This window comes from Pithys albifrons, chromosome 6, assembly GCF_047495875.1.
Source record: "Pithys albifrons albifrons isolate INPA30051 chromosome 6, PitAlb_v1, whole genome shotgun sequence".
Classification (NCBI taxonomy): domain Eukaryota; kingdom Metazoa; phylum Chordata; class Aves; order Passeriformes; family Thamnophilidae; genus Pithys; species Pithys albifrons.
Genome location: NC_092463.1, coordinates 21,131,119 through 21,181,983, shown reverse-complemented (window position 1 = coordinate 21,181,983; position 50,865 = coordinate 21,131,119). Strand labels below are relative to the sequence as shown.

At 39.2% G+C, this 50,865-nt stretch overlaps 1 protein-coding gene across 1 annotated transcript; it reads right to left on the bottom strand.

Moving 5' to 3' along the window:
- Positions 1–5,118: 5,118 nt before the first annotated feature.
- SEL1L (SEL1L adaptor subunit of SYVN1 ubiquitin ligase) lies at positions 5,119–40,728 on the bottom strand. The gene is given in 22 exon segments (XM_071557731.1): positions 5,119–9,090; positions 10,353–10,481; positions 13,887–14,059; positions 15,661–15,735; positions 16,788–16,953; positions 17,508–17,656; positions 17,902–17,989; positions 18,757–18,819; positions 19,986–20,063; positions 22,349–22,417; positions 23,259–23,315; positions 24,052–24,206; positions 24,523–24,604; positions 25,230–25,289; positions 25,372–25,425; positions 26,874–27,036; positions 28,686–28,791; positions 29,406–29,573; positions 33,049–33,271; positions 33,628–33,665; positions 40,493–40,658; positions 40,660–40,728. Coding segments are annotated over 22 exon segments (2,535 nt in total). The 3' UTR covers positions 5,119–8,886.
- Positions 40,729–50,865: the final 10,137 nt, after the last annotated feature.

Genomic DNA, 50,865 nt, shown 5'->3' with positions numbered 1-50,865 from the left:
GTTTGAAGAACAAAGCCTATATCCTCCCATTTTCTAGAATGTAACTTAATGTTACATATTAACCATAAAAATACAGCATTCTATTGCTGGTATTCTGACTGATGTTGAAAAGGTATGAATGATGAGACTCTACAGGGTTAGAGCATGTGAAAACATAACTACAAACACATATATTGAGTAACTAAAGGCTAGAAAGATCCCAATTCTAATTTATTTTGAATATACACATTGCCTTTTTGTTCTTTCAACTTGACAGATAATTAGGGTTTTTATGAGCATATTTCATTATAAAGATATTAATAATTCATTACATCTTGGGAAATTATGCTATTTTATTCCAGTATAAAACAACAATTCTCATGCAAGCTTTACTACAGATTTAATTGAATTCATCAGTTAACAGAATTCAATTTATTTCACCATGTGAAATTAAGTGAGGGGGTGTGATTTAACCCTTAGTGGTGTGCCAACAGAGGCTCAATACAGAAGTGTACAGAAGCACTGGGAGAATTTTTTACCTATTTGGAACTGCCTCCACAATTAAGTCTGTACTTCACCTATTTCTTTATACTGCATCACAGAGTACAGTCTCACAGGACTGCTGTTCACATTCCTCAGCCCATGGGCTGATATTGACTTGACACACAGAGCAGTAAGAGAAAATAAATGCACCAAAAGATTGTTTGCTTAGCTCCCTTACCTTGCACCATGTGCACGCACATGAGTGGTCTTTGTTTCAGCCAACACAGCCAAGTCTGGAAGATGATATGCTTCAAGACAGATTTATGTAATATATGTCTCAATTATGGCAAGACTAGTTTAAAACCAGTAGTGCTGGAACAAAGGCACTCTTTCCAGCATGGCAGGCCATCACCATTGTTTCTTGTTCATAGACTGGGCATTTTCCCCAAGGAAAGAAATTGCTCAAATGCCCAGGCACCCTTGCTTTTCCACATAACAACAAACCAAATTAATCAGTAGCTGCAGAGCATGTTCTACCTGCAATGTGAGCAAGTGAAGATTTCTTAGAATAGCAGTGCCAGGAGTGTTATGGCTAGTGGATGAATTTGGAAGCATTAATCACTTAATATGAACAGCACAGGGAGAGCTAGAGACTTATATCAAACATATTTGTTTATGTAATTTGAAAGCTTCCTTTTCTGTAGCTGCAAGAAAGTTTGGCATTCACAAATACCAAAGAGAGTAGAAATGAATATTTTATTTGTTGTGTTTAAATAAGGAATATTATTTTTACATTGACACAGACTATCACTCGTTCTAGCACCTTTCACAGTATCAAGTGGAATTAATGAGACACTAGATTTGAAATCATAAAGAAGGGATTTTTAGCTTAATTTTCTATTTGTTTTCTGTATTTAGCATAGAGTTTTTCAGTTTTCAGCCAAAGGATTATTAGCAAACTGTTTACTCTGAGACCTGTGTTTTATAGTGCTGAACTAGTATCACCAGAAACATTTATAAGGATTTCATATCAATCTATCTTTTGGAGCTGAACTAAGAATGACAAATGTAGTGAAAGTAAACTTTTGAGGGCTTGTAAAACTCAAATATAATAATCAGGGCCCCAAAATAAAAAACTTTACATGTGCAAAAAATGCTTTTTGTGTCTTTATGGAGCTCTTCACTATAGCAGAGTAGGCAATACACAACATTCAATTATTAGTTGAGAGATTACATGAATGAAAAAATCCTTCTTTCTTGCTCTGTTTTGAGAAGTTCCTACCTACTTGCACCCTTTGCCTTCCACAAGGATGACTCCTAAGTAGGGAACTCAGTAAGGCTGTTTGTTTAGCAAAGGCACAGAAAAAGCCAACACAGCTGTGTGCAGTGAGATCACCACATTTATCTCACTGGGTCTGAATTCTCTTACTAGAGTCACCTCCCTTCTGTGCTATGTTTCCCAGATTTCAACAACCAAGTCAAACACAAAATTATTCGTAAAAAAATATGAAATACTTTAGTTATCCAATTACAGCTGAACATTTAACGTAACACCTGATTCCACAATAAAATCTATACACATTTTGGTGTAACTATTCTTCCTAATGGACTGTTCAGTCCTATAATCAATGTAATGAAAACCAGAAATGAAACTAAATACAACCTGAAAAGAATTAACTCGAACCCTCCTGATCTCACAGCATCAGTAATGAAGGTAACTAAAACACTTTGGAAAACTCAACATGTAGATTGCCAGGTCTTCAGCCTTTGAATTCAAAGTTGGATGATTCTCCACAAAATATCCCTTTTGTAATGCAAAGTTATAAGCCTTAAATTGGAACATGCTAATTATTTCTTCAGTAGTTTGAACATCTAGCTATGATAATGACTTTATTGCTTGACTTTTTTTAACACATATCCATTTTTAATACTAGTAATGCAAATCAGTGTTTACTTTAAAACTGATGTTGAACAGATGTGGGGAACTTTCATCATCATAACAACCACCAGCACCACCACCTAAAATGCCATTAATTAATGGAATTTCAGCATATAGCAAAGTCCAGAGCCTATCAAACATTAAAGTAAGATTGGACAGAAACAAACATGGTAAAATATTCTTAAATACAGTTTTCAAGCTATTTGGATAGCTCAAATATTTCACCAAATGGTCTCAATGAATTGAGTGATGTTAAAAAATTCTTCATCACCTGTTGCTAAACATTTTTCACTTGAGTGGGAATGATTTTGCGCTCTAAGAAAATATGGATTTAACTTCACAAAAGAGGCCACTGGTCCTAGAAGCTGTGTCCAACTAGTCCACATTTTATCTGTTCACATAATAGTCCAAAAGATGTTGAAAGACAGACTAGCAAACCAGGGTAAGAGATTTACACATAAAAAAAATTTAATACTCCAGGGATACTAATCCTTTACCAGGTCTTTCCAGAAACTATAGTGATTTTTAATTTTCAACTTTTGCTCTACAAATATGAAAGAAGTGAAAGTACTGAATAATTTAATTTTGTTAAGCAATTTTCTGAAGCTCCTGCAACCAAAGACTTTTTATCTTTCTATATAGGTGTGTGTATATACACACACACACACTTTTAGATATACACACATATTCTCCCATGATATGACAACGAGTGAAAGTGTGGAAATTATTCCCTTCCCAATCTTTGAGACCTCCAGTATTTAACAAGTCCAAGTCACCATTTAGTGTCTAATACCCCCTTGTGGCTGCAAACACACAGCCCAGGTACAACCTTTTTTTTTTTTTTCAACCAAAGCAATTAATTAGAAGGAATAAAAAAAATTAGCATGAATCTTGTACAGAAATGGAGCCACATTCATAAATAACAGATGGGAAGTGGAACAACTAATTTTAAAGCACAGTCTGTGTTTAGGAGGAAAGATGAAGAAAAAGGTTATAAAAAAAGGGAAATACAGAAAGTGACTGACAGCAGAATTGCAGAACTATAACTTCAGTGTTTTGGAACACAAAAATTAATATTCTTCAAAGTTATTTTCAAAAATCTGGAATTGCAATCTGTGTTATATGAAAAGCCCAAAAAGTTGGATGTCCAAAAATAAAAATGAGAGCAACCTATCTCTCTGTGGAGAACTGCCTGAAGTGCTGCTGCCCTCAGAAAAGCTTAACACTAAGTGGCAGTAGCACCAATACCTTTCAGGTTAAAGCCTTTGGACTGAGGCTCACTACACGATTCAAGTACTGTGTTGTGGTAGTAAGATCACATTTCTCTCTTGCTGTCTGAAATACAACTACAGTCCTGCTCCCTCTCCACTTACTTTTCTTTAAAAAAATGGAATTTAAGACTAGATGGCACAGTTTTTATTACATTGATAGATAGTACACTGCCCTCCTCAGTTTAGATTTGGAAGAAGCTGATTACAGTCATCTGAGTATTTTTGACTTTTTTTTCCTCAATAATTCTTTATAAAAATAGGAATAAAAGCCAGGAGTCCAAAATGCCATTACAATCAAGATAACTGGGAGAAGAGAAAGAACATTTTGGCATTATACCAAATAACACATTTCAATGAAACAGGTGTTGTAGGTTTACCAACTATACTATTAGAATTTTAACTGAAATGTTTTTAGTCATAGACTGAGAATACAGCAACATAAAAACCAAACCAAACCCACCAAGTCAGGAAACCAAACCTACTAGTTTTCAATGAACATTATTCTGTGGCTCTTTAAAATACACAAACAAAAACCTCCAACACCTCTCCGATCATATACTTGGTACTCATTTCCCACCACAGAAAATAACTCCACATTGGCTACAGGCTACAATGGAAAAAAGGTATCTGTAATTCTGATCCTACCTCACCAGAGCTCATCAGCAATTACATTTCAAACCATGGGCTTTTTTGGAAGGTGAGGGATGACCTCACTAAGCTTGAGCTTCATCAGTCCAACTCAAGCTGGATTTAGCACCAGCAGTTCCAGTTTTTACCTGCAACAAGTGCCATCGGCAGCAGCAGACAACATGGGAAGACTCCAAATCCTTTTCAGACAACTATCTAAGCTTGGGCTGATGCCCAAGACAATTTACCCACTGATGCCTTTCCAGCCCACTATCATTGCTACTCCACTGCCCTTTCCCTCTCCCCAGTTAAGAAGCACACTGGAAAGCAAGTCAACATAATGAATTTAGGAGAGAGGACTCAGTCTCAACAGGTGGAGTCTGGAGGGATGAATAGGTAAAAAATGCCTGAAAAGCAAGCAAGTAGTCCCTTCCCCAGTTATCCATTTCTAGTCACTGAATTATTCCTGTATTAGTAATGAGAATGCAGCATCAATCCTTAAGTTACGGGTCACTATTCTGAAATCACACAGCAGTTTCACGTCTACCAGACAGGGTACAAATACTATATACAGTCACACACATACATACACACACACAGAGGGGAAATTTCTAGTACAACTGAAGATAAAATGCATTATTTCCGATTCCTCCTTTTTTGCCACCCCTAAATTAACAGATTTATTTTTTGAAGAGGCATAGAAATGAAAGATGTATGAGAATACTTACAGGAAGGGATACATTTAACAGTGGCACATACCAGTGCACATGGCTAACAGTTCACATCCTTTGTTATCATAACCACTGTGAACACTGAGGGTAACCACACAGGTGGTATCTTTATTTCACAAGATTAAAGATACAGTACAAAATGAATCTGTACATCTTTCTATTAACAGAATTTGTTTACACAATTATATTACATTTGACCAGCCTTTATACTGATTTTAAATACAAAATAAATTTACAAAACTCCTACAAGACCCTTTAAAGAACTGCAACTGATAAAAACAAAGGGTTCCCCCCAATAGTCCCTATTTTGCCATATGCATTTGCAGTAGTTCAAATCAAACTAAATCTTTTCAGTTTAATATTCTCTGAAACAAAAATAGAATTTCAGTTCATTGTTGCCTATCTAAAAAGAAAGCAACTTGCAAAGGTGACTGTGATCCCCCTTTATAGGCCAAAACTAGCATATAATAGGTGGAAATTAGATAATGCATAGTCTTCAACAAGTCCTTTCAAAAGCCACGCTTTAATGTTCTTCTCCAAAAAGAATAACATTTTATAGATTCTGTGTTGGTTTGCCTTTTTTTTTTTTTAATAAGAGCAGCTGACTTATGGAAGATGACTAAAAAGTGAGTAAAACTGTCTCATAAGAGTCTCATGGGGATGTTTGTCTCAAAGGCCTTACCTTCTATTACATTGATCTGTGATGGACAATATAAAGCAGAGAAAATTATTTCAACAGATAGTTCTGGGGCAAGTTTCACCAGAGCGATGTACTAGAATCCTGTTTTCTCAACAATTCAGCGCTTCCTTCCTCCAGCAAGAACTGCTCGTGTCTTTGATTAATAATTTGAAATGCAGAATAATGTGTCCAATTTTTCTATACATTTCCTACATACAGAAATCCCAACAACAACAGTTACTGCTCTGTAGTTCAATCTCTGTGCACAGAAAGAACACCACGTGTCTAGGAAGGTCAAATAGGCAGGCTCTGGCCTATGTTACTACACACAAAGAATACAACTTTTCCATTCAAACCATGCTGAACACACCCAGAAAGGCTTCTCTTAAATAAAGTTTCCATTCTAAAATATTCCTTCATATAAACTGTAAGACAACCTGTGTGCTACCAAAAAGGAAAAGTACTTCAATGTAGTAAACTGAGCAATCCATCTCCTTGAGGAAAAAGATGCTTGATTAACTGAGTGCACAGTAAGATATATTTTGCTAGTAAGAGTTAAATCTACTTCCCTTGAAATGCAAGTTTCAGAAGAGTAGCAAGGGATTGTCACAAAAACTTAAGTCATGGTGTAGATAACTGATGTAGAAAACTTAGTAATTTCTTTAATCCCTGAGTTAACTCACCATTACTTATGGTAAGTACCTTTTTTCTTCTACCACTGCATTCAAATGAATGTCATCTGAACAAGTTAGTGGTAGTAATCTGGTGGAAGGGAAAAAAGCAGGAGAAAGACTTCCTTATTGCTCCTTCAAAAAGCAGTTCTTTAAAGTGAAGTAACTTGCTGACCTCCAATCATTTTCTTCTGCTGACTTCTTGGATGTAAGAATGCATCAGAGATTCAGTGAAAGTTACCTATAAGACTGTCACATAGCAGCAGTGATGAGAGATTCTCATGCAAATAGGGTAGGAGCTTTTCAAATTTAGTTCTAATAGATCAAACAACCCAAACATTTTAATAATGCAGTAAGAAAATGTTAAACATCCTAAGAGACCAATACCAATGAACCAATGGTATTTATCCTTAATTCATTAATCCTTAATTCATTCATGCCAAGCTAAAAAGAGCTACTAAGTGACAGCAGCAAAAATACTTCAGAGGATGTGTTCAGAAGTCACAGATATTTTAGAAATGCAGCTGCGGAGTGCTGTACATTTTACACACTACATAGAAGTTCAATACTATCCCATTAGCTAATGGTGATTAAGACTTCACAAGATATTCCCTTACCACATGCTGCAACCCTCCACACTAAAATGAAAGATTTGTCTTCACATAACCAGCATAAGCATTTTGAAGTACTGAGAAGTTCTACCTATAATACTAGTACTTTTAATACTAGCCACACATTTCCATTTTCAAAAGAATGGATTTCTTATCTTGTAGCTGAAATAACAGATCTACTGTGCAATGGTCTCCTTACAAATGTACCAAGTATGAAACCATACCAAAATCTCAATTCTAAATAAAGTGTATTGATATGTGCTGCCAATCCACTGGAAAAATATTTGCATGAAAGGAAGCCCATAACCCTTTAAACACAACAGCCTTTGTCAGAAAGCAGTAAGGCCTCCTCATTTGTATTTCCTTCAGCTTTAAGACTACTATTCAGAGGGTTTAATGCTAGCACAGAAACAAGTATTTGACTGCCATTGGTAAACAAGAACAGACAGTTCTGCATTTCACACTTCTAAACTATGTTCCCACTGCTTCCCACCCCCAACCCCAGAAATTACAGTTCAATGAAAATCATTACTAAGTGAAGATTCCCTTGCAGTCTTAACTTATCAGTTCACAGGTCATATTCTTTACACAAATTAAAAGGCCTTTCCACTGACTTGGTAGCATCCAGAAGCCATAAACCACTAGTCTTCTTTCTCTTTGGATTTTCTTGTTGTAAGGGTTCCTCAAGATGGCACAGCCAGAGACATTATTGTGACTTGCTCATGTATAAGAGAGGCTGGTAACAGCCAGAGCACTGCTGTAGCTTTGGAGTAGCATCACTGACATAAGCCCTTTCGTAGAGTATGCATTTTTGTGGCCTTTTTTTGTAGATGCATTAAGCAGATGCATGCATGGGATACACAACATTTCTTTCTTGCAGCGCAAATCACTAACAGGATTGTGGAAAATTAAACACAGAACTTCCAGCTCCAAAAACAAACAAAAAAGTCAGCTAACTCACTGAGACTTCTTGCTCTGTCCTTTCTTCAGTGTCCACAATAATACTGGTATTTTCTACATTTTAGACTCAGCCTCTGTAAGGGCAAATTTAAATAATTTAGGAACACTACCAATTTGGTTTTATGTCATGAAGTATTGCAACGTACAGAAGATCCTGAAAAGTTTTAGAAGTATGTCAGATCTGGGCACTGTGTGGACAGTTTTCCTCTGTTAAGTTTTACAGACCAAATCCATCCCAAACCACCTCATGGGTCAAATTCTGTCTGCTGAGAACTGTCTAGTCTAAGGGGAAAGGAGAAAAATACTTAAAATCAAAAAAGCACAAATGGAGAGTGGCATATTTTGTGGCTTAGATTATTGATAAACTCTGTAAAACTATGTCAAACCATCCATGACAGCATAAAAGATCAAACTGTAAGAAATACTAACAAATAATGAAATAAGGACTACAGAAATACTTGGGATGCAGATCAGAATGTAAGTTCATAACAGCTCCAGTCTTTTTAGAGTTTGAATATAGTTCGGCTTCTTGGACTTAAATTGGCCATAAAATTATTTACTGTTATTACTTTTGTAAAGGGAAACTGCTATCAAGCAGGCAAAAACCTTCCACTGCTAGCCTTATGTCTCTTAGGAGATGAAAAGGACTCTGAATAAAGAGGAACTAGATACAGCAGGCAACATTTTTGTAGTAGCACTCTTGTGTTTCCACGAAAAAAGCCATAGTGTTATTCCATTGGCACTGAAATAACATTCAAATCAGTTTCAAAATAATTTTCTTATCCCTGAAAAAAGGCATCACTCTAAGCAGCTTTCAAACTTTTTTAACTATTTTGTGCCTCTTTTGGGGGAGGGACTGTTGATCCAAAGTCCTAAATCACAATGAAAATTGTTCCTTTTGGAAAAATCCAGTTCTTTCACTGAGGCTCTTGTTGCTATTGCGGTGGTTGATGCTCTGGTGGTGGTTCCTGTTGAGGCACAGCTGGCCGCAGTCCTGCTGGTCTGGGAATTGCTTGATGTTGCCTTTGTCTGTAAGCTATAATTGTTCCCAGAAGCAAGGCGATGATAGTCATAAGGTAGAGGTCCCACTCAGGCCCCAGTAGCTGGTCCATATCAATATGTGAGAATACCTCCCTTATCTAAGAAAGAAGAAGTCCACATCATCATGTCAAGGAATATGAATGGGAAGTAATTAAATTTGACTTGTAACATTTTTCATGTACAAGCAACAGTTTTAAAACTTCAGTAGCTCTTTTCCACTGTGAAAAAATAGTACCTCATCAGTGACATTCTAATTTCCGGGAACTCAAATACCAATAAGACTAAGAGCCATGCTATATAAGATGAGCTATTGTATTTTCTGTTCTATAGATGAACATTTTCAATATCAAGCTTGAATGACAGAGCACTAAGCCCCAGCACACTGGTGCAGTCCAATGCTGAGATTTGTGGATATAAGGTACAGGGAAATTCAAGTGACTCATTGCTAGTTTTGATTGAAGTGCCTCTTTATCAGACTCCATTTGCATAAGCATTAGCCAGCACGTACTTTGTAGAATCACTAGATACTACAGTGAAGCACAGAGTCACTGCCAATTTAAATCTGCATCAGCTGACTTAAAACTTGGAAAAGCTGTGTTCTGCATACTGCTTTTGTGAGAGATACATGAGTATTTGCTCAATAGATGTAGAGTATTTTGACTGTCCAGCCTTGAAAGTCCTCCATCTCAAGACTACTACATTTAATCCAACTTGGCTGAATTGTCTGCATTTTCTCTAAGTGGTAATAACTTTCATAACATTTGAATCATTAAGTAATCCAGAAAAGCAGTGTGATGTCATAATACTGAGAAGTATTTCAGACACTATATAGAAAGTATTCACCTTAATTCCAGGCAGATTTTCTTTTCCCAGGGCCATCACTTACTAGAAACTCTGCACAATAGCTAAACTATAATACAAATAACACTTGTTTTTCGTCACAGAGATCAAACACAATTCTAGTGGAGATATTACAGCTGAATATAAAATAGCAACAGAATTAGGGGTACAAACAGTATTTCTCTTTTCCTAAACAGTGATTATGTCAGTTAAATCTGCTTAACTTTGACAGCAGATGGTCATGGATAAGAACAGTCAAACAGATTTGGTTAATTCTCTCCAAGGGGAAAGCAGCACAGAAGAAAACTGGCTGAAGTGAACATTTCAGTTTCACAGTTACACAAACAAGAAATATATTAGCTTTAGTAACTTTCTTAACGTGCAAAAAATAAAACACATCTATCTTAAGTTTACAGAAGGTTCAAGTAAGACTTCTACTTAGGTAAGATTACAACTCGAGCTCTCATTTTTAAAAATGGAAACCACATTTGCTGTTTTCTTTTACTTCTGCATTACTTACATTGATTTCTCGTATATACTGCAAGGAATAAATCACTCCAAGCTTGCAAAGTGCTAGGAAGACTGGAACCTGAGCATCTGGGCTTGCTTCAGCTGCCATGTCGTAGAATCGTTTTGCAAGATGAATATCCTAAAATTAAGAAAATTCAAAGCTCAATCTTCAAGAACTTGAAAAATTAAACTTTTTTTTTTTTTTTTTTACTGAGGGACGTTCACCTTTGAATAGACAGGTAAAAGGAAGCTTAATTTGAGGATGACGCTATTGTAACTGATACTAGAATTGAAGCTCACAAAGAGATTAGTAATACCATATTCGACCTATTAACTGAAAAATAAGGCAAATATTTAAGTAACTCTAGTACACTCTACCATCATCAACACTACACCAAACTCAAAAGACCGAGAAAGTCCTAGAGGAGTATGCAGCAGCATTTCCTCTGTTATACCACAGTATGCCTGCTGCATAGTGCAGCTCCTAACTGTTTCTGCACATACACACAGATTAGATTTTACTCCTTATTCAATATGAACATAAACTTGCATTAGGAGGGCAGCAAAAGCACGAGCACTCAGCAAAACAGAGTGTAACTTTAGAATGAGCTTGATAAATTAGTGTTCTCTTCTGTGGCAGTTGAAACAAGGCAGAGGCCATAAGAGCAAAGGATACGTGTACTTCAATAGTATAACTTTCAATGTTTGGTATTTTTTTGGCTCTGCTTCATATACATACTGCGCAACATTAGGATACTTGGATACAAACTGTCCATGTTCACTTAGTGATGTGAAGGACAGGCCTGGATAAGACTTACCTCTGAAAGTGTTCCAAGTTGGACACATAAAACAAATCTCTAGGACTTTGTGCTACATGTTCATTTTATAATTTTATCCTGACTGTGATTACCATAAAGATTTTCTGCTCATTGATACAGCAAAGCTTAGCTCCATAACACTTGTGCAAACAACAGCACAAAAACTGACACATTATGTGAATGTAATGTAGTAGATCACATTTAGTATTTTAATTCAGTAGAACAACTCTGAATACTCATTGAGGCTGGAAAGCCTATCTTATGTGTCAGTATTTAAAAGAGCTTCTTTATCTCCTTTGTACCATGCTAATAGTTATGCAAAAGCAAATCCTAAATCATAGCTCATTTGCATTTCTAATTAGCAAGCACTTCATTCTACTTATGCATACTTCACTCTTAGTTGTCAGAAAAGTGAGAACTGTAGGAGCCTGAGCTGTAACACATATATAGCACTAAAATACCATGCCAGATCTTAAGAGAACAGTGCAAGAAAATTAATTTAGTCTTTTTTGAGCAGTATATGAAATCATTCATTCTGATATGTAGCCTTAGGAACTGAACAACATTAAATCTATGAAGAGTGTCTAAGTGTACATGTGTGAGATTTCTGAAGGAGCTTAATATTTGGCATGGGAACATGGTATGAGCTTCAAGACTTGCTATGTACAGCAAGTGCTGCACAAAATCCTGTATGTATGAAAGACTATTTACTCAATAAGAGAATAAAACAAAAAACAGTTGGTGAAAAAGTAAACAAAACCGTATTAAGAAATACCATATTTATACAGGATTATCCAGAATGAACAGTGATCTGAATTGAAGTTGTGTAGGCCACCGTCCTGGAATATCCTCCCTAACTTCGGAATGTTTGCAATCTTAAAGACATGGACATCAGTGAGGGGAGATTTAAAGTACACATCCCTTTCTTCAAAACACTAATACCCCAATTTTGCTGGATATAATAGTGCTAAAATGTTTATATGGCCCTTCTGAAGGCCTCTAGTGGAAGAGCAGACCTCAGTGGCAGACATTCTGGTACATCAGGAAACACGATTTTAACTGTCAGTCATTATAGCCATTCTCAAAAATCAGTTGCTTCCATTCCAGAAAAGGCAAGTCAAATATTCTTCTGCTTCATGCAAAACTCAGTCTTAGCCTTTTACGAAATATTCTAGCTCAGTCCTAGCCTTCTCTAGTCAGTACTAAATCTCTCCCTTTACAGTTGTTAACACTTTAGAACACAGGAAGCAAAGACAATGCACATCTAGAATTAATAAGACTGGTTTTCTACATGCAGTTCCTCTGCTTAGATATTCTCAGTGCTCCTTTCCTATGTTTATATTAACTATCTCTTTTTTCTTTGCACTTCAACTGTTCATTCCATAGTTGGATCTGTAGGAGAGAAAAGTATTACTCCTCTGCATAAAGCAAGGTTACATATGCTCATTACGAGCCCCTGTGCACTCATTTCAGCTCTGAGTAGTCATCTTCGCTTCAGGTTGGAGAACACTCTCTGCAAATGATAGAATTAGGACTCATTTTTCTCATTATGCTGAAAATAACATAGTAACATTTTCAAAGCTTTTATGACTTATTCTAAATTGTGTTATATTCAAGGCAGAAGCAAAATAAAAAAGTCCATGTCTGAAAGGACTTTTTTAAAGAAAACCTCCAACTTAATAAAGTTGCTTTTAGCTGCAGGCTTATTTTCAGATGTTAACTACTGCTGAGGGCTCAGTTCAAAAGAGTAAACAGTCCTAAAGTAAAATTTGAAAAAAGAAATTAGAAAAAATGCAGTGTGTTGTATTGTCCCTTCTACATCAAGGTCATTAAGCATTTTTCAAATGACTGCTTGCTGCTGCCAAAGTATCAATACTGACCTAACCCTTGTTCTTCATTGTTCTGACCTTTTGCCAAGAATTTAGGGGAGAAGAAGCAAAAATTGGTCTTTTAATAGATCAACATAATAATTAAAAGCTGTATACCTAGACAAGAGCCAAACGTTGATGTTTACTGAAAATAAGGAAAATTAAGCCATTTCTTACAGTTTCAGGTCAAGTTATTATTATGCTCATGCATTAATGCCATGAATTAATCATACATTAAGGTAGTGTAGGCTGCTCAAAATTAGTATGCAAGTGCTGATTCCATTATTTTAGCACATACAGAAACATGTTGCTCTGGATTCCCTTAGATTTAATTAACTCATGGACTGCAATACACCATAGATTTCCTAGGAGAACCAGATACACTACTCTTTACGCAACTAGTTTGCCCAACTTGAGAAACCATAGCTACTAATCACATTGTTGGTGGCGTGTATGGTTTGTTACCATGTTTTCAGTATGTCACAATACATGAAACAATTTAACCAGTGTTTCACAGAATGAGAATTATCCTATGCTAAAATACTCTGAGGCTGGAGTCTGTTTGCATTCATTTCGCTACCCTTCAAAGTCTGGAAAGCATTACTCAAGCATGTGGCACTCTTTTTACGAATATTTACAGTTTTGGGCCAATGTTTTTTACCCTGGCTACACATAATTTCTTCACATAGTTAAGTGTGAAGGGGATATACTTACCCAATTCCCATTGGTGAAAGTACTGGAAGACATGCAAAATCCCACTAAATTACGGCACCAAAAGCCCAGTAGTGGTTATGGACTTAATATAGTATCAGTAAATGTACTCTGCTGAAGCAGAGTATCAGTCTACAGCTTACTCACCTGCTTGATGCCCAATCCCTTCTCATGCATGTAACCCAGATTAAACATTGCTTGAGCACTGTGCTGCTGTTCTGATGCCAGTCGATAGTGAATAAATGCAGTTTCATAATCAACATCAGTACCAAACCCATAAAAATGGTAATCTCCAAGTTTAATTCTTGCAACAGTATATCCTATAAATCAAGAAAGAACAAAAATGGTAAAACAGCTAGGTAAAGAAACATTTTTGGTTTCCTATGAAGATGCAATAAGGGCTTTAGTATTACTTTCCACAGTTTGCACAAACCGTTTATCTTTTCCCCCTTCTCAAATAAACAGCCCTTTTTTTAACATTGGGTTTAGGTAACCAAAACACAACCAATTTATATTTGCAGCTAAGACCTTTTCCTAGTAATCCTACCAACATTTTTATTGCTATTAAGTGGTAGCAGTTGAAAAGCCATAATGCTGTTCATAGCCATAGCCACTTATTACAGAAAAACTTTTAATTTGCTATGTGGTCATTAAAGGCTTCAATTTTGCTTTTAAAACAGACACCAAAAACTTTAAAAATAATGCCTCATCATCATTTGGTAATTGAATACTTAACCACTCCATCCTCTCTTAACTTTCTGCTAAAAGCCAAGAAACTCTGAAAATTAGACTCTTATTTGCATGATAAACTTTCTCTAAAGTAAAAAACTAGTAGACAGATATAAGTGTAGATGCACCTACATGAAAGTTAGAGATCTCAAGATATTTAACCATTAAGTTCATTTTGTGATTTTAGAATAGTATCACAAGCACCAGAGTTTAAACTTGTGTTGCTTGGACATCAAGACTGTATTCTTTCATCACTGAACTTTGCTTAATTTGAATAGGAAATTGCATTTCTTACAAATGATGACAAGTAACAATGTACTCTTTAGGATTTTGGATCTATTTTTCCAAGCACATATACTTTTTCTAAAACATTTCTAAAGCTGTTTAACACTGCTCTATAATTCCTTATGCAAAGGTGGAAGAAACACACACTACAATAGTGTTTTAATCCTCTTAATCTTCAGAATCATAAAAAGGCTCAGGCCTGCAATCCTATTGCAGTGACACTACAGGTAACAGTGGAACAAGAATACCAACTAAGCTATGTGGAATGCAACTTTTGTTGAACAGGAGGAGGTAAGCTTTCCCTCCTTCCATGTTTCACAAAAAAACATGAAACCAGGCTTTAATGGCTCTAAAAATGTTAAGGAAACTCTCCTGTCTGACCATGTGGGAGGCACTCTGGCCATCACTCCCGCACCACAGACTGTTACTGCTGGATCTGAAGCCCCTTCACAGTGGGCGGCTCCAAGGAGCCAGTGGGTGCTCTGCTTGACTCCCTGCTCACACCACTCGCCCACAGTCAGAGAAGCTCTCCTTATTGGCTCAACTCCAGGTTTCCCAGAGCAGAGTCTCAGATGCCTGAATCCTTTAAGTAATTTAATTAGGGCACAGTACCGTGAAAAACAGCCTGAGCTGCTGCCTCCAAGGAGGAACTCTAAATAAAGGAATCCCTGAGCTTTTATATCCTCACAGTCTGGGGTCATCAGCAGCTGCTGTGTCTCTGAGTGTCAGGTCCCCTGGCTGGTGCCACAGGTGCCAGTGCCCTTTGTTGTGCAAAGGGCTGGCAGTTCATGGCCCCTTGCCTCAGGCTCCTACCACCCAGAGCTCAATCTGCAACTGCGCACTGAGCTACCTGCACTGAATGTATTCCTCAACATAAACTGATCAGAACTGTGAGGTACAGACATACCTTGAGATGCTGCTCTATTCCAGTGAAGCAAAGCTCGAGGATAGGTTTCGTTTTCTCCTACTATGCTAGCTTCTTCTAGAGAAGAAAGTAGTTCAGTTAAATAGGACCATGGTATATGAACACACAACCACAAGCTGCCTTCCCTCTTGCTTATAAATTCAGTCTGCTGAAATAAAGTCCTTTCATTCATATGGCCTTCCCATTTATCCACCCACATAAGAGCTAAGAACAAACTATTTTATCCTGAACTATAATTTTATCCTGAACTATGGCTTACAAAGAGTCTGTCCCATTCTTGCTGTAGGAGATGGTGATGCATACTTGAGGCATGACACAAGATGCAAGTCTCAAAAGCACATAATTTAGACTTTGACAAGGGTGCACTTAAATACAAGGCTAAAGTATAACCTGTTTTAGCTTGGCCATCTAAAAACCAAGACTAGTCAAGTAAAACAAAGGCTTAAACTCCTTACCCAGTCAGAGACCAGGTTTTACATAGCAGTGCTTCAGCTGCTTTAGAGGTTGTCCTTGTCCCATTTTGAGGATTCCTGAACTATCAGAGTTCAGAGAAAGGATTTGTAACTTTAATTTCTAGTATAATTACAGTTTCAGCTGTACTATCCCACAGCTGACACATAGATTTTCTGTATAAACTGAAGCAAGTAATTTTAAATCAACCTCCAGCTGAGATGCAGATATAACTGAGTAATGACAATCAGAGTTTTGACCCAGAGAAAAATGCTATTTCTTTGTAGGAATGCACTCCCAGCCAAGACTGTCATTATTGCAGCTTATCTAAAGGTGATTCCTTCAAGCACCTCTGAAAAACATTAACTTGAAATTAAGGTGTTAGATTAGCATTAGATTCTCTCCCTATGCCATTTTAAAATCCCTAAGTCAGAAATTAAGCGTATTCTAACTTTTAGTACAGAAAGTCATCCTTCCATAAAAAAATAAAAACTGACTGCTTTCCAGTGGGAAGAGCAGGAAAGAAAACAAGAGTTTCACTGAAGTTCTAACTGAACAAGAGGTATGTAATTGTATCTTCAAACATTCTAGCATTCTACCAAATTGGCTACTGCAAGCCAATTCCAAAGAAGCTTTTCAGTACAAATTCAGATCCTTACTCTGATCAAGTATGAAAGCAGCATTGCTTTGAGCAACTTCGTAGCCTTGTTCTGCCAGAAGAAGATACTGAACCACCGCAGAATTTGAATCGCCATCTTTATAGCTGTTGTAGGCAGTCATCAGTCTTTCAGACCAACGCCCCCTTTCACAAACATTCTTAAACAACTACAGAGGAAAAACAAGGGGGAGAATATTGGTTGTCAGGAACTTCAAAAATTTATGTTTTGCAGGAAGTCAACCTTTAACATTCTGATGCCTGTTCAAAATATTTATATTTTACAGGAAAAACGTGATAGATGAACTCAACTGTTTCAGACAGGCTTACTTCAAGATACAAGTTACTATAGTAAATACATGCCAAGATTCAGATACTTACTCAGAATTATTCTTTAAGACCTTAGCTTTTTTGTTACACTTAAGTCCAGGTCTAAATGAAGACTCTGTACTTATAAAATACTGATGGTTGCTTTGCATTACATTCTTTAGGTTTTCTTCAAAGTTAATAAAGTAAATACAAATCTGACATATTACCATAAATAAAGATTTTTCCCATGAAATACAATGGAGTTTGCTAATATATCACTTTCACTTTTGATAGCCTTAACTCTGCAGTCACCAGTGGAATTTAGCTAAGACAAGTGTCCTATGCAGGCTGATGTGGTTATAGCCAATCTTTAGGAAGTCAGTATTATCTGACCTTCATAAATGGATGACCTTACCTCAACAGCAGTATGACAGGATCGCATCACCCCAGTGCCAGTAGCATGCATCTGAGCCAGATTATAAAAAGCCAGAATGTGTCCACCCTGAGACGCCAAGTTGAAATATTTCAAAGCTTGTTTGTAGTCTCTCTTGACTCCAATGCCATCTAAAAGAAAGAGTAAGTCATAGCTATTAATGTCTCTTGAAAAGCAGAGTTGTACGAAATACAGTACTTTTTAAAATTACTCAAGAAAAGCATTGAGAAAGTGTTAGGAAAAGCAGAATGAAATACAACTTCACTGCAGTAAGCCCGTTCTACATGCAGTATGTGCACACTTCTAGTGCCCCCTAGTGAACAGTGACTAAAAGGGCAGGTGCTTAGACCTGGCAAATCGCTTTGATGCCACTTACTGTAATACATGGAACCTAGTTGAAGTTGTCCATCAACCCATCCCTGTTCTGCAGCCTTCTGGAAATACTTCAGTGCCAGCTCATAGTTCTGCAGGGAGATTTGGTCCAGTCATTAAAGTCTTGCAATACACCACAGTTTAAGAAAGAAAATATGCGTGTGTACATGTATAAGGACGGATCTCTATTACACAAAAGTTACAGCGAGATGTTCTAGTGAAAATATTCACCTGGTTGAAATTTGGAAACAAAAAATGAAATAGACTACAATGACACCAGCATGTCTTAAGTCTGTAGCTATCTCAAAAGCTGGTATCTACATAGAGCATTGCTATGAATAGTTATGCTTAACTGAATGGAAGCTCTGTTCTGTTTCTAGAATAATTATTTAATTGATTTTCTAAGCTTTGGGCTAACACAACTTTTGACTGTCTGCTTGCATAGCAAAATATAAAACATTTGACAAGAAACCTTCTTGTGGGAAAAAGCAAATGCACTAATTAAACATTTCAAAGTGTTCCTTCCCTCCCATAAGAGACACAAAGTGGGGACAGGTAGGATTTATTTCACAAGAAAATTAGAGACAAGTTCATCAATTCTCCTGCTACAATTCACACTGATACACGTTTCTAATAACTTAAGCAACATGTTTACGTTTACGAGAGGGAACTTAGCGCACTTCAATGCTGCTAACTCCATAGTGCCTTTGTTTTTTATATTACAGATTTCCTCAAGGAGTCTTCAGTGTAACAGAAATCTTCACAATTAAACCTGGAGCATTTCCCTCCAGAAAAAAAGTTTGTTGACAAGAAGTCACACAATCACCTATGTTTAGAAAGACAAGTGTCAAAAGCTTACCACTGGAACGCCTCTTCCATAGAGGTAAGCCATTCCTAATCCACTCTGCCCAACAGGATTACCCTGAAAACACAGAAAAACACTTTGGAAAAGAAAGGTAAAACCTACAGCTAGCATCTTTTAAATCTGGTCTGTCTTTAACATCACCGAAACACATAGTACTCAAGATAGGTTAGTTTTGTATCTTTGCTTCTAGTAACTGTTATTTAGGGAGGAAGTAGCACCTATGGTAACTTTTATTCACTAACTACACAGGTGATTAACAGGGGAAAAACAATTCAGTACTCTTTATGAAAGTCTACTGTGAACTTTTACAGCGTCACACAAGATGTGGAACCCACACCCATAGAAAGATGGGCTATTAATAGCATATTCATCTTCAGTTTTTCAAAGTTTGAAATGTTTTGGATGCTACAGAACCTCCCAAAACAACTGTAGGAACTGTAAGAGTCTGCCTAAATGTGGATCAGTGGCTGTTGTGTGGGCGGCATCGTCACTGCCCCTGCAAAGTGTGCATTATGACATTCCTTCAGCACCAAGACAGGCGATGGGGCACATCAGAAACTTGCAATGAATGCTGGAAATAAGTACATCGAGACATCCTTACTTTAGGACAGAGATGTCAAACTGCACTCTAATTGTGGAATGTAAGAACCTGAAGGCAGTTATCTTAGAACAAACAGTTGCTTCAAAACTTACAATACTGTGTTTCAAATGCTAAACATCCTTCCTGCAGGACTACTTATGCCTTAACTGTACAAATGTGACCGAAAGGGATAGCATTAAGACAGACAAGAGGGATTAATAGCAAAAAACCAAACAGTTCAACAAGATGAGAGGTATAAAACCATTATCTATTTACAAAACAGAAGCAAAAACCCCACAATGTCAGCGCACTGTAAATTTCTGTGACAAGACAACTTCAGATTAACAAAAACTAGAACTTCACAGAATTTCAGACTACTTAGGCAGACAGTATTTCATACTGATGTAATAGTTAGACTCTATTAATGAGATTAGACTCCTTGTGTTGAACATAGCTACATGAAGCACTGTGGCCAGAACTGGAGGTGGTTTTTGACATCTCAGACAAGCAAGGTTTAGTTATGGACTAATGTGGGAGTGGGAATGCGCACATGGAAGGGCACATAAAGAAGCATTTGCAGCATTTCAAAGCTAATCAACTTCTTAGTGCACATGCTGTATTTCTAGCTTACAGATAATCATACCATATCAGCAGCTTTCTTGAAATACTGAAGAGCTGTTTCATTGCTCTGAGGTACAACATCACTTCCTTCTGAGTACATCTGAAAGAGAAGGGCATTACTGAAGAACAGCTGAAGAAATCAGTTTAGTATGAAGATCATTAAGCATCTTCACCTTGCATATGAGAGTCTATTGTACTTACACTATTCCAGCTACTGCATTACTGGATAATCACTACAGAACTTGCCCAGAAGCACAAAACATGTGTCTCTGCTGTAAAATTCAGACTCTGAGGGTTTAACTTTCTATTGGAGTCCAAACCACCAATAAAATTAAAAAGCTTTCAGGGCAATACACCTCATTTTTAATTTCTACCAATGTGCAGTGAAGAACACAATCAGGTAAAAACCTTGAGACCAGCGGAAGTCAAACTACACTTGCAGTCAGAATACTTCATGGAAACAAAGTAAAAATTAGTTACTAAACAGTAGTTAACTTCATTAGACACAAAACACTCAAGCAGCAGAGAAAGCAAGAACTGCAATTTTTTCTGTCAAGTGCCTAAAACAGTGCATTATGCTGGGTTTTTTCAGGCTCTAAGGACACAAATTTTGCATCCTCTACTGCAGTGACAGCCTGAAAAAGATGAGCTAGAGCTGGCACTTATTGCAGCCTAACCTTAGAGGTTACTCAAATGGAGTAATGAGAATTTAGCTCCTCATCACAGGCTGAAGGTAGTCTGCAACCCAGACCTCAGACAAGTGCCCTAAATACCTTTCTAAGCAATAACACATTATCATCACCACGAGCAGCTTGGTAACAATGTTTTAGATTACAAATCACAGAATGGCTTGGGTTAGAGATCACCTAGTTCCAACTCCCATGCTGTGGGCAGGGATGTTAGTCACTAGTTCAGGTTGCTCAGGGCCCCAGCCGATCTGGCTTTGAACACTTTCAGGAATGGGTCGCACAAGTTCTTTGGGCAACCTGTTCCAATGCCTCATCATGCTCGGAATAAAGAACTTCTGCCTAACATCTAATGTAAATCTCTGATTTAGTTTAAAACCATTCCTCTTTCTCATATCACATTCTGTCTTCCAAAATACCACTCTCCCTCTTTTTTATAAGCTCCCTTCACGCATTGGAAGGTTGCACTGAGGTTTCCCTGGAGCCTTCTCTTCTCTAGGCTGAACAATCCCACCTCTTTCAGCCCGTCTTCACAGGAGAGGTGTGCCATCCTTCTGACAATATTGATGGCCCTCCTCTGGACTCACTTCAACAAGTCCATGTCTCTCCTGTGCCTCACTTGACCTGCTGGTCACACCTCTTTTGATGTAGCCCATGATGCCTTCTGGGCTGCAAGTGGATGCTGTTGGAATATGTCCAGCTTTTCACCCATGAGAACACTCCCAAGTCCTTCTTCTGCAGGGCTGCTCTCAATGACATCCTAGTCTGTGCTCATGTCTGGGATTGCCCTGACCCAGGTGCAGCACATTGCACTTGGACTTGGTAAACTTATTGGTGTTCTCATGGGCCCACTTTTCAAGTTTGTCCAGGTCGCTCTGGATGGCATCCCATCCTTCTGTTGTGTCAACTGCACAGCTCAGCTTAGAGTCATCTGCAAACAGCTCTCTGGCTGCATCATCCAGCCAATTGCTTATCCACTAAATATTCTACCCTTCAAATCCATGTCTCATCCAATAAGGATGTTGTGTGGGACCACATCAAAGGCCTTACAAAAAGTGTAGGTAGATGACATCAGCCATTCTTCCTTTGTTGACCTTTGCTGTCACTCCATCACAGAAAGCCACTAGACCGGTCAGGCACAATTTGCCCTTAGCCAAAAAGGCCTTAAATCTAAACTGAAACAATGGCCCACCTTACAGACAGATTCAGTCTTTAGTTCAGAGTAAATGCAGACCTATTGGCAATTCTGACTCAGATACCTCAGTTCTCTACACAGTGTAATCATGTCCTTCCCCTTTCCTTTCTCAGCTTAGTATTTCCTACTGGGCAAAATGTTGAGAAATCTAGCTTTAGCCCACATACTGCATGGAAAAGAATAGTTGTCTATTCAGAGGCACACCTTCTGCCCCAGAAAAAGGACATTAAGGTATTTAATTATTTTGTTTTTAAAAAACCCTCTAGTTCAAACACTATTTAGAAAAAAACCCAAAGATTTTTGAAATGAAGGAAAACTTAGACTAGACATAACAGACTACAACACTCAAATCTTGCAGGAAAATTCAAAACCATAGCAAAATAGAAATACTTAGATTCCAGCATTCAAGTTTTAGACTGCTTGATATCAGAAAAAGGGAAATACTTGCTATTTTTCATTGAAAGGCAGTCAGTCTTCTTACTTTTGAGAGTGTTAGTACCTTACCTTTCCAAGAAAAGCCATAGCATGTGAATTGCCAGCATTAGCTGCTTGATTGAAGTACTCAAATGCTCGCTGTAGAGAAGAAAACAAGTCTTTTAGCTACCATGACTATGATTTCAATATCTTTTCTCACAAATGGTGCAGAGGCAGCTAGGTTATTTGCCAAGTAGAACTGCTACTATGCATATGCTACACATGTAAATCTTACTTTCTTACTCGATCTCCAAACTCTGTTTATAACAGGAGAAATTTGCCAGTTCCTATTCCATGTTTTATACAGAATGTAGTTATTCTGACCACTCACTTTCTTTTCTGAATGTTTCTGAAGCAGTCATTTTGAGGTATTTTAAATGTCATGACCATTAAATAATTAGTGTATTGGATGAAATAATCCTCAGGACAGCACATCCTCAGCTCTCAATTCCTCCAATACGTAAATTCAAGAGGTTAGCTATTTTAACTTCTATCGGCAATAGCTAGGTTGGTTTATGTCAGCTGAAGCTCCATCTCTATGCAAGCTTAATATCTTCAGTATTGAAAGAGGTACTGTTTAGTTTACAGAAGTATTATATTCTTGCAAGCCACATAAGCCAGACTATCATCACTAACACACAGTCAGTGCACCATGAAGATTCTACCACATGTACAAAAGCTCATCCTGCTTCCAGTACTACTTGATGAAAACACAGTTTTTGGTTTTGACATTTTCATTTCTAAGATGATTAGTCTTAAACTAATTATGTAAGATAATCAGTACTAGTTACGTAAAAGTTAAGTTTTATTGAACAAGGCTATTGAAATAATTACATACGTTACAGTGGTACTTATACACTTTTGCTTCACTGTTGTCTCAGATGAATGTTCTCCCTCTCTGTCAAGTGTCATATGCATCACAGATACACAGAAAAGGTACCTGATGGTTTTGCTCTACTCCTCTTCCTCCGTGCAAGTGCAACTGTCCAAGGCCAACCTAAAAATACATTTTACACTGCAAGTAAGTCACTTTTCCCTAGGGACTTTTTCTAGCAATACAGATACCAGTGAGTTAATTATGTGCACAAAGACAGATTATATCAAAGGTGCCACAAAGCTTGAAGGAACAGATTTGCTTCAATAACTACAGTACCTACTTTTTCACATTAGCCTAAGTGGAAATTTATCCTAGATAGAAGTGACATGACTGTCCTTGATACAAAGTAACAACTGTTCATTTGAATCTTGTCTACCTAATTCTGAAATCATAGTTGGACTGTGACAATTGGCCTATATTATCATCTGCCCCTCCTGCATTGTGCGTAGAAATGGTCCAGCCTGCAGCATGCAGAACTCATGTGAGAGCAAAAGCAGTGAGAAATTGAGATATGCTGTCAGGGCCAGCGTTTTGAGAAATCCTTCCTCCACAACATCTAAAGCTATCCTTGACATAGTCTGGCTGGTTGCTAGTGAAAGCCAAGACCTCTTTCCTAAGATGCTAAAGTTGTAATGTTTTGGACTTATTTTGCAAAAAACTTTGCACATTCTGTCTAAGTTCTACCTCAAATACACTAAAATATAAGTCTCTTCACATAAAAACCAATTGGAAAAGAGTAACCAGGTTGACTTAGGAGGACGAGAACATTACAGTTCCAGTGCCTTTCCCTGTTTTATAAAGTTGTTCCTGTAATTCTTGAAAATGTCTGCATGCCATCAGGTGAATTTGGCCTTACCTGTGCTTGTACATCTCCTTTCTCTGCTAAAAACTGGTAATACTGGATCAAATCTTCTTCTAGCATCCCACTTGCCATTCCTGGATTTTCTACTTCATCCGCTAAGCGAATTCGCTGAACCACTGTGCCACCAGTCAAAGAAATGTCACTAGCAACTGGAAAACAAATAAAGTTTTCAGACAGTATAATTCAATATAGAAATTATACAACCTAGTAAAACTAGATCTACACAGAGCTTCAAGAAGTTACACAGAGAGAATGAATTATTTTGACACCCTCAAAGAATTAAAAAGAAATTTCAGCAGAGATAAAAACAAAATATCATGATTCAGAGCCAAATGCCTAACTTGTTTAATAGCAGGAATTCTCTCTGTTTATGCTGTTAGTGGTGATGGTACTTCTAGTATCTTCTAGTTGAGTAACAGAAATACATGGAAAGTAAAAAATGGTATCCTAGTTAAATGTTTTTACCGTGATTAGCTACAAGTCGGTAGTGAGTGAGAGCAGATTCACAACTCTGAAGGACTCCGATCCCAGCCCAGTATCGGTAACCCTAGAAAGGAAAATATAGAAATATGGGATTATCAGATTATCAGTTATTTGAGAACATACTGGTTGCCAGGCTACAAAATTTTTTCACATTATTTGAGCAAGATTTGATAAGAGAGTAGGCAGGACAAAGACCACAAGTCCCTTGTATCTGCATTAAAAACAACTGACTTGACACTATTAAAGGTTAGGTGTAGCCAATATACTTGAGATATTACTCATGAAAAAGCAAGTAAGCAGAAATGATACTTAAGGGTGAATACCTAAAGCCTTTTACCTAGACATGTTGCACTTAATTTATCTTAAATCTCGTACTATTGATTAAAACAGCATCTTCTGTAAAGATCTCTTTCATAGTTCTCATTAGACTACAAATGTTAAAAGCCTGACACTTCAGCTTTAAGTCAAGAGATGAAAACGTGGTCCATCTAAATTCATAGCAGTATACAGCTTAAAATGAGCGAATTATCCTTATGTTAAAAAGAAATAATGGAAAGGCAGTGTTGCCTGCCCAACACATGCAAAATGATGTAATATTTGGACGGTGTATTCACGCAAAAGGAAATCTTAAAAATTTAAGAGTACAAAAACGCTCTTGCACAGGTAAAGTTGTTAACCATCTTACTTACCAATATCATATGAGCAATCAGATTTCCTCCTAAAGCTCCAAAAGTGTAATACACCAGGGCCTTAAAACAAAATAATTCATTATTTAACATCTGCCTCTAAGACAAAACACAAGAACAAACACACTGAAAATTTTTAAGTTACCTTAGCTTGACTAGAATTGACTCCTAGACCAGAAGCATATAGAAATCCAAGGGCCTAGAAATAAAATAAAATTTGTCAGCCGACTTTTTGAACAATCAAGGATCAATTTCCTGCAATCCATATGCATAAAGAAGTCAAACAACAAATATAAGCTGCAAAGAATATACCAAGCTTTACCTTCAATTTGGTAACTCTCATATCTATGCTCTTCCCTGTCCCTTTTAAAGTACGAAATTTATAAATTATTCAGTTGCCTAAGATGCTAACATAAATTAGTGTTTCACCAGAATTCAACTGAGTGGATCAAATGCAAAGAACAAACTACTACTTCTTTGAATGTCAAGTGTGGATCCAAAGGTCCTAAACAGTGAAAGCACCCCAGTTTAAAGACCCTCAAGTGAAGCTCAGCAATACCTGTCAAGTTATTAATGTACCCTTTTGTCTCATACACCAGTGCAAACACATGGGAACTACGGCCCTCTCCAGGAGACTTGTATAGTTTGAGACAGTCTAACAGATCCTATGAATTTACTATTTTGCGTCTGTTCTGCCACGGGTTAGTTGCAATTGTGACTATAAATGTAAGCGGTGAGAATGCACAGAGCTATTCAGCTGAGGTTTTTTCAGAAGTTATTTTTGTTCTAAAGATTTACATAGTTAGTGCGCTATCTGTAACACCTGTTAGAGCTCTTGTGGTTCAGAACAGAAACCAGTAGCACAGGAAGATAGTGTGTATATATATAAAGGTGTCTGTATTTCACAATGTTCTAACACTATTCTAGGCAATCTGAAAGCACACACAAAAGTCAGCCCATGCAAACAGTATTCAGTTCTAGACCAATAAAAGTCAAGGTCTTCCTTGAGATATAATGTCTCTAGAGAAAACACCATTAAGCAGGGAGCAGCTTTGGTAGCCACAGAGTTAAGAGAAAATGGGTAATTCCTTAAGCTGACACTTCCAAAAGAGAGAACTAACCAGTAAGTATATGCAGACACTGAGCCATTAAAATTAATAACACTCATATTTTATGACACTTCATAACAGTAAGTATGAACAATTCTATAAAGTTCAAAGGCATATGGACAAAACAAGTCCCATTCCATTAAACAGCTTTTAAGATTCCTAGTTCATAATTGCTAGATTATAAACTTGTGTATATACCCATCTACCTCAGATCAAATTGGCAGTGAAAAGCCACAACATCCCACACAAACCACAAGAAAAACATAATACAGTTTCAGAGAAGGTTTGTTGGCTAGAAGCACCTGTTTTTTGACTTATACATCCAGTCAGTCATACAACAGATAAATTAAATGAAAAGATCACCACCATACTATTTTACTGGTAACTAAATGTTGTTCTTTTAAATTCAAAGAGACAACCTTTTTATGTTTACCTCGAGGGTGAAGGTGCCATCTATGAAAGCACCTTAGAGTAAGTACAATCTATAAACAATTTATAAACCTATAAAAACATCTGCAGAATTTAAGAACATACATACCATTTGGCCTTTAGGAGAACCTTCTTCTGTCAGTTTTTCAAATAGTTCTTTTGATAACTGGATGTTCTGCTTCAGGTAATCCCCAAACAACAAAGCATAAGACACTTTCTCCATAGCCTTGGTGTGATTCATGTCAGCTGCTTTCAGTAGATATTGATATGCTCTTAAGAGAAAACAATTTCTTAGTCACCTTGGGGCAAAGAACCAGATTCCACTCATAAACCTGAAGATTCTGAGAAGTGTTTTGTTTCTCATTTTTAGCCTTTATTTTCTACAAATGCATCTACCTACAGTCATTTGTTACAGCTATGAATCATCCATATATGCTACAACTCATGATTTAGCTAATGGACAAGCTGGATTTTAATGTCAACTCTACTCCATAAGCAAAGTAGTATGCATTTCCTTTCCTGTAAGACATGCAAGAAATTTAAGGTCAAATGATCATGTTTTTGCTGCAACAATTTTAAGTCCTGTACTGGGTATCTGGTAGAACCACTCCTGTGACAGCCTGAAAAAGACTATGGAGTCTCTTCCATTTATTTGAGCCCAAAACCGTTCCAGTGAAAACACTGAGCCTTGGGCCCAAGACAACTGCATACATGACCAACTGTGTGATGAAACAGTCTTGCTAACCATGAGAAGGATCTCTGGAAACTCCCCTTTCTACTTCAGTCTCAGAACTTATGGTAGTCCTTCAAAATAATTTCACTGCAATAAAACCCCTCACAACCTTAAACATGGTAACACAGTATTGCCAAGAATGCTTCAGCTTGGTTTCTCAGGGATCTGATAGGGCTCCAAGTTTTTTCTTTACCTTTCCTCCTTTCTGTTCTCAGACTTGCTTTCTTTCTTTAGGACAGACTGAGGCACACCTAGTTCCTCACAGTTTTATCTTCTAAGAAAGTGCAAAAGAACTAACATCTAATACTGTTTTACAATTCTTACTCTATTTTATACAAAAAAACCTACAGACATTGTCTGCCTTTGCCAAGGAGCAAACAGCCTTTCGATGTGCTTCAGTTTCCCTGATACAAAGTAGAAATACCCTCCATTATCTCCACAAACCAATTTAAAACAGTATTAAACACTCCCGTAAGAATCAGCGGGCAGTCACCACTTACTGATGAAGTTGTCAACATCAATAACAGATATTCTAAATTAACACAGCCATTCTTAATTATAGTGGTAAGCTGACAACTATTTAATCAGTAATTGGATAAAGACAGAATAGAAGGAGACCAGAATGAAGAGAACACTAATTTCTTTCTTATTTTTTGGTTTTCTCTCATACAACACTGACTACTAGAATTTTAACAATTTGTTGAGCTTAAGTTTAATACTATTTTTATGGTGCCCAAAAATATCAGAAAGCAAGAAAAAAAACCAGAGCAGGACAAGAAATGCCACGTTTTTCCACTTAAATCTCTGAACAATGAGAACTGGACTGTAAGAAACACCAGAAAAAGGACAATTATCTTGGATCACATTCTCATTTTTTTCCTGGGCAGTTGCCACATATAAATCGGGGCTAGAGAACTGCAGCACAATCTTGCACTAAGTCAATGTTTTGATGACACCCACTCTTCAGATATTATTCTTACCTAACTTTTACTGTATTCAAAGGAACACAAAGATTTGTTTTCCCACATACCCTGGAATTACTATTTAATTTCAGTACTATCACTGTGTAGTTTGTTAAGTCCAGTAAAACTGTAAATCCCAGGCAAACTTGTTTAAGTTCTTTTTGAGTTAAGCAAGAGTGACCAGCCATGTCTGCTTCTCCTGTGAGGGTAAATAAGGTAAACTTACACTTTCTTCTGAGCCTTTTTACTGCTTTCATTGAGGATTTTCATTCCAATCTGGTAAACATCCTCAGCTTCTTGCATCTGCCTTCTCTTATTAGACTGCTCTTCAGCTGGGGGAAAAAAAATGGACATTAAGAGTTCCAGTTATTCAGCTCAAGACTGTTCTCTCAAAATTCCTACTGGTTCTAAATGGAAAAAGGGAAAATACAGTCAGAAATAAGTTTCTGAAGACCAATAAACCACCTAAGCAACTACAAAAATCTACCTAAAGGAGATGTTGGATATCTTAGTAGATGGTTTCTTCTCATGTGATACCTCTCACACTTGAGTTTGCTGCCAAAATGTTCTTTTCGTTGCTGCAAAGCAAACTGATCAGGAAGAAAGGTTCCTCTTTCAGGACATTTCCTAGAGAAGGGCTGCCTTTGTGCAACAAATCAAGTATATGAGACACACTCTCAAATCCCTATACTACAGCCTCAGAAACCAAGAGTTTTACAGATACTTCCACTGCAAGATGTCCTAATTAGCTCTGGGAAGTGGAATTTGCATTAAAACTTTTTCCATCATGAAAACTGCCTTTGTAACTACTTGTCTATTACAGAATAAAGTGATCATTATTGTATGACAGGACTCCTACATCCTGAAATAAAGGGGATTAAGAGGACTCAAAACACTAGCTTAAAAAAGCATTCCTTGGACAAGAACAAGACATCAGGCTACTTACATTCACAGAAGCCCCACTTTTGATCTTTCTTGTAATCATAGGTTGTTGCACACCAAAGCCTGCCATCTTCCCGCCCATCTGCAGTGCATTCTGCATATTCCTTCTCCATAAACAAAAAGGGGAAGTGGCAAGGTTCACCATCTGCAGTGCCTCCAATAGCTGTCAGAACTGAAAATGCATACCCAGGAATTAGACTGTTCTTTATTCCCAAATTAAAGTAATCTAATACATGTAGTAAAGTGCTCCTATGTTGCTTTTAACTTCTATGAACTACAACTAACCAAGTTTTCAGTCAAATTTTTAATTTACAAAAGCCTGAAAAGGCGATGATTTTTTCTAAACAGCACTTGAAAAATATAATTCCTAGTTTTAATTATGAAATGAAGCAGAAGGTATGTGGTTTCTTATACTCCTTAGTTCTAAACAAAGAAAATATTGTTTAGATTGAAGAAGGCAAATTTAAGTTACATTTTTATTATCAAAATGAACAGCCTTTCCATGCACTTTCTCTTACCTGCAAAAGACCTTGCAATGCACCTTAAAGCACATTCTAGAGTATATATTAAATTTACCCCCAGGGTTAGATACGACCATGACAGAACAACACACATCACTAAATGTTACGCTGAAAGTACTTGAGTATCAGCAGGGACAAAAAGCCTTAAATGAAATCACTACAATACGGATGGATGGTTATTTTAATCACTACAAGTCCAGTAATTTTCTACTCTTGAATGTACTTACACTAAAAACCTTATTTCATTTCAGCAATATATTTAGTTGCATTCAAAATCACTTTGAAAAGCATGATTTATAATTTCTCACACATTAGAACTTCCAAGGTTACTGATTCCAATATTGCAGTATTTTAAAATAACATCAATCTTCTATGGAGACTAAAAATTTTCTGTATTCTTTGAATATGGAATTATTTCAATTAGACTTTTATAAGTTCTCCTCTTTCACTAAACTAAATCCAACACTTGGGTTCAGCTTCATTTGAAGACATTTGCAAAGTTGTGCAACTGACAATGTCAATTATATGGTTTTTTTCAAGTTAAGTTTGTAATTTTTAGGGTTATAGAGAAAGCTAATTATTTTCTCTAGGGTCTATAACTGAAAGGCCTGAAGACCATACTAATTTAAATATTTCATGTTTATTTTTTAAAGCAAAAGAAAGTCTTCAGGTGTAGTTATCCTGTTCAAATTGCTCTTCATAACTGAATTCCTTGGCAGAGGTCCCACTACACCACTTCAAGTTAATTATACCACACAAGGAAGGGTGTTATTTTCAGGAACTAAATTCAAAAATTATGTGTCCAAATACAATCAGCCTGGAATAATTTCAGTCATCTGTTAACTACAGAGTAATGTACAAACTCATGCCAAGGGTACTTATAACGACAACTGATGGGACCTCTTATCACTGTCATTTGAATAAACTCCAGGCCATATTAACACTACCTGAGAATGCAAAATTTTACTTGTATTGTTTAGTACCTTGTCTCCCATATTTAAAGCAATTTTACACAGTGCTCTGCATGAGAGTAGCTGCACACTAAGGTTATGAAATTACTCTGCCCCAATTCTCCCCTTTGCCTTTTTTTAATTCCAAATTCAAACATAGTGCTGTTTTGCTCCTAGACAGTAACAAATACTAACCCCTAAAGCAACACAGCAATGCAATCACAGTTTAAAATGCTCACCACAGTTATTTTACTATGTACTTAGAGAATGATAACTTGCAAAGTGAGGCAAACAATTTACCCAGAGGATAAATTAGCTTTTGCGAAACAGAGTGCAAGCACTGACTTACCCCTTTTACTATGTCTAAATAAAGTATGTGGTATTTAATTTTATTTTGTCCTTACTTATACCTTATTTTGCTGTATCAAACTCAAATAGAGATTTCTTGCAAGTACTGGTTACATTACTGAACGATTCTTCCAAATAGGAAAATAAATGCAACAGCAATTGCCAGCTCTGTATAAACTTGCGGGCAGTTTTCAGCAAAAACTGTTAGTAAGGAACTTTAGAGTCAAAAAACCTACAACACAAAATTGCAATAAGTAATAAGACATAATTTTCTTTGCACACAAAACCTCCTCACTCGTCAAAAGAGAGCAGGACAACTTCTTAGAAGGTTAAAAGCTTAGTAGCACCAGTTCTAAATTATTAATTTTTTTTTATGCTCAATACTGTGAAAAATACATGTGTAAACTTGCAGAATGTAATTTTTTTTCCATGCAATCTCATGATCACACACAGTAGCTAAACTCTATTAAGGAAAGGTTTAACGTCCCTTAATGCAGTCCTGTCAGCAGCAGCTCATCGGGGAGGTGTAACATCTGTACCTGCAATGTGCCCACTTAAAGAGTTTGCCAGGGGACTGTTAAAGGACAGTTTATTCTCTCCTGACAGAATACATGTACTTTTCTTTCAGAACTGCTTTTTACATAAAACCAGTAATCCTTCCATTCACATTGCTTATTTACTTCATTAGATGTTCCAAAAACTGTGCAAGACTTAACGTTATGGTTTTTCAAAGTCACTTGCAGTACTTTGATAGGTGCAGTTAAAATCTTTAGTTACCAGGGAGCAAGTCAACTGGTTACATTTTTCTGATACGAGATTAAAAGGAACTTAAAGTTTACTTTGAAATAGACTTCACTGACTAAATACGGTGCTTAGCTCTCTCTTTGGTGGCAAAAAGATATTTAGTGGATTTTAGAGACTTTTTTACTGTATAGCAGCACCTATCATCAGCAATAATTAATCCTCTTACTGAGTTTTCACCAACTGTACACCAGTTCTGCACTAATAAGGAAGGCTTATTAGAAAGCACTCAGAGTTAGCACATTACCGAGTTCAATTCACAACTCCTGCTTTCTTCTGACATTTGAATGTGTTGAGAAGACAGACAAATACCCTTAGTACCATGTAACTGTATTTTTTCAGTAATATGGAAGATTTACTTTTTCTGAACAAGTGAAAAGTCTGCTGCATAGGCTAAGGTACTAAACCATGCCATCTAGTTATCTAGTAGTAACTACACATCAAAAAATCATATCTAAATTAAGTAGTAAAAAAGCAATACTAGAATTTCCTGTGACTTTAGGCACAAGGACATAAGGTTTTACCTATATTTAAAAACATACTGAACTTTATATGCAATTTAGATGTTGCCCTAAGGCCCTCAATGCTTCTAGGAAACTTGTCTTTACATCACTATTTGTTCCTTGTCTGTCAACTGACTCTCTGGGCAAACAGCCAGGGGGCTGAAAAACACTGATGCAATTTTTCTTTCTATGGCGCACAGGATCTGTACTTGAGTCCTACTGAAGCAATCAGGGCTTTCTCCATTTGATAGTTAAAGCTTTCCAGCAAGATGGAAATAGTAAGAATAAGGGAAAACTCTTTCACATGCATCTCAAAATAACCTCTCAGATCTCAATCTCAATAAATTTCAAAACTTTTTCATGTTACTTTCTAATGGACAAGGCAGCAGTTACCATTCCATTATAGAAAGGTTAAGACACAGTAAATTATTTCATATGTTCAAAATTACTATTTGTGTTCATCCATATGCCGAAGTTACTCAGACCCATCTTTCTTGCCACGTGTTCAAGTCTGTAGCAGTTACCTGGACTCTGCATTTCTGCTTCTTCCAAATCCTTATTTAAGAGATTCGACATTTCTAGAGAGTTCAACTCTTCCAGCGAATTCTCTTTTTCCTCTTCTTGACTCTGAAAGTTCTCTTCATCCTCCGATGGAGAGTCCGATTTCCCCGATTCAAGGAAGATTTGACCTGCTACCACTCGAGTTCCTGTGGAATGGTCCTTGACTTGGTCCTCTGCAGACAAAGTCTGAATGAAAGTAACCATGTAATTTAGAAGATTAGAAACTGAGGAGCAGCAGTGAGCTAAAACAACATTACTTCTTAAAGACATGATTAATTAACTTATTAAGCTTAAACAGCAGCATCAAAAGTAAGCCGAGCTACCTCTATCAGTTCTGATTGCTCTACCCCTTTCAGTTTGTAAAAAAATAGTATTTTCAAATTTATAACACACTGTTAGTTCTTCTGATGCACAAAAGAAATTAATGAGATAGAAAGAGCCATATAACAGTTTGAAACAGAAATGAAATCACAGTTCTGAACTTCAGATCTTTGCCCTCACTCCACAAGAAAAACAGAATTACTAGAAACTTATCTCCTCACCTTTGAATCCAGTGATTCATCCTGATTTCCTTCCTCATCTAGAAGAGATGTTATAAGTCAGTAAAATGCTTTTCCATGAGAAATTATCTCAAAAATAAAATAAAAAATAAGTTGAGTTATATTGTACCATGGTTCTGAAATAGTCTAGAGTACTAAGCTGACTAATGCACTTCAAAAAGACCTTATTAGTGTTGTCAGGAGGAACCAAATGTTTCACAGATGATCCTCTTCCTTAAATTATGCCAACACAATTTTGTATTCAACAGTGAAAAGAGTGTGGGGTTGTTTTTTTTTCTTTAAACCCAGATCACAGCCTGAATTGTTGCAGTCCAACTAAACGACTTAAAAAGGAGTGCAAGTGAAAAAGGCCTATGGAAGTGAAAAAGGCCTATGGAAGTGAAAAAGGCCTATGGAAGTGAAAAAGGCCTATGGAAGTGAAAAAGGCCTAAAAAGCTTTTTAGTCACCAAATCAGCTTTAGTATGAACAGCTTCAGTAGCGACCAGAAACTTATATTAATACCCCCACGTTTACAATTAACATTGTCCTTTGCAGAATGCAAATTCATTTTGCTTGACCAGCATATTCAAACCTTAATATAGAGGTCTCTCTTCACAACAGTGAGAAATTAGTTTAAGACAGGGGAAAAGGAGAAGATAATCAGAAAAGCTTATTTATGACAGTTTTACCATTGCTTAGCACAATTATTTCTGCAACATTTTTTTTGTTCCTGTAATGGAACAAATGGGTTACTCATTGTGCTTCAAACAACTTGGTCTGTACTATCATTTTGATGGAAAGCCTCCAAAAATAACACCACAAATATGACTGTTCTGTCATCAGTATCTGACACTCCCTCATTTAGGTAAACAAAGTCCCATTACATTTGAAAGGAGATGCTATAGGCCTACCTCTCTCTGGTATACAACTCACTTAAACCAAAATAAAAGCACAAAATATAAACAGATCACTACGCAAATCAGCCACTAAAACGCCTCCTACATTTAGAAATCTGCCCTTCTGAGCTTCTGGTGTGTGTAATGCCCTGTAGCAGTGGTAAGGCACTGACAGGCTGGAGATCTGCACTGTGACTAGAAAAGGTGTCTGAACCAGTATAGGTCAGTGCCCTGTACATGAGTCACAGCACTGGGTGTGTTACAGTTGGCTACGAAAGACTATGAAAGGCTACCTGCACAAATACTGAATGCCAGCAAAACTCTCCAAATGTTTATACAACTCTGCTGACTTCCTGTAAGCATTTGACAAACAAAACTTGCATACTTTTCATTCTCTTGTAAGTAAAGTGTCTTACCAGAGATGAATCATCTCTAAGTGACCAATAACAAAACTGACACTTGACTGGTTCCTATTTTGAAGTTATAACTATAACAGAGCAACTGTGTGTATTTGCAGTGAAAGGGTTAAGCTTGGAAATTGCTTTCTGCAGTCTGGCTTCCATATTGTTATTTGAAGTATAATTTTTGATTTGAACAAGTAAAAAGATGAGGGAAATTCAACTTTAAGCTGAGCATAATGAAAACAAAATAAAAATGCTAAGACTTAAAAGTGAAGCTGTGAAATTATAATGACAAGAAGTTTGAGAGTATAATTGAGACAAACAAATGACAGCCTGTTGAGGACTGTGAGGAGGATGTAAAGCTCAAATAGTTTGACTGCCAATAGACATGGAATTAAAAAGAACCTAGGACAGTCGACATGGGTAAGCAGCTGTACTCTACAGGTCTAAAAACGAAAGTGTGTAGAGCACTTCAGAAAAACTTGTGGAGACAGCAAAGCGCACTCCAAATGAAACAGATCCTGCAAGGAGCAACCAAGACAGCACGAGAACAAATATAAGTTTGGAAAAAAACATAATGAGGCACAAGTTAAAAACAAGGCTACGTGCATTTTTGGCAGAGACCATAGTGCTTATCAGCTTGAGAAATCTGTAACAGATAGGGGTGATTGTAGTAGGTCATAAGAAGTTCTACCACTGAACCTCAACACTTCAGATCACCATGTAACAGTTGTTTTTTAAATACAGTAAAAGGACATATATATTTAGGATGCTTACTGGCACTTCAATTTCAAAACTATGAAACAAATTTGCATTTACCATAGACAGAATAACCTACTCAGTGGCTTGTATGCTCTGTTTAATGTATACAAAGCACTCAGAGAATAACTGCAGTGGCACTAAGAAACATCATGCTAGGGCGATTGTCTTTGTCTGCTCAAAACCAGCCTAAATGCCTGACAGCACTAGAGCTTTCTACCATTTTGGTCAAGGCTTCACTAACTGATTTCAATTTGTGGAAGGTTGACTTTACAATGAAAGGTCAAATAAAAATAGGCTATATCCTCTCTACACATATATAAAACAACAGTTTTATTGTAACTTCACGCGCAAAGCCAAATTTCTACTAAATTGAAAGAGACACCTGAGCAACACAAGGGTCATTAAGTGCTTGTTCTTTTTCCTTGAAAGTAACTATTTCCTTTCTATTGCATCATTTAAAATCTCTCTGAAGGAAACAGCTTTGTTATTATGAAGTTGTACTTGAACAATTGTTTTCAAACTAGTTTCAAAACTGTGCTAAAACAAAACCAGAAATATGACTAACTTTTCTTAGCTCTGAGACTTCCTTCTAAGGTAGGCAGATGAGGTTGCAGTGCTGGCAGATAATATGACTAGAGGAGGGATCACTTGCAGCCTTGTTGTTTCACAGAACTGCTGACTAATACACACCTGCTGCTCACAGAACCGTATTTACTTCTATGAAACTGTTAAGAAAACTACTCTGAAAGTGTTAATAAAAGGTCTACAGAAGGTCACTGTTGGACCTAAGAACAGTTTATTAGTCAAGGCTCAGGTACTGAACAAAGTCACTGATGTTACGTTTGTGCACCTGCTTCAGAGATTAAAGCTGATAGTTTAGTTTGGTTTTCCACACTTCAATTAAAAAAAGTAACTGACTTTTTTTTTAAATATGGATCTGTTACTAGGGCTGCCTAATTCTATAAACCTCTTCTGAAAAGGCCAAATGGAAATTAATCTTAACATTTGTTAAACGAATTAAAGATATGAAATGACATTAAAAGGAAAAGGCAGGCAAAAATATTTGTGGCTGAAGTGGGCAGCTGACAACTTTGTAGAGAATGCTTCCCTTACAAACAGTGTTGAGCTGCAGACACTGCTAGGTACTCTCATGTTCTACAGCTAAAAATCTTATTTGAACTATCCACTACTTCACGTATAATTAAAGTCATATTTTAAAAGTATTTATTTTTCCTCAGTTAGGAAGACCAGTATTCAACCAGTCTATGTAAATATAGCAAAACTACTCTGGCAGCCTGTGCTAGAGAAAAAGATTCTTCCATATGCTGGATAAAAGATCTTACCATTTGTGAGAATTACCATTTTCAAGAGAGCACTAAAGAGAGCAGGGTAAAATCCAGAACAGTTTTGCAGTGTGATTCAGAAGGAACATCATTAGCTTAAGGGAATTCAACTGTTCCAAAGTTTTGTTTTATTAGAAGAACAAATCAACTATCATCTGATAAAGCTAAAGGAGTGCTAGAACTGGAAAGAAATACTACTACTTTCAATGTTACAGTGGTCACACACCTTCAGGAAACAGTCAAAAATTCAGTGAGTGCAAGCAGCTGGCCATCTCCCAGAGCTCTGATGAATGCCCTAACTGTGACCACGGCAGTCACTCTCCTTCCAAGTTTTGCCAAGCTCTTCAAGCCTCAAACATTATCACAAGTATTAAGAGTCTGCCCAGAGCAGTGATCTCTTAAGTGGAGTGTGTACACCTCAGGGGGTGTGCCAGCCACCACGCCGGGGCTGCAGGAAGAAAATACTTTCTATACTGTTAATACATAAAACTTTCCTTAATACAGTGTTCATTCCACCTTTATTTAATTCTTTTCTCATTTATGTTCTTGTGCAAGCTTTATGATGTACATTATACATTAGGATACCAGTATATCACTGTTTTACTTATTAAAAATACATGTAAGATGCATACTCAAAAACCTTTCTATAGAAAGTGGTGCATGAACAGAAACAGCTTGGCAATGACTGCTTTAGAATATCCATCAGAGATTTTCTGTGGTATTTTAGGAATTTCTTTCAAGGTTGATTTTGTACAATGACTAGATATACTTTGAAAGGGAATGCAAACTCTGTTTATCCAATTCTTGCAGGAAAAAAGGAAATCTTACCAAAAAAATTACCTCAGACTGCTTCTCATCAATTTTTCAACTGTTATATTCAGCACAGAAACAGACTCGATGGCATAGATGCTATTCCCATCACACAAACCTCTAAAACACGCAAGTGAGTTAAGTAAAATCCATAAGTGGCATCTATTCAGCAAGAATAGTTCCAAAGTATCCTTGGCAGCAAGTAAATTGTTCCCAGCTACAATCTGTGCAGCGTATTCATTTTAGCCCAACTAGAAGATTGAGATATAGGTCAACCCTCACTCTGAATAAAAATCTTTATTCCAGTCTCCTTGCAACTGCTGGCTGACTAGTTACAGAACTTACTCTCCAGCAGTTCCTCTGTAAGAATTAAGGTTCCCTGTCAGGCAACAATGCAACAAGTTTAGGGAATGTTCTTCAGTTATGTAAGCAAAATCAGACGGGTCAGGGAAAGCCACTGAGCTCTGTCTTATGAAAGAATTGGTACTGAAGTTCCCTACAGACTCTGCTCGTTTGCCCTACCAGTTAATGGGACAGTATGAAAACGTCTGTCTGTTGAAGTTAGCCATGGAAGGTGTAGGAGAGTCAGGGAAGAACCACTTCCTCTCTTCAGTTCTACCTCTTAGTCTGTGAATAAGAGGAAACAGGATGAAGAATCAAGTAACACTGGCAATCAGGGGAAAAAAAAAGAAATTCTTTCAATGTTCTTAATGAACAACCAACATAAGGAGAAGGCTATCGCTGCTGTGATAACCAGAATAAAGCCAGCTTCATCCAGAAACACACACACTCAGCATTTTTAGCTGCTTTTCCCAATTCCCCATGCCCCAGTCCCGATTTTAAACTCCTTCATAAGTTGTATTAATATCATACATTTAAAAAATAGGATCAATTTCTTTAGGCCAGAGTTTTCTTGCATTCACCTGCAGTTTTTCAATGAATCTATTTAAACAAAATTTATGACTATATTAGGGTTTAAAGATATAGTTGAACTCTCTTCACTAAAAATCAGCACTAAAAACTTCTCCTGAAGTTAGAAAATGTAATACTTGAACACTTCTTACTCATCCTTCTTAAAACCCCTCCCTTCAACGTACTCATATCCCAGATGACCCTTCCAGACCAGACATTAGGAACAAACAAGTACTAAAAGAAGCATTTAGCACACAGTTGCAAGGTTTATACCAGAAAGTGGTACTGCTACCGTGGGAAATCCAAGCACAAAGTGATGACAACTTTCAGAATGAATCTTGCCACAAATTGGAGCAAGAAAAATGTTCCTCCTATAGTCTGCTGTCTGACTCTGAACACCCTCTCCTAAATAATTCTGAATATTAATGACCAGTTTTACCTTACAGTAGCAAATTAAGTTTGTCAACAGCTCCTAAGTCTTCATTCATGGACTGTGGCTTTCTTCGGCTCGCTAATTGTATTACTTCAATTGACACTAAACACAGGGTTTATAAAGGCTGAATTAAACTACCAGAACTTGATACTCACAAACACATCTTTGTGATAGTCAAGACAGAAGAGCTGCATGCCAGTGCAGCCTCTGGTGCACACTTAACCAGCCCTTAATTTTGTCACCTAATTTCCACGTACACAGCAGATGGTTCATCTGACATTCACAGTCTCCTCTTAGCTTTTTTGCTTTATATACACGATAAATGAGAGCACATAATTCAAAGTGGCTACATGTCTCTGGCTACACAGAATTTGTGTGTATCTTTTCCGTAACTTGGGGAGTGCCCTGCTGGCTTATAGAGCGACCTACAAAGCTCATATACTCAGAACTCCAGTAATAGAAACTTCTATATTTCAGCTTCCAACAGCACAGAGGAAAATGAACCCCAAACCACTGAATGTACTGTCCTGAAATAGTGCAGAAGCACATCACCAGTGCAAAAGCACTGGATAAGGCTGTCTGCTAAAGCAGTGGCTTCTGGCTTTGGAAGCACTATATAAATAAATGCATTGCACATCCCCCTCACCAGTCCATGATAGAAATAAGGGTGTGGGAGGTAGAAACCCTAGGAAAGGAAGTAGATGACAACACATGAGAAGCACCCAAAACTTGAGCTGCATAATAAAAAAATAAGCACGAAAAATGTATTATGGGGACACAACGCAGAACGCGGAAATACTCTGTATATCGGGGTGAGAAAACTGCTCTGACAATGCTGAAATCAGCATTATCAGCGCCTCAGTGACAAAATGCGTGCAAGGGAGGAAAAAGCGCCTCGCTCCGGTTTTGAGCAGCGCAAGCACCTCAAAGTGGGCTCCCAGGGTGCCGCTTACAGGGGGCACCGCACGGAGCAACGCGGCCCCCGCCACCGGGCCTGCGGAGCACTCCGGGCAGGCAAAGCGCCGGCTCGGGGGCAGCCGCGGCCCCGACGCTGACGGGAGCCCCGCTCCTGCCTCCCCTCCGCCCGGCTCCTGCCTCCCCATTCCCCCCGCTCCGCCGCCTCGGCGCCCCGGGGAGGTCGGCGCTGACCCACCGCACCGCAAAGACCCGGCGAGACCACCGTGTCCCCTCCTCGCCAGGACGCCCCCAGACTCCGCGGCGCCCCGTGCTGCGCCGCACACCCCGGGGGCGGAGGCGGCCGCAGCGCTGGGGCCCAGCGGGGCGCGGGGAGGCGTTGCCGCGGTACTCACCGGCCGCGGGCATTGCCCCGGCCCAGAGCGCGGGCAGACACAGGCACAGCACCAGGCACAGCGCCCGCCGCCCCATCCCGCCGCTCTGCGGGGCCGCGCCGAGCGCCCCCGACCCCGCGCCCCGGCCCCGCCCACCGCGCCGCCGCCACCAATCGGCGGCCGCGCCCCACTGCGGCCCGCTGGCGGCCGCACACGCAGCCCCGCGGCGCGGCCGGGCCTACATGGCCCGCGCCCATTGGCTCGGCCCAGCCGTCCGTGGCCGGTCACGCCCTCCCATCAGCCAATGGCGTCGCTCGTGTCCGCGCGAGCCCCGGCTGCTCGCTCCCGGAACGACACGTCCCATTGGCTCGCGAGCCGTTCCTACAGCACCCACAGTGCCTTGCGCCGGCGGAGGCGCCGCGCAGGGACCGGCGGCGGGGCAGGCACTACATCTCCCAGAACCCCCCGCGCCCAACTGCGCAGGCGCAGGCGCGGCGGCGCCCCCTGCAGGGCGGGTCGGGGGTGGCGGCGAGGGCGGCAGCGACTTTCCCGGGAGTGTGGAATGGGACACTCCTCTTCCGTCACGGGTGTGGGGAGCAGCAGTGTCGTGCCTGTCGAAACCAGAACATATGGAGTATGTGAAACGTAAAGAGTGTAGCAAGTTGAGCTTTATCTTCAGACAGGCGTCAGTTCTGGGCAGGGGCTGAGCGCTGCCGGACACAGCTCTTGAGCCCTCATAGGAATTGCACGTTTCTGTAGGTCAATTCAAAGCAAACGAGGAAGGGCAGCTGGCAGCCCTGCCTCTGACGGGCTGAAACACGTCTGGCTAGAAAATATTACTGCCCCACGGGACGTGCTGTTGTAGGACGCTGTGCTGGGTTATGAACTGGATTTGTCCCTCAGTGTCTGAATGGCGTTAAGCCATCTCGTCCTTATAGCGCTACATTTGGGATCTCTGCAGAGCGAGAGCAGCCAGCAGTGGCTGTATTTCTCCCATGGGAAACAAGAGCAGAAGCTGTGGAATGTTCTGTCCCACCCAGGGCTGGCTGAGGGATTTCCTGCCTGCCAGGATGCATCACAGAATCATAGGAATCATAGAACCGATTGAGTTGGAAAAGACCTCCAAGATCATCAAGTCCAACCCTTGGTCCAGCTCCAGTCCATTTACTAGATCATGGCACTCAGTGTCACATCCAATCTCCATTTGAAAAGCTCCAGGGGTGGTGAATCCACCACCTCTCTGGGCAGGCCATTCCAATGCCTGCTTACTCTCTCTGTAAAGAATGTCTTTCTGATGGAGTTTAAAGGCAGGGAATGCCTGTACTGCTTCAGCCAGGAGGTGCCTCAATAGCATGTAAGTGCCTTCGATAGAGCTAATGAGTAGTTCTGATTCTAATTAGGACAATATTGAAGTGCCAGGCAATTTTTTCTACCTGCAGTACAGCTGAACAGTGTACATCGACTTTGGAAGACCAGACACCACTGCCCTGTGGGAGCATCATTTCCATACAGGCCTGAAGGAGTGTCACCAGGATGCTTCCTTGCACTTGGATCAGGCCTAAGCTTAACCTACGTTGTTGTAAATGGAACAGTGTTAAATCCACTTGTCTGTGAATGTCACTGCTTGGAGTGGAGCATCTCACAGGAGCTGGGACACCTGGACCAACGAGGGGTGAGAGGAGGGGAACCCACCCCATGTGGGGAGTGGCGTGAGCCCCTCACATGTGGCAGTGGCAGCATTCACACCAGAGGGACAGGCCAGGCCTGGGAGGAAACATGAGGGCTCTGAGGTAATGTGAAGACTTGTCCCCAGTGGGGACATGACAGGGGGCAGTGGTGCAGGTTTGAGTACTGTGCAGGGGGCAGCTACAGGTGTGGCCTCTGTGAGAAGCTGCCAGAAGCTTCCCCCATGTCTGATAGAGCCAATGGCAGCCTGCTCCAGGACAGAGCCACTGCTGGCCAAGGCCAACCCATACAGAGATGATAGTAATGCCTCTGGGGAAGGGGAAAAAGTTACTGCATAACACCAATCACTGCAGGAGAGAAGAGTGAGAACATGTCTGCAGAAACCAAGGTCAGCAAAGAGGAGGTGCTCCAGGTGCCAAAACAGAGGTTCCCCTGCAGCCTGTGGTGAAGACCACGGTGAGGCAGGCTGTCTTCCTGCAGCCTGTGGAGGCTCCTGGAGCAGAGACCCACCTGTGGCCCGTGGAGGACCCCACTCCCAAAGCAGGTGGATGCCCAAAGAAGGCTGTGACTCTGTGGGAAGCCCACACTTAAACAGGCTCCTGGTAGGACCTGTGACCTTGAGGAGAGAGGAGCCCACACTGGAGCAGGTTTACTGGTAGGATTTGTGGCCCCATGGGAGACCCATGCTGGTGCAATCTGGGCCTGAAGGACTGCATCCTGTGGAAAGGGACCAAGGTAAGGCAGTTTGTGAAGAATTGCAGCTTGTGGGAGGGACTCATGTTGGAGAAGTTCATGAAGGAGTGTCTCCTTGTTATGACCCGCCCCAGAAAAAGGGGAGGGGGTAACCCAGGTTCATCTCAATAATTCCCTTGGGGTGGATTAGAGTGAAATGACACTGAATAATCAGTGTTTGAGAACATATATAGATAGGGTTTATTTTAGAAATAACCTTGGCGGGGGGGGGGGGGGGGGGGAGAAAATGCATAGGGGAGAGAAAGACAGGATAAGAGTAAAGGGAGAGGAAGGAAAAAGAAAAGATGATATAGTCACCACCCACTGGATCCAGCGATGCATCTTCTTGATTCACAGGCAGTGGGGGCGAAGAACAGAACCCAAACCCCCAAAGTCACCTATCAGTATATATACCCTCAGCATGCTTTTGCACCTCCTCCGAGGTGGGAAGATATTTCCATGGAGTAGTGTCACTGGCCGGGCCATGAACTCCCAATATTTTTCCCACCTTTCATGGTTGGCACAGAGTTCATATGGAGGGCAGGGTAAACTCGGCTCTTCCTGCCTCTTCAGGGCTTGACACCTTCAGCACTGGAGGGAGGGATGGGCCCCAACTGCCCACCAGAGGCATAATGCAAAAGTCAAAAGCCTGCAAAAGTCTCCTAGAATGCATAAATCATTAACTGTTTCAGTCTCCAACACTCCTGTGTGAAGGATCGATCCCATGCTGGAGCAGAGGAAGAGTGTGAATAGTCATCCCCTGGAGGAGGAAGTTGCAGCAGAGACAATGAGCACTGAACTGACTGTAGCTCCTATTCCCTCCTGCGCCACTGTGCCACTAGGGATGAGAGGTGGGGAATTTGGGAATAAAGCCCAGGAAGAAGGGTGAGGTGTTGGGGAAAGGTGTCTTTATTTCTTATTCATAATAAACTAATTTTCCCACGTCTGTTTTGAAATGACAGTAATTGGTGAGTGGTCTCTCCCTGCCCTTACCTTGACCCACAACCCATTTTCTCTCCCCTGTCTAGCTGAGGAGGGAAGTAATAGGGCGACTTTGGTGGTCACCTTGTGACTGGCCAGGGTCAACCCACCAGAGCTGCCCAGAGCCCTTGTGGTACTCCCAGCCCATGAAGTGTTCAAGACTTCAGTGAACAAATACATCCTCAGCCTGACTCAATCAACCCTCCTGCAAGCAGGGGTTGGGCTAGGTGACCTCTGGAGGTCACTTCAAATTCATTCTACTTTTAAAGTTCTGCGTGTGGGGTTAAGTGAAGTGCAGGAATAAGAAGAAAAATAAGATGCAGGAAGCAGGTTTTTTTTCTGAGTTAATTAATAACTTTCCAAACAAAACCAAAAATTAGATAATATTGCAGACTGAGTTAGTTTTGATTAATTTAGTATATGCTGTACTCTAAGACTGTGGTAAATTTATTTCTGCCATTCCATTTATGTGTGCAACAGCCATAAAATTCCCATTACTTCTCTTAATCAGTTTTGAATTTTCTTCTCTGAAGCTTTGAATGGAAATAAGTGTTTTTGCAGTGTTCTTCCTCTCTATTCTATTCCAAAATGTGGTGGCCTTTTATGCAGCAGTCCAAGTGATCAGACAAATAGTAATGACTCAAATTTCATCCTCTCTGTTTTAGGTATGTTTTCTCAAAGTGTTATCTAATCTAAATTTTCAAGAGATTTTTTGAATTGGACCTTTTAAAATACTGCCTAGCATTTGTCTGACATTCCCTAGGTAGGAGAATGAAAGTGTGCAAGTTAAGTTTTGAGGAGTTCAGTGATATGCATTAGAACTTTATGAGTATTTCTCATATTCTCTTGCTTGTTTTCTGTCTCTATAATTTGATCATACAACTTTCTGTTTTGTAGCAACACTACTTTTTATTTTGTGGAAACTTTCTTGTATTTTTTTTTAATTTTAAGGTAAAACTTCAGAAGTTGGAGAGTTATGAAGCTTGGTAGATTTCGAAAAACAATTTCCCAAGAATCATCCTTGTAGAATATTCTCATGAAGTTTTTTCAGCTTGCTTTAAAAAATTGAAAAGGAAAAAGCTTCAGCCACCTCTCAGGGAAGATTTCTGTCATGAAATGCATTGGGTTTGTGACAGGTTTTTCTGGCGAGAAGGACACATCTTTTACTCTTTTAAGTTAATGTATAAAGCATATAGTTTTGGACAGACTAATTTTCATATATTTTTAGTGGTTCTTTTGTACTTTATTTTACTATGTGTTTTTAAAGCTTTTGGACACTTATTTCTGATAAAACAACTATAAGGAGAATAATGGTCCTAAATCTCCAGGGTTCATGGCTGTAGGTTGTCATTCTAGCAAGGCCAGTGTTATGGGTTTGGCCAGATGGGCCTAAATTTAAGTTTTAAAAGTTCAGCTAGGCCTGAAATTGTCAGCTGACTTGAGCTGGGCTGATCTAGCTAACAGCTGACTTCTTCTAGCCAATAATATTGTATTCCATACCATATTGCATCATCTCAAAAGGGGTAAGAGCTGGTGTGTGGGAGTGGCTTAGTCAGTTGCTTCATAGCTGTGGTCCCAGCAAGACACTCTGCCATTCCAGGAGGGATGGGGAGGCCCAAGCCCGGAGCACCAGCTTACCATCATGTTATCTTAGGGAAGTAAAATGTTTGTTCTTAGCTTTTCTCTCTGCTTAAGTCTGTCTCTGAAGAATTGACTTCTCTAGAATAATTTGTAGTTAAGATGGTAGAATTTGTGTTTACTGGGAAGTGGGAAATTATTTCTTGTTATACATAACTTGTGTAAGTGTGTGTTATATTGTAGTTTCCTCTTAATTTTCTCTTTTCTGGATAAATACATGTTGTTAGTTTCAGCATAAACCTGGTTTGAAGGTTTTTTTTTTCCTCTCCCTCTTCTTTTTCCCTTGGCTGGTTGGGGGGGAGGAGGAACCCTTTTCACTCTGTCCTGGACAGCTGGCATTTTGCCAGCTCAACCCAGGGCAGCCAGTATGCAAAGTAAGACACAATACAGATGTTAATTAAGCAACCTGAGGGAGCAAAGGTGAAAATTGTTAAGATTAATATCACCTGATCTGTGAAAACCAAGTTCCCGATCACACTTTGAGAGAGAAGCAGTGATGGAGAGAGGAAAGAGCATTCTTCTATTTTATGTTAGGAAAGAAGTTGTTGGCATGGCTTTTGTGAGGACTCCAGTCAAGAAAAACAAGAAGGATGTAGCTCTAAGAGCTGTCAGCCAGTTTAGGCTAGTAACAAATTGTAGAGGTTAATTAGACAACATTGTGAACTACCAGCAGTCACATAAACAGAAATGTGGATAGGCCAGGCCTGTTTCCCCTCTCCAGCTCGTAAAGCTTGAAGCTCATTAGTGAAAACATCAGCCCTTGCTTTCTCACTTCCGAAATACATCAGCGTTCACAGATCTCTCTAATACCAGCATGGGCTCTCATATCCATGCCTAGACTGGTGGCCCTTACCCATTATAGGGTAAGTAGGCCTCCCCTACTTACCTGGCAGTCTGGCTTGATCTTCAGTAGCAAAACAGATGCAGGCACCCATGCACTGTTCTCACAAGCACCCTTTGCTCATGCATCCCTCAAATATTACATCTCCCACTGGGTAATGATCTAATGACTCTGTGTCCCTGACCTGGTTACTGACTGATACCTGGAGTGTTTCAAAAACAGGTATTCATGGCTAGTCAAGGTTTCCCAGCAAAGTATACTTCTGTGTGCACATGAATGTACACACATACACACATGTGTATGCACAGTTAAATTCTCTAGACAAACATAAACAGTCTGGTGTCTCTAACTGCTAGTGCTTGACTTACAGGCCCTGTAAGCCACAGTCCCTGCTCCAGTTGCTGTCATTTAGACCCCAACAGCTCACACCCCAGACTCAATGGGATATAGTCCCTTCCTCAGTTGCTGGCACTGAGATCTCATTTGTATTCTTGTCTCTCTGTTGTCACCTGGATCTACAAACCTGGGGACCCATGGTCTGTTCTCCAGCTGCTGGCAATTGGGCATTGGAGCACTCCCATAGGATAGAACTAAATTACAAAGGCAAAGGCAATAATAGGATTTAAGAAGATAGGATACAATGTGTTGATCAGGTGTAGGGTTCAGACAAATATCCCATGTTTGTTTCTCTGCTACCCATCCTTATCTCTCACTTCCCTCGCCTTTGTCACTTCCCATATAGATCCTATAATTTTTACACAGCCCCTACAAGTTCTTTCTGTTATTCCATGTTTTTTTGCAACACTCTCACAAAGCCTCTCAAAAATCCCACCATACTCGTGAAAATTTTGGTTTCTCTGTTCTCTCCTTGCACTTCCTCCCACACCTCCATGTCCCTGCCTATGCCTGAATAGTTCCTTTTAATAGCCCATCAATCAGTGGCTGAAGAGTTCTAGTTTTTGTCTATCTTATTACCTGCTCATTAATGTTTGTGTGTCTGTTTGTTTCCTTGCTTTATCACTTTCCTTGTTACTTGTTATTTCTATTACACTGAATAGTCCTTAACTGGATAGCTTAATGAACCAGATGCTCTTACATTCTACTGCTCTTAGAGTGGCATAGAGAAAAAATACTGTTGTTTGTTTAAGGCCCCGGAATCAAGCTGCTTTTTGTATTGGTTCTGGTTTTACCTCTGGTATTGAATTACTCCTATCACTTGCTTTTTTTTTTGTTGTTCATTTTCTCAGGGGAAGAGTTCCAGTTATCTTCAATGAGTTTCCTATAGGATTTAATGAAACCTGAGTATTACATGCTTACCACAGTTGTAATGTTACAGTCCCAGAGGCACGAGTGAGTTGCTCCTATAGATTTCTTATGTCTATGATTTGAGCCGAGAGCTCCAACTCTCTGCCTCGTGTGGGAACTTTCCAGCAAGGACAGTTGGTGTACTTGCATTAAAATAATGTTATCCAGTTGGCTATGTGTCCTGTCTTTAGATGACAATGATTAGTAAACACAAAAGAGTTTGCAGGTACTACAGCATAATTCCAGCCTACTCTAGGGATAAAGTGTAGTGACATCCAGCTGACCTCTGTCCAAGTCTGGTGAAAACATAGTACTTATAGTTTAAAAAACATTTTCATTATTGATTTAATGCTGTGTAAAATCAGTAGAATTCTATTCTAGTCCCTAATTTTCAGAAGCTGGACAAAACCAGGAAAAATATTTTTCTTTAGAACAAATGGAATCTAACCATTGGAGGGGTGTAATTGGAAATAGCAAGTGGTGGTCTGTTCCCTTTCCATACTGCTGCACAGAGTCACCTCCTTCTGCCTGCTGGCCACGCTCTTTCTGGTGGACCTCAGGATGCCTTTGGCCCTCCTGGCCTCAAAGGCACACTGCCAGTTCATGGTCAACTTGTCTTCCATCAAGACTCCCAGGTCCTTCTCAGCAGACCTGCTTTCTAGTAGGTCAACCCCCAATATCTACTGGTGATCCTTTTGGGGGTTCTTTCTGCCTCGTTGGTGCTGTCTGTTGTAAGGATCCCGTCTGCAACGGTATGAATGGATCTCCTGGTCTTGGAGTTTTAGTCCATAACCTAGGAGAAAATGTGCTCCCTGCCCTTGCTGATCATGTGGTCCCTGGGAACCCCTTGAGAAGGACACACAGAGACCACCCAGAGAGGGAGAAGAACAAAGCGTTTTTTTGTGGTCAGGGGTTTATATGGACTTTGAAGGGATTCAAACCCACCAACAAGAGACAAGAGGGGAGTCTGGCTCTGGGCCAATGGGAGTGAAGGGATTTACATTCAGTAGGAGAGGGGTTCATGTAACATGATATCGCAATCTTTCTCCAAACCCCTGAGATTACAGAGTATCTGGGAAGAAGAAGCAGTGACTTTGCAAAAAAAAAAAAAAGAGACATTCTGTACATTCAAACAACATTAAAAACATCAGTTGTTAAATCTTTATCAGTGGCTTGTTGATTCTCTTCACTGATCCATTTCTAGCATGACTTCCTCCATGCTAGATATTGTGAATCAATTCCGACATACTGGTACCCGGGGTTCTTCCTCCCCAGGTGCAGGACCCTACACTTGCCCTTGTTGAGCCTCATTAGGTTTCTGTCTGGCCAGTTCTCCAGCCCATCAAGGTCCTACTGAATGGCAGCAGAGTGTTCAGGTGTATCAGTCACTCCCCCCGGTTTTGTATCATCAGCAAACTTGCTGAGAGTACATTCTATCCCTTTGTTCAGGGCAGTGATAAACAAGTGAAAACATGCACATACATGTGAATTTATGCATATTAGAGGGTTTTGGACATGATTTCCAGAATGAGTTGCAGTGCAGATGGAAATTAAAACTAATGCTGCCTGCAACCTAAAATTTTCATGTATGTTGCACCTTACTTGAACTTAGCAGTGTCAGTTATTTTAGTGGCAATTTCTAGAGTAACCTGAATTACTCACAAGTAGGAAAACCTCAAAGGGAACAAAAGCTTTCAAGGGAAAATAGGACAAGATAACAAGTACAGCGTGGAGATGGGTTCAAGGGTGAGATCTGTTTGTGACGTTTTTCTTTCCAGCTGTCTCGGTTTGAGGGGAAAAACCAAAATGTTTTACCCACAAGCAGGGGAGGGGCCTCCTCCACAATAATCACACCACTCTTTATCAAATTTAAGAAAAGGAATTTTAATACAAGAAGGATAACTGCTATATATATATATATATATGTAAACAGACTAGTGCAACCCACTTCCCCAACACCATAAGAGAAAAAAAAAACAACAACAAAACCCAGCAGGTTTTCCTCCGGGAGAAAAGGTTATACTTAAGTGTCCTTGTCACAGCTCGGCTGGCTGCAGAGTGAGTTTCAGTCCCTCTCCAGCGAAACAGACGAGCAGTGGGCTTTCAGATGGACTCAGTCTCTTCCCCCTGTGTTCCCCGTCCAAGAAGCAGAAAGGTACGAGCAACCAGCAGCAAATCCAAGGCAGGCAGCAGCACAGGCAGGAAAAGGTGGTCCGAAGTAGGCAGCGGCAAGACAGCCAGGGCAAAACCCCAGCAGTAACCAGCAGGGCAGCCTGCCTCCTTGGAGTCCCCACTCCCCCCTTCCGCCGAGCCAAAGACTGAGGAGCATATCCAAAAAAAAAAAAACAAAAGAGACAAACCTGCCCCCACCCCCAGCGATCACAGTTAACTGCTTCTTTTGTTAACCGCTGGCCTGGGCAGTTAAGTGGCAGGGGAGAGAATTTACATAATAATCCCAAACTACAACACCAGCTTATGACCCCTTTTCTTTAAACTTTCTGTGCTGACTGCAGGCTCAAGACCAAAGCCAGAGCTGTGCTCAGCAATCAGGCTATTTATTTAGTTTATTTCCTATTTTATTATCAGGCTATTTATTATGGGAATAGGGCTGAGTAGTAACTGGGAAACAACCCCAGAGTTGTAACTCTGGAAGGTACACAACACCAGATGAAGAAAAGTGCATTTCTGAGAACACCATATTTTGCTATAACTGTCCCCTAACCTTTTGCAAACTCTCACGTATCTAATTTGTGTTTACATTGTGACAACACTCTTACCTCTGGGGCTTTTTTCAGAGTTAGCTCTTAAATATGGCTAGTTACTATTAATGGTTTGCTTAGACAATCTGAGTCATTCAGTTGGAAAAACAGAAAACAATCACAAGGTTTAAACTATCCCTCATAAATAAGCAATCTTGGCACTCATGCAGAATGTAATTTATTCAGAAAGATTGTTCAACTAACACTTGCAAATAATGAATATGCTTGGGAGAATAAGTTTATTTTTTAGGTTATTTTGGAACAGGGAATGGTAAAAAAATTATTAACTGTATATATGAAAATACATGCATGTAGGAGTAATTTACACTTAAAGGAACCTAAATAGAGTAAGAGATCAATAGTCAGGATAGATGTCAGCCCACTCAAGATTCTTTGAATCACATTCTCAGAGAACTAACTTGGGGTGTAGAAAATGGAACTAGTAGAAAGCC